The following is a 72089-nucleotide window of genomic DNA, read 5'->3' as shown; positions in this document are numbered from 1 at the left end:
GATAGTTGGCAAAGATGGTCCACAGATTTAACATAAGAGCAAAAGAATTTAATATGACAATCTTATCTCAGAAAACTAAAATAATAGTAGTCAGCAAAGAACCAACCAGATGTAAAATAGAAATTGATGGTATTAGTATTGAACATGTAATAAAAATAAAATACGTGTGAATTACACTGTCCAGCTATGGAGACCTGGACAAAGAGATCAAGTACAAAAAGCAAATAGACTGGCAGGAAGCGTTATTAACACTATATGGCTAAACAGACACATTAACACTGAGATAAAGTCAAGAATTTATAAAGCCAATGTAAGACCAATAATGATATATATTTTAGAAACAAAACCCGACACAGACACAACGCAAAAGCTACTGAAAACAACAGAGATGAGAGTACTGAGAAAAATTACAGGAAATACGCTGAGAGATCGGAAGAGAAGTAAAGACATTAGAAGAAAATTTAACGTATAGTATATGAATAATTGGACACAAAATAGAAAAAAGAGAATGAAATAGCAATATAAGCAGAATGGTGGAGACCCGTGTCGTCAAAATGGCAAGAGATGAGTCACCAATTGGCAAAATAAGTATCGGAGGACCGCGTAAAAGATGGAGTTGGAGTGACAACCTTCCATAGAGTTATTAATCCGCCAATGAACAAGCAGAATTGCTTATAAAGAGGAACAAGAAGAAGAAGAGAACATACGAAACAACCAAAATAGTGGGATTTTTTTTGTGAAAAAACAACAAATAATAGAGAACTACATTTATAAAATACCCTGTGAATGCAACAATCTGTCGCCAGTCTGGTTCTTTCTCTCACCTCAGGAATTCTAAGAGCCTCCGTTACAATTTGACTATCTGAGCATTTTGATCTGCTTCCGTTCTAAAGTCTGTTTAGTAATTTTTCTTGCAGAATATAAGATGGACTAAATCCATTAAAATAGACATTTTTACATTTCTACCTGTACGACAGATTCCCACACCTGACCGTTCTGCAATTTTAGACCCATCTGTATACCAGATATAACTTTGCAGCTTCTCGTGGGAATATGTCTACATCAAAAGATACTGAAGACTGAAACCTTTACTAGCAAATCTGCAATAAGACTAGTAGAAACAACGCAAATGGCAATGAAATGAATAATGCTTGGAATGACTGAGAGACATGATTTGAAACACTGAGATAAGACGTAGAACGTAGATAAGGGATATTGTGGAAGGAATTTAAAAAATAAAACGGCGCTGGATTGATCACATAACCAGATATGACGATAACAGGTGGACACGAAGAGTCCTAAAATGGAGAACAAGAAGGAAAACAATATGGTTAACAATGTAGATGATATAAGAGCAGTAGCAGACCAACAGTGGACTCGATTGAAATAAGATGGACGCAATTGGAAGAGACCAACCTTCAGGAGTGGATTGAAAATGGTTGACAAAGAAGAAGAGATATCTAGGGTATTATAATGGTCATAAGCCGTCATCCATTCGGTATACCTGATTTCATATGTGATGTTACCCTGTCTTTTATCATTAAACTAAGATTTTCTCGCAATCTCTTCTTTTTCTCCATCTTTTACTCACACTTATAACGATATTCGGAGGAGGAAGCTTAAGAAGAGCGTTTACAGTTGCTGCGTTAAGTTTGTTGATAAGAACCTCGGTGCACCCAAGGCAAGCAACTCTTTGCAACCTGCTTACTTTTATCATGGCAATTTTTGCTGCATCTTTGGTCATCACACCACTGATGCAAATAAAATTGTTGATTTTGCCACCATAATAAATATCCAGTGTGTAATATATGACTATATTAAAAATCCGAAGGCAGAACTCATGGTTGAAGAATCTACGTGATTGGTATCAATGCAGATATTAATTTGTTTAGAGCAAAAAGTTCAAAAATATAAATAGCCATTATGATTGCCAACCTCCATAGGGAGACGGCACTCTAAGAAGAAGAAATTTCATATTCTTTTAAGTGCTTTTGGCTGTCATTATTGTAATTACCACTGAATATTCGTTCTATCTGATGATTCAAAGTAAACCGTCTAATATTACGCCAAGGTATTTTACTTACCAGATTTAAATTTGCAACATTTTGGCTTAGAGAACCGAACCCTTTCAAATTCCTTCTTTTGGTAAATTTCATGATTTTAAATTCTGGGGACTTAAGTCATAAATTGGGGGTCCTATAGCCATAGTCACAGCCTATTATAGTATATCTATCATTGTGCCAATAAATTTGCTGTAAGATAACAGGATTAGATTTCGCATAGCCTAAGACACCGTTACTATCGTTACTAAGCCTAGCTAATAGCCCATCCATGCCTCTAGCTGCCTATACTGACATTGTATACCCCAGTAACGTTGCGTACTTAGTTTGACTTGAGAAAAGCACCTAACATCATTTCTCCACATCACCACTCCATCCTTTGTAGAAGATGGTGATAGCTCTTTTGTAAAAAAGCCTGCTCTATACGCACACTGTTCCTGACGTATCGGACATTTAACCAATACACCATCTGTAATTTATCTGTTATTTATATGACTTTATTTATGTAGAAAATATTAGAAATAGCTGGTAAATTAATTGAAGTCTTAAAAAGAAAACGAAATATATAATTTTAAACAAGAATAACATTTGGCTTCTTCTTCTTCCTTCTTGTATGTAGCAATAATAAAATAGGTAAGAGGCATCGAGAAATACAAAAATAAGGCTGTATAAAACTAACCTGTGACCTACGCTAACGTATGGGTGCGAGACATGGGTGTTAACAAAGAAACTACAACAGAAAACTGAAATATGGGAACGAAGAATATTAAGAAAAATATTTGGAGGACAGAAATAGAATGGGAGCGAACAACAAATGCTGAAATTTATAAAAGGTTCGGAAAGGGAGTATAATCGATTTGGTCAAAGCTAGAAGATTGCAGTGGCTAGGTTATCTTGTTAGAATGGAGGGCGGTAGAGAGGTAAAGAACATAGCATGGAGAACAACGGAAGATAAGAGGAAAAAAAGCAGACCGAGGAGAAGATGAAGGGAAGCAGTTGCGGAAGATCTACAAGAAAAGAAGATAGAAAATTTGAGAAAAGAAGCTAGAGACCGTTACAAGCTTTTATATATGTATACAGTGAACTTTATGGAACTTTGATGTTTTTGTAGTATATCTCCTTGAACTGTCTCCGCCACGATTCCGTTTTGCTCTTTTTAGTTTCTTATTACAGTCAGTCAGAGCTTTGCAATTTCCGTAATACTGTCATGAGCTTTTGACGAAATTAAAATTTCGTTCACTTTTCTTCTTTTTTTTTTTAACGTTACAATTCGGCCAGGGCAGTTTCCTGTTGGATTTTGGGGTTACGTTAGATTAAAATCAAATAATATCCATAAATCTTGGATTGGAAAATATAAGCGATGTTGATGCCGGCAACCTTAAGATAAATATTGGCTAAAAAAGTTTGATGGCTGTATTATTGTAAATAATACCAATACATTAAAATGTGTAAATTATTTTGTCCAGTAGTGTACATATAATTTAAAAATAAACATCCAAAATGAACACCCTGTAATATATTAACGATAAATCTTCACAGCCAGCAAAATACTGTTGACTTTCGTTAAAGTTAAGGTTAGGCGGCGGGAGTTGTAGATAAACTCAGAAGAGAGGGTTATAAGCTGGGGAAGTAGTGAACCAAATTGCTGGTTACACAAACAGCGAGCGCCTTGTAAAAATCTCTCGATGATATTAAATCAGGTATGCAAACAGATTACCTATTCCAAATTATCTCCAAACTTTGTCAGACATGCTTAACAATAGATATTAGCGGCATGAAGGTCTGCTAGAGGGATAAAAGGAAAACCAGGGACGGAATAAAAGAAAACGGGAATGCAATCGCCTGCTCCTGAAGAATCATTTTAATATAACGGGATCAAAGTTTCGAAATTAAAATTAAATTTTTCCGCAGATCAAAATATATTTAGAGTTTTTATCAAACTTAAATAACAGCAGATTCTTGGAAAATATAGGAATTTCAGAAACTTCACTTAGGTGCAAAAAAATTGATACATAAATTATGTTCTAGTCAAAAGTTAAGTTCAAAAAGCGGCAAGAAATTAATTTATTGTCGTACTGATTTTAACAACCAGACCAACTTGGTAATAAAATGTTTTGAGTTCATAATTTTTAATTGTATTAAAATGACATTACACTAAGGGATGCTGCATCAACTGTGGCTTTAGTGCAAGATGATCATAGCAAATATTATGCCGCCTAGTTGCGGGGTGTAAGTCGTTGTGGTCTTCAAAGAGCCATTCGGGTGTTTAAAAACGGTTTATAGACCAGGAGGTCAAGATCAGAGCGTAGGAGAGCAACATTTGCATGCTACGATCAATTTTTGGTTTCTTCTTATGCACGCTATGATATATATGGAAAATTAATAATCATAACCAACGACAGCAGACAAAAATCATCACCAGAAAAAAATTTATGGTTATTTTGTCGGAACAACTGACGAAACCTTGGCTACACCATCGTGTAAATTGGCCAACTTTGAACCGCTCTGTAAAGTTACTTTCCAAAAAGATTTTAAATCTGGAGCCCCAGCAAGAACGAATATGCCCTATTGTGTCAAAACGTGGTATCAGTCAATTTTGTCTGTCCAAAAAACGTCGAATGACAACCGCCCTTTATTGTCAGTAGTGTAGTTCTAAAATGTAGAAATTTTCAATTTTAAATTTAGAAACATCTTTCTGTTCAAAATTATTTGTAAAATAAAGATAAAAAAAATCATTTTTCAGTGAACAAAGTTTTTTTCTCAGCGTAATATATTTTACGGTGGTTAGTGTTAATAAACGTAAAAATAAAGTTAGTATTCTAGGGTTAAAAATATTAACAACTACAAAAGCCAGATAAAAGCAAAAAGAAGAAGTAGTAATCAAAATCTGTCAAATATTTGGCATATCTAACAGTCAAAATCATCGGTTAGAAATGATGCAAAACGAAGATACTTACTGTAAAACGGTTAAAATCGTTTCAGTTCTGTTAGGTTTGTGTGAAATAGTTCTTTGTGCTTTTATAATATTAATAGCATTTTTTTCCGGTTACCAACAAACATTAATAGTAATGTTCTTAATTATATTAGCCAGCATGGGGTTGATTTTTAGCATTTTTACTGTAACCGTGAGGTTAGGAGCAAGTAAAGAAGGCAATTATTTTTTAACAAAATTTGTATTTCCTATTCTGTTGGTGCTAGCTTGTGCTTTGACCAGCACTGGAATTTATGGATTATATCTAACCAAATTTTTTGTTGTAGCGATTCTTGCTACAGTTTCTGGTATTGTGTATATCGTAGATGGTACGATTAACTGTATGACAGTAGTTTGTCATGGATTACATACAACACATTCCAGAACTCAGGTACATTTCAATACGTCCAAAGGGCAATGTTGTGATTCTTAACAAGAAATTAATTATTGTGTTACTATTTTTATTAATATAATGATGGCAAGACTTCTGTTACTATATTTTTAATGACCTAAAAAAACGTGTAATAAAATGCACTCAAAGTTCTGATTTAAATCGTTTAAATTAAATCATGGCATCTGTGCAATGACTTGTACAGATGCAAAATATACAAAAATGACAGGGGATCAAATATATCTTATATAGTTTAGGACACTTTAAAGCGTCGATAACACGGGACTAGTTTACAAGATGGTAGTAGGCGAGTTTAAAAACTAGCACGTTAGCGAGTTAACGAGTGTCAATGACAAACAAAACTTTATACGAGCTCAGCAGACAACTAGCTAGAGAATAGCCACAGGTTGTTTTGCGAGGAATGTTGTTGATTTCTATGTTGAGTACTTATTATTTATCCTTAATTTTTTTAACACGTATAATGTAACAGATTTTCTTAATATTTACAAGCAGTATTCTATTTTATGGGATACAAAAGACAAAGAGTATTAAACACAAAAGTAAAGTAAGAAATTTTCAAAGATCTCTTAGTTAAACTCGATACAAATCTTACTGTGGGTATGGATGTAAAACAATTGAAGGCAAAAGTTAAATCAACTAAAGACGTGCACAAACAAGAAATACATAAAAATGAAAATTCCAAGAAAAGTGGATGCGGCACTGATGAAGTATATACGCCAAAGTTCACTTGGTTTGAAGAAGCAAAATTTTTGGCTGAGGTTGTGGCCATAAGAAGCAGATAATCTAGTTATGTGAGTATAATGAATATGTATACATGTATTAACGTAAACAAAAAATCTTAGAAAGTTCTTTAAGCTTTCTCCCATTGCCAAGGCAGAATATTTTCTTCCTTAAAGTAGGTAACATTTGCTTTTCCGATCTCCTCAGCAAATTGACTGTAATGATTTTCTCCTAAGTGATTAATAGGCTGCATAATATTGGTATATTCTTTCCAAATTCCAGTTGTCATATTTCCAGTACTAAAGTTTTCCCCATTCACTGCTTGCTGTGGCATGTAATTAGCTGGATCAGTCTGTGGTAGCTAGTTATGAAGGATGCCAGCAGTCCTAATGACTTATTCGACAGTTTGCGGTGCCTGCCAAATCAATCGGTTTTGAAAATATATTGAATCGCCATACTTGTATGTCAACAGCGTTTTCTAAGAACTCTTTTGGCACGGGAAAGACGACAGTTAAATATTTTTCTTCAGGATCTATTTTACTGTAAGGTTTCATAATATTTTTTCTCAAAGGAAAAGCGTTAGCTCCAATGTTAACGCTATATTCAGACAAGCCAAGAATCTTATTTTATATCGCAATATTCAAACTAGTGTCACGAAATATAGCACTACCGCTAGTTCAGCCATTTGCACCTATATTAATGTAAGTGAGGCAGTAATCAGCATCAACCATAACAAACAATATTATTTAAAGTAGACTGAACAGGAATGGCTCCGTTCGACCTTTATACTACTGCCAAAAAAGGCAAATACAAGGGAATGCAGCGAATATCGTACGATAGCCTTGATGAGTCATGCTCTAAAACTGTTCCTGAAAATAATCCATAATAGGATCTATAGGAAATTAGACGTAGACATCAGTAACACTCAGATGGGATTCAGAAAAGGGCTGGGTACAAGGGAGGCTCTGTTTGCAATGAACGTTCTCTCACAGAGATGCTTAGACATGAACCAAGAAATTTACACCTGCTTTATTGATTTCGAAAAGGCCTTTGACAAAGTACAACATGAACCACTAAGACAAATTCTAATAAAGAAAAATATAGACAGCCGAGATATTCGAATTATATGCAACCTATATTGGAATCAAACAGCAAATGTGAAGGTTGAGGGTAGGCTAACAGAAGAAATTCAAATCCGTCGAGGAGTCCGGCAGGGATGCATCTTGTCGCCACTTTTATTTAATCTGTATAGTGAAGCTATTTGTGAACAAGCACTCGAGGAAGAAGATCTTGGTCTGATAATAAATGGTGAGACGATCAACAATATAAGGTATGCTGACGATACGGTTCTCCTAACGGGAACGCTAGTAGAACTACAACATCTCGTTCAAAGTCTCAATATATACTGTAACAGTTACGGCTTAAAAATTAATTTGAAAAAAACTAAATTTATGGTAATCACGAAATCAAAGAACATCAGAGCTAATCTTGTAATAGACAATACAACGATTGAGCGTGTGTCCTGTTATAAATATCTAGGTGCTTGGATCACAGACGATACTGATCAAACAAAAGAGATTAGATGTAGAATAGAAATCGCTAGATCAGTCTTTAATAGAATGCGCAAACTCTTTTGCAATCGTGATATCAATATAAAGTTACGAATACGAATGCTGCGGTGTTATGTCTTTTCTACCCTGTTGTATGGAGTAGAGGCTTGGACACTAAAACAGTTGACCACAAAAAACATCGAAGCTTTCGAGATGTGGTGCTATAGGCGCATTCTCAGAATATCATGGATGGACCGCGTCACTAACACGCAAGTACTCCAAACTTTAGACAAAAGATGCGAAATTCTAAATGAGATAAAAACTAGAAAGATGGAATACTTGGGGCACATTGTGAGAGGTGAAAAGTACGAACTTTTAAGAAATATCATGCAGGGCAAAATTAAGGGCAAAAGAAGTGTGGGAAGAAGAAAAATATCGTGGCTTCGTAATCTACGTGAATGGTTCGGGTGTAGTTCGATTGAACTTTTTAGGCGCGCTGCTAACAAAGTCGCAGTGGCCATGATGATTTCCAATCTCCGCTAGGAGTGGCACGAGAAGAAGAAGAACAAGAAAGAAAAATTTATATATTTTTTTTTGTTCTAGGAATTGTCACAAGGTAATCAAGACACAGTACCAGATAAAGACATTGAAAGTGTCGGGTCTCAAAACGACAACTACTTATAAGAGCATTCTAAGAAGAAGTCACCTAAAAAAATGGGACCACCTCCGAGGCCAATTAAATGGTTTAAAAAACGACCAGCACTCGAAGAATCACATACTGAAATATCACAAGCTATTAAAAAATTAGGTCGCGATCGAACTAGACAGCCTTAATGAAGCAATGAATGACAGCAGTATTGACCATAGGTATAGTGAATTTATTTACAATATTTACAAAAATGCTACTATCACTGCTAAGATACACGATAAAACCAGACCAATAAAAATAAAACCTGACATAAGGCAAGGAGAGACATTGTCACCGAAATTATTCATAACGGCATTAGATTATGCCTTTAAGCTGGTCAATTATAACAAATAATTTAGAAGAAGCCACAGGTATGTTAAATGAATTGGACTTTACATGTTCGAAGGTGGGCCTCAGAATGAACTTATCCAAAACTAAGTTTATGACGAATATGGTCCCCAATAACCACTTAACTATTCAAGACAAAGTGGTAGAACTAGTGGAGAAATATACGTATTTGCTGAAATAAGAATCAGCAGAAATAAATAAACTTGCAAAATCTAAAGAAGAATTACTTTAGCGTGGACAGCCCTTGGAAAACTGCGAGACACACTTTGTGGGTCTGACTACATCAGGCGTATCACCAAAAATTGGCAACAAGTAGCAAAAAATCGTAAAGAATCAAGAAGTTTAATGAAAGCCTGTGTCTAACCGTGGACGTGAAAAATCAAGGCTGGATGATGATGATGATTATGGTTAAAAAATTGGATGAAATTGCCAAATATGCATCTGATGAGAGGCCCTATGATCAGTTCGGGAAGTTTGTTGAATCTGAGATCCGTCACCTACCACAGTCACAAGCCATCTTGCTGCAACAAGAAATTCAAAACTGTATCATTCGTTTTAAGCTGTCATTTTTGGAGCAACAAGTGGTTGTTAGTGGATTAACACCAATTACTAGTCAATCGTTTGCTTCGAGTTCTGCCTCTTTGATGAACGACGACAACAATGATGGAGATATCTTGAGTCAGGTATAATCAATACGTTTGAAGGAGATATGATATAAATTGCCATAAAATACATTGTCTAATAAAACTGTTGTTTACTTTTGTAATAAATTAATTTTTGTTCACCTTAATAAACGGTCGAAGAGCACGAGAAATCGCTGTCAGAACTTCGGGTAAAACTTCGAAATTGTTGAAAAATATACATTCTTAAAGCTTCAGAGAATCACATCTGATATATGACGTTATGTTGTTATTGATAACGATGATGTTATTTCGAACTTTGTGGTTACTGATATCACTAGTCTTATTGACGTATAATTTTTTTTTTTGAGCGTTTCATTAACTAAATTGCAGGAACTCATCAAATTTTGAACTATTTATTCTCAACATATTTCGATCAAGCCAAAAGATCTTCGTCCTCCAATTCTCTCAATAAACCGTAGGAAGCCTATCCATGATTTTACCCATTTTCATTTCTGCTTAAAGTTTTTTTTTTAGTTTCCGTTGAAAATCATTGTTAATTGCATTAGTTAAAATAACTACACGCGCGAAATTATTCCGTTGACATTTTTCCTGAAACTAAAATGCTCGTAGACACTCTATTTACTAGCAGCAATGATGACACAAGGCTAGTTAACTAGATTACAAACCAACACGCTAGCGAATAACAAACAAATTAACGCAGCTTTCTATTTTGCTGGCAGCTTTTCTACAATCGGATAGTCACTGGCAGATAGTAAAACAGCTCGATAGCACGGAGATACTTTACAAGCTACAAGTCAGTTAGTTTGCTGGTAGCTTGCAAACTTGTTCCTTGTCATCGACGCTTTAGGATCGATCATTAAGCGCGAATTTAAAAGCTGGCGAGTAAGCTAGTGAGATAGTGACAATGACATACAAAACATCCCACTCGCTCAGTAGCTGCCTAGCTAGCGAGATGGAATCACGTATTGTTTATATCTTAAATTTGCCAAACTTTTCTGGGTGTTCTATTGTTATAAAATGAAGTGGAACCTAAATAAAATTAACTTTACTCAAATAAAAAGCAGATATTGATCACAATTTTTTATTAAATCCTACCAAGTATTTTCGCTCTAAGCGAAATATTTCGTATATACTTTAAAAACATTTACACAAAGCTAACACTAAACAAAGAAAAAACAGTTTAAAATTATTTTGAAGCTACATTTTGGGCAACAGAATGAGCTCCTACTTCATATCATGCTTACTACAACCAATTTTCCATCCAGTAGCCATTTAAAAAAGACAGCAAGGCAAGTGTTTTGTTCGGACAGTTTTTTCTTTTCTTTTTTATTAAAGTAGTGAGCATTTGTATAGTCCATTTCCATCATATTGATAGCACATTATGTATGCAAATCCCTAAACTGTTGATACGGGTGACTCAATGAAAAATAGATATTTGTCAACAAGTTTACAGAAGTATATAGGAAAACAATTTTAAATTGAGTATGACCACCAGATATAAAGGTTGAAGCAGAATAGAATACAATAGTTTTGAGGGTTACTAATCCCTAAATAAAGTTGCCAGTGTCGGAGTGATGGAGATTAACAGGTACTAATGAATTTGCAAGAAATTAATATATATAAAATAATTTGTGGCCGTAACAGGGGCCGATTTGTAAAAAAATTAATATTATTTTAATCAAATTCCATTTCAGATTCACTGCTTTCTTCAGAATCTAAGGAATCTTCAACTCCAATGTTAATTATTACCGGTTCCAATATTGCAACAGTCATATTATCCAAATTCCACATTTTATTTTCTTCCTTGTGAGCATGACTAACAGCATTTTTCCAATTTTCTGGAGTTACTTTTGATAAGGAATGTTCTAATAATTGTTGTAAGTCTTCTAATTTAAAAGTTTTGTTGTTGCGTCCAACTTCACCCTTTACTTGAGACCATATATTTTCTATCGGATTCAGGTCACAGTGGTATGGGGGTAAACGTAAAATAATTACATCACGGTTTAATGCCATTTCATCAATTATATATTTTTTATAAGCTGCTTTATGTTGCCTTACAATAGGTAATAATTCCTTTTTTGTCGAATTCTCCTTGTACTCAATTGCGTGTTTATCCAACCATTCGATTATCTCTCCTTTTTTCCATGCCGTTGTTGGCAATTTTTCTGCTAGTCTTGAATGGTAACTAGCATTATCCATAATTATGACAGAATTTTTTGAAATTAAATCCAACATTTGCTCAAAATATTCTTCAAAAACGTCAGCAGTCATTTCCTCGTGGTAATCTTTGGTTGATTTTGAGGCAAAACTTAATAATCCACAATTGAGAACACCGTATTCGTTTCCAATATGGGTTGTTATGAGTCTGCGTCCTTTTCCAACGGGAATATTGTTTATTCCAGTAGATACACCTTCGATGAATGCCTGACGGGAACTTTTCACATTTGTATCAACCTATAGATATGGTACAGTATGACCTTTATTTAGCCAAGTCTAGTCCAAATAAAAAATTGTTTTTCCTTCTTCTCGGTACTTTTTAATAGTTCTTAGAAAATTTGTCTCCAACATACAATGTAATCTTTTTCAATTAAAACGGATTTTCTTCTATTCTTCTGCCAACGAAATCCCATCTCTCTCAATAGTCCCCATAATTTCTTGTTGCTTATGATTGGTAACTCTTCGCTTTCTCTAATTAATGTTTGGATTTTGTCCAATGTTGGAAATTCTTTGTTAAAAAAAAAAATGAGTGAACGCTGCGTCTTATAGTGTTTTTATGTATTTCTTCAATTTCCAAGGGTTTAGTCCCACCACTCATCTTGGGAGATGAAACAGTTCCTCCTTTTCTTTCTTTTAGGAATCTATAAATTGTTGCTTCTCCAACCCCTGTCATTGGACACTTATTTTACAGAAGATTTTTTAAAAGATAATGAATTGTTGACGGCATCTTAAAATATTAATTTTTTTTATTTATTTCAAAACAAGTATAGGGTGACGCCTATGGTTTTTTGACCTGTTGAGGATTTGCATACATCCATATATATAATATGCTATCAATATGATAAAAAAGGACTATACAGGATTTACTGTAACATGAGGCAGGTCTATTTATTTAAATAAAATGTGTAAATTTTTGTGTTATGCTTTGATCTTCCTTCTAATCGTTCTTGCTATTACTATTTATCTTAGGGATTGATCGAACTACCTCTGAGAATAACTAGCCAGGGAAGGGATCTTCGTGATCGTCTTTGTGGTGGTGAAAAGGAAATACTTTAAGTAGAGTTGACCTAAGTCAATCGTAGATTTCAAAATCGTATAACTTACGTGGTTAAAAATTTACAAAACTAAAAACGTGACTGAAGAAAAAGAAGAATGAATAATAACACATTTGTCAAATATTTGACATATGTAACAGTTAACAGTCAAAATCATCGGTTAGAAATGATGCAGAGCGAAGCCACTTATTGTAAAACTGTTAAAATATTTTCAGTTCTATTAAGTTTGTGTGAAGTAGTTCTTTGTGCTTTTGTAATATTTGCAGCATTTTTTTACGGACGCGAAGGAGTACTAGTAGTAATATTTTTAGTAATATTTGCAAGCTTGGGGTTAGTTTTCAGTGTATTTTCTTTAACAGTGAGGTTAGGAGCAAACGAAGAAAGCAATTATTTTTATACAAAATTTATATTTGCTGTTCTATTGATATTAGCTTGTGTTTTGACTATCACTGGACTTGTCGGATTATACCTCACGGAATATTTTATTGGAGCGCTTCTTGCTGCAGTTGCTGGTATTGTATATCTCGTTGATGGTATTATTAACTGTATGACAGTACTTTGTCATGGATTACATGCAGCATATTATTCCAGAACACGGATACATTTTGGTACGGGTACGTCGGGAGTGCATTGTTGTAGTACTTAGCAAAAATAAATTACTGTGTAACTATTTTTATTAATATAATTAATACAAGGCTTATGATACTATACATTTATTTTGTTATTTAGATTTAAGCTATTTTAAAGAAATTGTATCTGTGATGATACATTTTTCAGATCCGTTTGCCGTTTTGGATCAGTCTTCTTTTTTTACTATTTGGTGCATCTGAAGAGGTCCTAACAATTTCTGGCTATGTTTATCACTTGCCTTAAGATGCCAGTAATGTCTGTATTCCGTTTCTTATTTCCATTGTCCTTAAATTTTTTTTATCGTGGTCCTGCCATCGCACCATCCTCTTTTTAAGTAAGACTTTATAAGTTTCAGCTGCTACTGATAGGCCTTCTTCTTTTTAGAGTGCCGTCTCCCTATGGAGGTTAGCAATCAATGGCTATTTTTATTTTTGAGCTTGCTGCTCTAAACAAATCAATCGATCTGCATTAATACCAATCACGTTGATTCTTCAACCATGAGTTCTGCCTTCGGCCAACAGATCTTCTTCCTTGAATTTTTCCCTGTATAATGAGTCGAAAAATTTCATATTTTGTTCCCCTCATCACGTGGCCTAGGTATTCCAGTTTTCTGGTTTGTATAGTGGTGATTACTTCTGTTTCTTTACCAACCCTCTCCAGTACTTCTTTATTTGTAATTGTATCAGTCCATGATAGTTTTAATACTATGCGTTATAACCAGAGTTCGAAAGCCAAGTCCAAGTCTCAGCTCCATATAATATTATCAAAAATATATAACAGCGAATGGTACGTAGTCTGATATCCAAATTTAGATTTTTGCACCTTAGGAGCGGTTTCATTCGTATAAATGCTGATCTGGCAATCTCTATTCGCCTATTTATTTCTGCATTATGATCATTGGTTTCATTGATTAAAGTTCCCAAGTACTGATATTTTTCTGCTTGTTCTATCACGTTACCATTGATTGTCAATAGGTGATGTATATTTTGTGGTCTTTTTGTAATTAGCATGTACTTCGTTTTTTTAGCGTTTATAGTAATTCCCATCTCAGCACTATTCATACTTAAGCCTTTGATAATATGTTGTAGATCTTCTATACTCGTTGCTAGGATCACAGTGTGGTCTGCATATCGTAAGTTGTTAATTAATTTTCCGTTAACGGTAACTCCCGCTTTGATATTATTGAGCGTATTTTGTAAAAATTTTTTCAGAATATAAGTTAAACAAAAGTGTCGATAAAACACATCCCTGTCTAACTCCTCCACAGGTCTTCATTTCTTCTGAGTGTTGCCCATCAATTTGAACTATGGCACTTTGGTTGAATTATAATGTTTGCAATATATTTATAATGTTACTGTCAATGCGCTTGTTCATAAGAATTGATATTAGTTTTTTATGTCTCACTTTATTGAAAGCTTTTTCGTAATCAACAAAGCACAAGTGTAGATCAACGTTTACATCCCGAAATCGTTGAATCAATATGTTAATGGAAAATTGTCCTTTTCGAGTACCCATCCTATTTCGGAGCCCGAACTGCGTCTCGCTAATATCCTTCTCTAGCCTTTCGTATATCCTCTTATGTATTACTTTCAGCAGTACTTTTAATTTATGACTCATGAGGCTCAGTGTTTGATAATCAGAGCACTCTTTTGCTGCTTGTTTTTTAGGGATGGTTATAAATGCTGACTTCAGCCACTCTTGTGGTAGAATTCCCGTATTGTACACCGCGTTGAATAAATCTGCCAATACTTCCAAGTTATCCTCTTCCACTAGTTTTTACAGTTCTACTGGTATTTCATCTAATCCAGCTGCCTAATTGTCTTTAAAGTTTTTGATAGCATATTTGATTTCATCTATCGTGATCTTCTGTCTCTCTAAAGGATTTAATTCTTGTATTTTCTACATTTCATCTATTTCATCTTGGAAAAGTTCTCTAACGTACTCCTCCCATCGTCTTAATTTCTCTGGTAAATCTATTAGTAGTACTCCAATTTTGTCTTTTATGTATCCTTGCTGTCTATTTTGACCCATTCCAGTCACTTATCTTATTTTTTGTGCTTATTTCTTATATCATATTTTGTTTCTAGTTCTTCTATTTCTTTACATTTTTTCATCAAATAAATTTCCTTAGATGATGTGGACCACGTGGACGAAAAATTTGCCAAAAGGATGTCAAGAAAATTAAAAGGAAAGAAAATTCTAATATGCGACAACCGTAACTTCCCATTTCACAGTTAATTTATAGAAAAATTCAGGAGAAAGCATTGAAAATGTTAATATTTAGAAACAGAACTTCCCACCACTGTTAGCAAAATTGATGGAAATTATTGCACCAACTATTAAGATATATTGATGTCTGGTTTTCGCAAATCTGGGATAGATGCTTTGAGAAATAGAGAAATATTGAGAAAGTTTTACCCGACATACCTTGAAGTTCAAACAACGCAGATTTTATGAAATCTGCGTATCTTCAAACACTTTAAACAAGAAAATCTTTGTCAACTAACACTATAAATCATCGCAGAAGGAATATAAATTTTTCTCTTGGAAAAATATGTGCATTGATAAATCAAATGAGAAACCTACGACCTTCACTACAGTAGAATACGATCAGCCACCGGACTTAATTTAAATCATAATTCATCGGACGATGTTAACCTAGATGAACTTGAAAAATAGCAAGAGAAAAAGCAGATTTCATTATTTCTGTAGAAGACAAATGCTACCAAACAAATGATTTTCATTTTGATAAAGTTGTAAGACAAGTTTTCTAGCCTTTTCTTTAAAGGAACAGTTCTATTTTGGACAAATTGTTTCCATTAACACTGATGAGGTTACAATTATTTTAATGCAGAAATCGCTAAAAATTTGGAACTGGCCTCTAAAGAAAAATTAACTTACGAACTCTTGGTCCGATGTTCTTGGATTTATTAAACCTCCCCAATCAATTACAAAAAGGGGTGATCTTTTCTGTGTCTAAGCTGACATGTTGGTACAGAGACTAAATATGCAGGTGTACATTTTAAATTCCACACTATTTTTAATATACATATATTTGTTTCTAAACCCTTACGCTACGGCGTTTTTCATTTAATATTTGCCTTCCTACTTTTAAAGTTTTTGTAAAGCACATCTTGTTATATTTTATGAGGTACCTTATCATATTTTTTTGTAATTTATTAAATTATCCAAAAAATATTTTAGTTTTCTACAATAAATTCTGAAAAAATTATTTTCCTTTTTATTTATTTATATAGTGGGATGGTGGATGTAGCTTAACTTGCACCAGTGACGTGAAAACTAACGATTAGATATTATTTTATTAAGTGGAGCAAAGTAAACTTTGGCTAAGGGAGACTTTGCTCCATATTTCATAATATTTCATGAAAAAAATTACATTATTTCGTTATTTTTAAGCTTAAAGCATTTAAACCATAATTATTGTCTAAAGTATACTTTACATGTAGGATTTAAGTAAATAAATATATCCTTAATTTAATAAACATTTTATTAAAAATTTTTCGGAGACATTTAAAAAGGGAGCAAAGTAACCCCGGTTTACGGTTTGAGAGCCCTTTGAAATGTGAGTTCACAGGGAAAGATCATTGGACGACGTCCAAGTCCAAGTATTTTCTTAAAATTACAGTATGATTTGTTAGGTCCATAAGTAATTCTGTTTTAACCTAATTAATGTACGATTCTCAATAAGGTCCAACCCACTAGTTTCCTTTAATATTTACCTAATTTAGAATATTATACCCACAAGCCCGATCATATTGTCCATAGCTTTTACAGTATATTAGATGTAAATCCATACTCATACCTTTTATTGATGACAAGCCATTGAGTGTTTGCCTTACCAATTGAGTATCTTTGGTCATCTATTCGTATTCTGTCATATTATAACAGTGGGCGATGCAATATTCACATTATTTTATCGCCAATGAATTGACCATCAAGCACAATATTCTTTAATCCCCACTACAATCACACGAAGCAATAAATTAACTGTTATTAGTGACAAATATCGGTGTCTGGTTAGTAGACAATATTACATTACTTACCATGGCACGGACTAATGGGGCCTATTGTACCGGCTACTGTATTTCGTCTTGGGCGGGGGCCCCCCGCTAGCTGCGATCCGGCTGCATTTTTAATATTGTCATTACATCAAACCCCCCTCGCTTTATAGGTTTATTCAGAGCCGGATTGACCACCAAATCTTTTTACTTGTAGTATATTAAATAGGTATGTTTCCTATTTTTTAAAATACCGCATTGTTATGCATTTTTGAGGAATAGGGATTAACATCTTGCTTAAAGTTTTGCCATATTTAGAACTTTTCAGTCTTACTTATGTTAAGAAGACTTACCACACACATCCTTCGTTCATATACCATTTCTAAATGACGTAACTGGAGGTATTTTCTTCAAATTTTGGTTGTATTCTTTTATATATCACTGTAAGAAAAATTCTCAGTACGTCTCTTTTGAGTGCAATGGTTAAATAATATTCACAACAATCTGTTTTATTTTTGATTTTGGGAAATTTTATAAAAATTTGTTTGGGTTTCCGTATTGTATATAGTGTGTACAATATATTCTACCAAATGAATTCCGAACAAGGAAAACGTTTTGAAGTCCGTTTCTGTGGGAATCTTATTCTTGACGATCATATTATATAGTTTTTAAATGGTAGTGGACGAGCTTTAACTGCTGGGTGCGGTGATTTGATTTGATCATCATGGTGTATCAGATTTACTTACCTGATACAATGCCTTAATATATGCAGATATGTTTAATAAGATCAAATAACATTACAATTGTAGGCTAATATAAATTTACGAATCAAGCTTCTTCATTTTTTAATGTTTACCTAAGTGGATAATTATGTATATTATTAAAAATATTTGTCCATTGCCATGTTTCAATGTCTCACATAAAAATCAGTGGAACATAAAAAACCCCTTATAGTATTATTGTTTAACAAAATAATAAAGAAAATATTAAAAAAATGTGATATAAAAACTATGTTTTTAGCATTTTCATAATTAAACATAATTTAACAAAAACTTGCCAAAATTTTCTATACAGGGTGGTCCTTAAGTAATTGTACAAAAAGAAACTAGATTCTACCTTTAAAATATTACGATTTAAGCCAAATTGCTTTAATAAAATGTTGATATTAACAAAGATACAGGATGTTAAAGTGCAAAATTAAAATTTTATTTTTCGCTATAACTTTCATGTTTGTAAACATTTATGTATACAAATTTACAACTGGGTACTTTTAAATATGAGAAATTATAATTTGATGCACACTTTAATTTAACTGATAGAGGGCGCCACTTATGCCACATATGTGATATAAATGTGCACTTAACTTTTTGCTCTTTAAGTTACCTGTATTTGGGATAAAAAATGTTAAAGATACATGATTTTAACAAAAAAAAGGTATACTTGTTAATAATCTCAAAATTCAACAGTTTTCGATGTAATCGAATTTTAAAAATCAGCTGCATAATTCTGATTTAAGGCAATTACTCCAGACACCGAAGGAAAAATAGACAAAAACATTAATACTTCTGAATTTTGGTATAAAATACCTTAAACTAAAGTTAATAGTTAACAAATATTAAATAAACTAAATATATCAGCAGGATAATTAATAATAGGATTTGACAAAATAACAGAATAATAGGATTTTACATCAAACATTTTACGTTTTATGTTAAATTAAAGTCATAATCAAAACATTTTGTTTACAAACCAAATTAAGAATTAGTTAAACTAAATAACATAACTTTTTGTCAAAGTAAGTGTTCGATATGTCCACCATTTTCTTTAATTTATTTGTCAATATATTCCATAAAAGATCATCTCATATTAAATAGCATCATTGGTTCTAAAGAAACTGCTGCAGTTTTTATTTCTTCCCATAGTTGGTTGCGAATGTTTATGGGATTCTTATAGGCACGTTGTTTTAATGCGCCCCATACACCAAAATCAAGCAGATTAAATTCGGGGCTACGTGGTGGCTATAATGTATAATGGATGAATATATTATTTTGGATACATATTCAAATCTTATGGTATATTATGGAACTACATCTTATTTGTCGCAGAAGTTAAATAATGTATTAAAATGTGATGTATCTCGTTCCTTGGTTACTTATAGTAACTTATGGTTACTTATGGTTACTTATGGTAACTATAATTACATCTCGAACAAATGGACTATTATGATTTACTAACGAACTAATATTATGCTGAACTAAATTGCCTGTGTGTTTACTATATTTATAACAATATCGGTTATTAGGACAACGATGATGTTTTTGTAAAAATGAGTCTTTCAGGTTAGATTTGTAGCAAAAGTATTATGAAGCAAGACACCTATGTGCTATTCAATACCTGTGCTCTAGTTTCTATTTGTCCTAATAAAAATGGTTAAACAATTTACGTAATGAACAATAAGTATTCTATTCGGATTTTTTATTAATTGAATAATTATATCAATATCTCACCACATTGCCAAGGAATATGACTACTACGACCAATCAAACGTTCAGAAAAGTTGTATTTAAGTATGTTCTAACTGCCTTCTCTCTAGGATGTGGTGGTGTACCATCTTGCATAAACAACATATTTTGGGTTTTTAGCATTTTACAATAGAGAAAAAGTAATACAACGTCATTATAGAAACTTAAGAAGCGATAGCAAAGGGAAATTGTAAACATGATGACGGCCAACGTCTGAATACGGACACGGCACCTAAAGAAAAAGATGAAATATCTTTTCAGTCAATGTTAAATGTCAATAAGACATTTAGCACCCATAACAAAGCATTTTGTGAGGTTTCATTATCATCTTTGAGTTGTTTTAATAAGAATAAACTATGAATTATGCTTATCTACAGGTTTTCAGTGCTTTACCGCACAAATATCAAACTAAGAATTATTATGCAGCTGACTTATAAAATGCGATTATCTCGAAAACGGTTAAATTTACAGGTTACTAACAAGTTTACCTTTTCTTTGTAAAAATAATGTATCTTTAATATTTGTTAACACAAATAGAGCTAACTTAAAAAGAAAAAAAGTTAGGTGCAAATTTATGCCACACATGTGGCATATGTGGCGCCCTCTATTAGTTACATTAAAGTATGTATAAAATTATAATTTATCCTACTTAAAAGCATCCAACTGTAAATTTTTGTCTAAAAATATTTACAAACGTAAAAGTTATAGCGAAAAATAAAATATTTTAAATTTCCACTTTAACACCCTGTATCTTTCTTAATATCAACATTTTATTAAAGCAACTTGGCTTAAATCGTAATATTTTAAAGTACAGAATTTACGGCTTTTGTTTGTACAATTACTTAAGGACCACCCTGTATATTTAACAGACATGATTAATTTGTTCAAGATGATAAGAAGTAAGAATTAACTGTAAGAGAGTATCTAAATTGTAGGCAATAATTTCCAAAAAATGTTGATTTTGGTCTTCGGTTGCGTATAAAAAATTTTATCAAAAACAATTTTTATTATACCACAAGAACTGATACTTTTCAGTTTTTTAATTAGTAATTATTATGATTCGTCCTGAGTAAACGGATATAAAATTATTTTTGGTGTTATGTTATCGTTAACATTGCCCAGTACACATGTATGAATTTACTAAGCAAAATTTGAAAAAATATGATCAATATATAAAATTGAGGTATTTGATACTAAACTAATATAGTAAAAATTTTCTACAAGTGTATTACAGCTATAATTCATTTTATATAAATCGTTTTATAATATGTGTTAGGCATAAACAGTCTGTCAATTTTAAAACTTACAATTGGCTTACGAATCTTACGAAAAAAAGGGAATATCAAAAAATGCTTGAAAAAGTTTCTAGGATAGTAACGGGGAACCGTTTTCTCCAATTTTTCCTGTTTAGCCAGTCCCCTTCCTGTAGGTTTCTTCTACTCATTGCTTCGTCCACCTCATCTCTGAAAGATCTTCGGGGTCTGCCTCTCTTTCTTCTTCCTATCGGGCTCCACTCTGTTATTCTATTTATCCACCGATTTTGGTCTGGTGTGGTCTTGCTATTTTGGAACTACAAATTTGTTAAAAATGTCAATAATTAAATGTTTAAAATACAGCCTATTTTCAAATTCTGCACGAACTTTGGCAAATGTTGTTCTATAGATTGTCTCAAAGTGACTAGTCTGTACAGGGTAAATGCACAACATCGATGCCATACTTCTTTACAAACTTGTATTAAAATGAACGTTACTTCTTACTACTTAGCCTAATCCATCTTTTGTGTTGAGGGTAGCTTAAGTACTAATGCCCACTAACGACCCTGCCTGGCTTCCTTCTGTCAGTGGTTCTCAAAGATAAATAATATTTGCTACAACATACTTGGATTAAATTAAAATAAAATGGAAATTAAGAAATTCCTTTTATTTATGTCACACAAGCAGTTTGTTTTTAAGTCTACAGTATGTTTTAGCGATACAAACCATTTGTTTATAGATTTTAATAAAATCGAATAAAATAAAACTAAAATATAAAGAAACATTTTATTTATGTATTGTTCCGTTCAAAAGTTAAGGGGAGAAGGACTTTTGAAAACCGCACTGTATATGTTGGCAGTAACAAAACGTAGAAATATTCGAAAATAAAACTAATAAATAAGTTGAAAATAAAAGAAGTCATTGTATTTAATTTCGTGTGTAAGTAATCGTAATTGTACACCATTATATTTAGTTCCTTTTTTTGTCAATCGCTGTCACATTTAGTTTCTGCTTCACTATCATCATCATCATTATTATCGTCACTGTCATCACTATCTCCGTTATTTATATTTATAATAATTGGTTCGATATCATCAAACAAATTGTCAATTTCCCACATTTTTTTTCTGTTGCTATTACGTGGTTTACGTAGTTTTTCCATTTCTCTGGCGTAATGACCTGGTACGCTGCTGTAATTAAGTTTCGCAGTTCAGCTTCTTTAAAATTCGCGTTGCATTCAGCTATATACCGTTTCACTTCACTCCAAACCATTTCGATGGGATTGAGTTCACAGTGATGGGAGAGAGCCTTAGAATCTTCACATTGTGCATTTTGGCAATATCTTCTATTATGTACCTGTCATATTTTGCTTTGAAGGCCTTAATGACATAAAGTAACTCGCATTTTAGGTAGTCTTCTTTAATAAACAGGTCCTTTGATAAAAACCATTTTTGAATATCTTTTTTTAGTGTTGAACTGTTGGGAATTTGTTTTGACTTTCTGCTGTGATAGGAGGCATTGTCCATTACCACAACAGTTTTTTGTGGCAAATTTAGCATTAAGTTATTTTCGAACCAATCTTTGAAGGTCGGTTCATCCATTTCGTCGTGGCAGTCCTAAGTATTTTTCTTTACCAAAAACGTGAGCTCTACTCCATCAACAAATCCACTGGTAGATCCTGCGTGCAATAAAACGAACCGTGCACCACGAGCTGTTGGAGCTTTGGTAGTATATTTGGTTTTGGACATAGTTTTCCATAGATGAAGGTGTGATAGAATAACCAAGGCCGATGTAGGCATTCTCTGATATATAAGCCTGTTTTAACACCTGTGTGTTCTTATAGAAAAGGGTAATATGCATTACTCAGATTATTGATGATGTAACCAAATATACCAGGATGAAGAAGTCCGGGCACATGTCGAATGTACTTGTACAGAAATCAGTGAGAGTGGTTTACAATAGGAAGCTTTGGAATTCCATTATTCGATAACGAAAGGAATCGAATTAAAATATACCATCGCATAGAAAAGTGTTGATTTTGCTCCTTGTATAGAAAAGGGTAATATGCATTACTCAGATTATTGATGATGTAACCAAATATACCAGGATAAAGAAATCCGGGCAGATGTCGAATGTACTTGTACAGAAATCAGTGAGAGTGGTTTACAATTGGAAGCTTTGGAATTCCATTATTCGATAACAAAAGGAATCGAATTAAAATATACCATCGCATAGAAAAGTGTTGATTTTGCTCCACTATCATATCTAACAGATACTTAATGCAAAACGAATTAAATCTTTCTCTACAGACGTAAATCCCAAAAAATAAAGATAACTTCATTTTGTGTAATTTTAATTAAAAAAAAAAGAACTCGATTATATAATTAACTTTGTTTTATTTATCCGTTACCCCCCACCAAACGTCCGACTCAAGTGCGTGGTGTTACACAGTAATAACATAAATTATTTACCTCTGAAATGGATGTTGGTTTCTTTATTTTCCAATATCTTACAGTACTTAAGGAATGTACAAAGTTTATTTTTATTAAACCTAAAATCATAACCTAAAACATTCAAGTATGGTCATTAAAGTATTTTAAAGATATTTTAATTCAAACATTTTAAAATTTCTACGTAATTATTGTATCCCCTCGATAAAGATGTTTAAATAGTAATATTCAATTGGCTCATGATAAGTCTGGAAAATTGCAGCAGCTCTTTCAAGAAAATACTTAATTGTAAATTACTATATAGTCGGCTGATTACTGATTGCCTATAGAAGACGGAGCATCCCAATCAGAGATGACCCTATAAATAACAGTTAATCTGAAAGTCAAAGGGTCTTCGAAAGAGTCAGTGGTGTAGTGTAAAAAATATTCCTTAAGTTTTAAAGATATTAGAAAAATTTTATGGAAACTGGTCTTTGAATGTTAAGAAGATAATGCAAAATTACCCTTATAGTAGGCGCCTTAAAATGGGTTAAATGTAAAAACATTTTTATTAGTAAACAAATATATTCTTCTTCTTCTTCTTCTGGTTCCTATCCGTTTCGGATGTTGGAAATCATATTGGCAATCATGACCTTGCTCGCTGCGGCTCGAAATAGCTCCGTTGAGGTTTTCTTAAACCATGTTCTTAAATTCCGCAGTCATGATATTCTCCTTCTACCGGGTCCTCGCTTACCTTTGACTTTACCTTGCAATATAGACTGCAGCAGGGAGTAACGGTGCTGATTTCTCATAACGTGTCCCAGATATTGCAATTTTATGCGTTTGATCGTAAACACAATCTCTAACACGATCGTAAACAAATATATAAGATATAGAAACCCAAATGAGTTAAAATTTAATTAAATATTAATCAAAATTTATGTTGAGGAGATTTAGAAAAGTTAGAATCGTAATAGGACCGTAGTAAAAATTGGTACACAATATAAGTGGTTTCTTTGATTAGTTAAACGAAGAAATGGGAAGAATTTTTACGAGATGAGAAATGTAGACTTATTAGGGGATACAGAAATAGAAAAGGAAATATAACAAAAAAGGAAACCTAGGGCCTTTATAGAGACTACGTCTCAGGGTCAGCAACCCCAATTGAAAGTTTTGAGTTGCCATGCAATAATTCTGATTAACACTTTAACACCATATGATATTATCAGCAAAGATGTGATAAATAACAAAAAATATTATTTAACACATTGCCTGCCACGTCACGCAAAATTGACTGACAGAAATTTTTTGCTGTAGGCCATATCAGTCATATATGAGTGACAACGTTATTTCACTGTGGGCCACAGGCATTTTCTAATACAGTTTGTGGGAGGCCACAGCAAAAAAAGAAGATATAGGGAAAGGTTTTTATGTCTAGATTATCATGTTTTCAGCAAAAAATTATTGCATGATAAAAAACGTTAGTTTTGTTTATTTAAAATCGTTACCCAATTATGACTGACGTTTTTTTGGTAGAGGCAATGCAAAGAAAAAGAAGATGCAAATACCAAGGTTCAGAGAACAACTGGTTGGTTCAGAAAATGTTAGACATAGAACCAAGAGAAAACCTATTAAAAAAAAACAGGACATGCATTGACCCAAGACAAAAAACTTCGTCGTATTTGCAAGCCTTGCTACAGACATTTGATTGGTTCTCTAGGAAGATTGGAAGCCAGAATGACTTATTGCTGTGGTTGTCCTGATCCATCTTATATGTGCATGGACTGCTTTAAAAATATTCATACGTAATAAATTTATATTTTCCTGTTTTTGTTTCACTTTTGTATGGCAAAAATAAAAACTATTTTTTTCTTTTTATTTTTCATTATTTTTTCTTGGAGCGTCACCAATGTTTTAATGAAGTATCACTGGACGCCACAACAACAAAATTGCATATAAAAATCCATATACCCTCACGTATCTTTGAGTGATAGAAGGGTATTCAAAAGCTATCGTGTCAGTCATATATGACTGACATGGCCCCACCGTAAAAATTTCCGTCAGTCATATCTGTCTGACATGGCCTCCAAGAATTGAATACTTTTTTGGTGTGGCGCCCCATAAAACTTTTTGAGAAAGGCGTGTGGCAGGCAATGTGTTAAAGAGTTTTTACCCACATATGTAGTGGCTTCACTCATGTATATCTGGTAAGTATTCTACCACAACTGCTTTAGCTTTAGTCAAAATTTAACACTACATTTGACTTTATTTAAGTGGTAATAATAATTCCAGGTAAATGCACTGATCATGGACTTGTTAGTCCGAAAAGGTTTCGTGATGTAACCCAAACGAGTCTTGGAAACAATACCACAATCACCTAAGCTCGCAAACGGTGGCCGATATACTAAAAGTAAAGAAACCCAAGCTAGAGAGTTAGAAAACTGATATATAAGAAAAAAACAAATGGGGAAGAACATTTTTCAAAATAAGTATATATCTCAGAGTTAGAAGAAGTACAGAAGTTTGTACAACATCACTAATAATGGCCTAAACATGTAAAAACTACTTTGAAAACATGCTAATCAAAACAGAGAAGAACTGAATTTATTTAAAACCAATGAAAACATGAATGGCCCGACTACAACTTAAGGCTTCTCCCCTACACCGAACATGAAAGGTTTAATAAAGAGAATAACTTGGAATAAAATTATGACACCTTTACTGGTTACTTGGAAGAAGATCTGAACTGTCATTAGAAAATAAACTATTAGTGCATAAAGTAATTCCAAAACTCGTCTGGACCATGGTCTTCAGCTATGGGAGTGTACATGCGAATCCAAAACCTAAGGAATCCTAAAAAGGTTAAAATCAAAGGTCCATAGGCAGTTAGTTAATGCACCGTATTACGCATCTACCGAAGTCAAACATCGTGATCTTACAGTGAGTGTTGTGCGCACAGAAATAAAAAAATTTAGTGATAGACATTTAAAGCGGATAGAAGTTCATCTAAATTCTAGTAGGATAAACCTATTAAACAGCAGAGAAGTCAGATACAAACCCTTAAACTTATCAGATAGATTTAATTAATAAAGTATTCACAATAGTCCAGTCGTCAGAGATTTGACATCTAAAAATCATATAAACAAGCTGAGTTGAAAAGAATAAAGGAAAAGTTCCTGGAGGGAAATATATTAACAAATTTATTTGTTAAATAGTTGGAATAAAACCGATAATCACCCGTCATCAGTTTACCATAACAGTTAATTATGTTTTCTTAAACATTAAATAATAAGCCTTGTATTTATTAGTTATTTATTTAGTTAATTTCAATGTTACCATATTATTTTTTCACTTAAGTTTACCTTGTTTATTTAGTCAATTTTAAAGTCATATTTAATAACCACACACATATAATATTGGCATAATTGCTATATATTCTGTACTAGACAGTACCCTAATATGGGTTTTTATATTTTCCGCATTTTAGTTTACCTGGTACCGTTGACCTGAAGATGCATAGCAGATTGTAGTATGCGAAACCTGTCGTTGTTGGTAGAATAAATTGATTGTAGGTCTTGTTATTCTTTATTCTTATTTCTTTTTACTTATTTGAAATGGACTCACACAGGCAAAATATTCAAGATTCTCAATATTTCTTTTCTTTTTGCCTTAATAATGACCTAAAAACACTTCAACCTTAAACAGTTACAAGGCTGTTCTCTCTCTCCAATGGCCTCCTTCAAGCTATGCCTCCAACCTTGTCGATCCCGTGCCGATCTTCTCCAGGTTCTCACGTCTAGCAAATTTTGCTGTCCGCTGCCACTTCATCCTCCCATCTTTTCCGTGGCCTTCCTTTTGGTCTTGCGCCCTGCATTTTACTATCTAGGGCTCTTTTCGGCAATCTTTTTGTCCCCATTCTTACTACATGACCAGCTCAGCGAAGTCTCTGAAGTTTATCGAATTCTGAGATCGGTGTCTCTTTGAACAGTTGGTAGAGTTGATGGTTGTATACTTCATTCACATTTATAAGAACTGACTTATGCAGAATTTAAAAGTATCCCGCTGATAAAGTCGACGCCACAAAGAGATTTGCCTCTTCAGGTAAATAGTAAAAAGGGCCGGCTTAACGAATTTTATATTTTATTTGGCATTTACATTACATATTTAATTTAAATAAATATCTAGATAATTAAGGGAAAAATACATAAACTGATAACTTATTCAATATACAAAATCAACAAATGCAAAAGTATTTTTTTATTTACTTTTTACTTTAAATGTATTATTTAATTATTAGAAGGCCATGAATCTAAACTTGGACATCATTTTTAATACCTACAAACATTTTAAAATAACATTTTCTTGTATATCTAAATTTAAAATCACTTCAGTATTAATTAATAATTATGATTTTCCCTATCTACCACTTAATATTTTATAAGATTATTGATTAATAATTTTATGTGATGCACAATTTTTAGTGAAGAATAATTTTTTTCGTGAAATTATTAATAAAGAAATTTATCACTTTTTGCCAACTTTTTCAGACATGAAACGGAAAAGTTAAACATAACATGTCAACATGAATAAATATGAACCTTTTAAAACGAGTAAATCGGTACTCACCTGAGGGACCGCAAACGTTCGGATACAATTAGCGTCCCTTTGTAAAGACGATGACGTCGACTTTACTAAAGTAACAAGACATTTACTTAACACAGAGACTACATATTACTCCCCTGAGTTAGTGATAAGTTATAGTCTAAAAAAATCATTATGAAATTGACTGGCCAGTTGGTTGTGAAAACCAGTGCCAATAAAACACAAAAGCCCACACACAAAACGAGTATAAATATTACATCACATAGATATTATGTTAAATCTGTGTCACTATCAGTGTCGTCTTTTAAATTGATGATAATATTTTGTATATTATATGTAGGAAAATATGAATTCTCAGCTTCCATAACATATGAGACTGCATTTTTCCAACTATTCGCATAAATTTTGAGTACTTCCTTTTCAATTAAATGCAAGACAGATGCATTTAAATGTGGTGAAGTATTATTTCTTCGAACTCTTGACTTAAGTTGATGCCACATATGTTCGATTGGGTTAAATACACAGTAATATGGTGGAAGTCTTAAAATCGTATGACCCATGTTTTCGGCATAATTATCACAAAAGTATTCTTTTTTCAATGCGAAACTTTTTAAAATGTCCAATAAATCCTTCTTAGTATTATCTATGGAAAATAAATATCTTTGTCATACAAGTAATTCTGTATTGTTATTTTCGTATCGCTTGAACTGGGAATTTTATTTAATTGCCTGCTATGATATGTTGCATTGTCCATAACTACAACACTATTAGGGGGTATGTTGGGTATTAACTTATTTTTGAACCAGTCTTCAAATATATCTGAAGTTGTGTTGTCATGGTAATCGAGACATGAATCACTGATGTTTTTAGCTGATAGAGATAAGGCATTTGGAACCCATCCATCGACTGATCCAGCATGGAATATTGTTCTTCTTTTTCCTCTATTAGAAGGCGATTTTGTTGAACAAGATTGACTATTATCTACCCAACCTTTAGATGGCGTATCGTGTGTATCAAACCACGTTTCATCTAAATAAATAATAGGTCGATTCTCTCGACGACACTGTTTAATTTTGTTTAAATATTCCATTCGCCATATCCGTAAACGATTGGATTCCATAAGTACCTGTCTTTTATCTACTTATTTGTATTTAAACCCTATACGTTGCAAACACTTCCAAACAGTTTTTCTACCGCACTTAATTTCAGTGTTGTCGACGTGAAGCCTGTCAACTAATATATCTAGTGTGGGTACAATTTGTTCTTCATACAAGGCATACACTTTGCGACGAATAAGATCTTCATCTGCACGATCGAGCTTCCGAGAAATACTGTTATCCCGTCTTATTAATCTTGGTATAATAGGATTAGTTACAATTTTTCTGACTGTGGATAATGGTTTTTTAGTCAAAGTTGCCGTTTCATGTAAGGCTTCGTTACTGTCCATATTTTTTTCGACAAGAGTGTGAAAAACATTAGCAATAATTTGTTTTACATCAGTAGATAAATGTATTCGTTGGCGCTGTTCAGGTTCTAATACTTGAATGAAATCACCTCCTTGTCGATTTGCTTCCGGTTCATTAACTGGCAGAATTGCCCTATTATCCTCTGGACTCCAGGGACGCCACATTGTTTCGTACAATAAAGGTAAATTTGACTACGTGGATTCACCGGCAAGTGTACACACTCTAAAAAAATAAACACTTTTATTACAATACTCAACTAATTTTTTGCACAAACTGAACACTCAAACGACTTTACAACCAATTCCGTCGAAGCAGACTTTTAAGTGTTAGTTTGTCATCGTACAACTCTCTTCAAATTAAAAAACAATTAACGATAAGTAACAGGTAGAAAGTTATATAAATTCCAAGTAATTTGTTAATAGATCAATTAAGTTAAACGTTTACTCATTATAACTGTATATACGGGTTTGTCAGTTCTAATGTGTTTGGGATATTACCCGTTTTCCCAAAATTTATTAATTTCCACCACCGGTCCAGTCAATTTAACTAAATTGAGATCTTCATAATTTTGGGCGCTTTTATTTCGTTGAGACTTAAAATAATGATTAATAAAAGAATATAATAATTATGGGAAATTTGTATGTTTATAAAAAGAGTTTTTTGACATTACGCTTGAATGATAATATTTGATCTGATTATATGTACTAACCTACAGTTGACTTGGCTATATGCCGGTCCTGTCAGCTTGGATAGCTGTGATAATTATACAACAATAGAGTACTTACAAGGGATTATTCAGTTTTACAGCTGTTATTAAAATAACTTTTATAATGAGACACTAAATTTCTGGATACAGTATACCTGGATCTCCATATTCCGTTTTCGTTAATAGGTCAAAATATCTTTCTTAGGACTTATTTTTCGAAGACTTCCAGTTTTCTTTTTGTCTCTTCTGTCATCACCCATGTCTCGCATGCATAACATACTATTGGTCTAATAATAGTTTTGTAGACCCTGATTTTCCATCTCCAGTGTGTGTTTTCGGAGACACATGATCGAGTGAAAAATAAGCTTTGTTTCCCTTTACTATTCTTTTTTGGATTTCTGGTTCTTCTGTTCCATCCGTGTTTAATGCAACTCCAAGGAGTTACAAGGCTGTTAGAACAAATGAATTTTAACAAGAGCTATGAGTCATGCCAAAGCAGTACACAAGTTTACCTGTTATTTACAAGGCCATAGCTCTTGTCAAAATCCATTGACAAGGCTGTTGTGCTACATGGGTCTCAACGGACCCATCCGAGTCACTATTAGCCATAATCGTTAATGAATATTCACACAAACAAACAGGAACTTTTGCGGTCACAATAATACTGGTACGTTTCTTAAAAATATCTATTGCATCAGTCGGTTTGTTTATGACATCGCTGGTTTTGTGCCATATACGTTTGGACTAAGCTGGATATAATATACACACATGTTTTAACAGATTCTGGAGATATTGGTGTATTTGTCACAAGCAAAAAGTATTATTACTATTCTGAAGTCATAAATTTTTAAACACTAGGCTCTAAGGGCATAATTAATTGTTTTATCAATATTTTTATCAACTTTTTAATATATCAATTTTTTAATAATTTAAATTGGATGATTCAGAGTTTGAAAAACAAAAATCAGACATCCGCCTATGCTGTATCGGTTTTTCATTGACTTATGTAGAGAACAGTCTTTAATCTCATAATTTCCTGGCTCTCCTTAGGGATTATTTGCAATCAGACGTCTCTTATATTCTACAAGATACACTGTTTTCTATTCGGAAGATTTATAGGGAGCATAAGTACTTGATATTGACTGCTTCAATTTTCGTTTATTGTTTGATTGATGATGATGTGTGTTTGTTCTAGTCATATAAGTGAAGGTAATAATTAAATGGTTCAACGACTTCTGTGGTTAAAATGTGTTTCAATAAATATGACTTTGATAATAGAGAATTATTTGTTTTAACGAAAATCCTCACGTTACACCACAAACATAAAATCAAATTTCCTAGTTCTTTAATGTATAATATATTTATAAACTTTCAATACAGTTATAATGTACCTGTTTTTGTTTGGGGTAAATATTTAAAAACTTTAATGTAGAAGCATTAGAGAATCTACTTTTGCAAGAAAAGTAGGATAGCTGTCATAAGTAAGAAGGAGTGTTGGTGTATGTTATTTCTTAACTTAACCGTTTTTTGAAGAACGTGAAATGCTCATTATAATTTCTACATAATATTACTCTGCTTTTAAAGGCCTTTAAAATTTTTTAGATATGAAGATTTAAAAAACATGTCGAACGCTGGAGGACCCATAATAAAGAAGATATTAAACACTATTCAGATTTTCAGATGTTTCTTAACAAGGAAATGATCACTTGTATGGTTTTAACAATAATGTTGGGCTTGAATGTTGTATTACTTTATCTAGCTGTTGATTGGTTTTGACAATATATCATATTTTGGGAGAAATGTGGTTTTGAGAAATTTTAATACTGTAAAAACCAAACCCATAGATCAGTATTGCTCTGTACTTGCTCTGTACTGTTTCAAACATATATCAAAATAACAAGGTATCATTTTATCCACTGTAGAAAGACTCAGAGTTTTTGAATATATTAAATATGTCAAAATAATAGATTAACCTAAAAATATCGTCTGGGTATACAGAACATCCAATAATCGTAACTGCAAATAAATAGTACCCAAAGCTATATTCAAACAATTCGTAAGCTCCCACAAATTTATAAGTATAAATGACTTCCAAATTGAAATTAGAAGACTTGCTACACCAGCACAACGATTACTTATATCTAATATTTATCCTACAATACCAAATAGTAGTATTGAAGAACACTTAAAAATTATAAAAAAAGGTTAATCTTCATAAATGGGTATATTTTATAAAAACCCTTAAAAGGGCTACATTAAAAACACGAACGTTTTCGGAACAACAGTTTCATCATCAGGTTAAAATTACAGGTTACCATGCCTGAGCCACCAAAATATTTGGGTAAAAACCCTTCAAAATATATTATGTTACCAAAGATTGTACATGATGTTGTTAATATTATTTGATGTTTAATATTTTAATTAAATTTTACTTCAGGTAACATACACCCATGCTTTAAGTGAGTTCCAGTGTCCGGAGAGTAGACCTCTTCAAACGGACTTCAGCTGGCAACTGTCAGTTACCAGCTAAAAATAATTTTTAGAGAAAAATTTAATAATCATTTTTATTTTGCTAGTATATTTCCATAAATGCTAAATTAATTAGTAACTTCTGATACAGATATTTTAATAATTATGGCTGAAAATAAAGATCATCGCCAAAATTTGAGATTCTGGAATTTTTTATGGGGGATGGTACTGCACATTCGAAAAGATACGTAAATATAACAAAGCTACACATGAAATTAGAGACATCTTTATGTACTAGTTTGCCTGCTTTCCTCGCATTAACTGGATGCGATTATAATAAGTTTTTTTTTAGAAAGGTCAGATAAGGCCTTTTAAAATATTAATTGTCAAAAAGCATTAACGGATCTTGGAGTTGCCTACGCTACCGGCTCGCGCGGTGAAATTTTTGAAACTTTAGAAGAATTTTTGTGCAAAATTTGTAGTTAAAAAAATTCATCAAATATAAGTACAGCACGCTTTTAAAAATTTTGCACAAATTGTAAGACTAATAAGACAAATGAGCCTTTTAAAAATAAAAAAATGTTGAAAAATGGTGATCCATCTACTTTGCCTCCGTGCAAAACCGAATTGAGACATCTGTTAAAAAAATGTATATTACAAGTATTTGGCAAAACGTATATTTACGATTCACCAGTTCTTTAACACCTAACGAAAACTTATTGATATTAAATATAAATAATTTCGATTTTTATTAGTTTGAGGGAGATGGTTTGCCCAATACAATTTCAGATATATTGCCAAAGGTAAACTTACATAATGTTTTGTATAAAGCAGTGTTCTTTTTTTTTAAATTTATTTAATAAACACTTATAACTATTTACAAATCATACAGAGAAATCCGAGTCTCGAGAAAAGTCCGAGGTAGAAGAAGAAGAAGAAAATGACTAATTTGGCTCAGATGAAGAGTTTAAAAAAGAAGTACAAAATTCGAACACAGAATTAATTTAATTTATACTCTTATATAATATGCTCTCACACTGCAGCTTATCTATAGCACTTTTCATTCACAAGCACACCTAATTTTTTTGATTACCTAACAGGTAAAAAATCGTGTGTATACTAGTTCGCTCCCGCGGTCAGATTTTATTACCCCACAGAAAATGGGCATAGGTAAATTCGCTCCGGCCATACATTTCTTAAAAAAGATCGATATTGGAATAATGTCGTCTCAAACTTTGTATTTACCTATTAATACAACACTACCATCATTGTTTAAAAAAGAATTAGTCTTTTTTAAACAATGCTACTATATAACACTATTTCTTACTTAAAAAAATATTAAAATTATAACGATAATATCACTAAAGTTTTATGATATTAGAGCTCATATTCCCTTGTTCAACATTTGATTGGGTTTTTCCCTATCAGAAGTTGCAATTGATATATTTCTTTGAAAAGATTGGTACATAATTAGTAGTCTACCTGAAATTTTATGATAAGAAATAGGGGTGGTGCGAATCTTAACATTATTACTTTAGTTCCAGTTTGAATGTCGTTATACCTAGTTCATGATGGAGAAATCTGAAGTAAGTGAAATGTTAAGTGAAAAGGGCAAGTCACTGTTAGTTATTGACAATTACAAGTATAACTTCCATAAAATACTTGCTAATAATATCAAACGATGGCAGTGTGTAGAAAGAAGTTGCAAAGCATTTGTTAAAACTTTAAATATTTGTAACAGTGTAGTCGAATGTAGTCATAACCATACCCATGAAATGAAAGATTATCAAAAACAGTGTTAAACCGGCAAAAATTAAATAATAGTGTTAAGCGGAACAGGCACTAAAAGTCTTACTGTGGAAGATGTGCATTTGATTAGAAAAAATATTAAAAATGGCAGAAAACGAGTTATTCCCAAAATTCCGAAATGCGCGTAGGAAGTACATGACTCGCTAAACACCATGAAAGTGACAACCAACCAAAAAGAACAATTTTTATTGAAAAATGATCCGGTAAAAAAATTTGTTGCTTTTTCTTGTGTATCTAACTTAACATTTTTAAGTAAATTAGAAACAATTTATGTTGATGGAACTTTTAAATACTGCACTAAATTTTTTATTTAACTATTTACAGTTCACTGACTCGAAAATTGACACTATGTGCCATTGGCATTCTTTTTGCTTTTAAATAAGTTAACAAACTCATATGTGACTGCCTTAAATTGTTAAAAGACGGAGTGTCAAAAATTGAACTTAAATTTTAGTCCCAAGGTTGTGTATGCCGATTTCGAAAAAGCGATCCATGCAGCTGTAAGTGAAGTGTTTCCATCTGCGAAAATAAAAGGATGTATTCAAACGACAATGAAGTCGGAGAATACCTTAGATATATGTTTGGTCTACCTTTCCTAGATCCATTAAAAGTAGGTGAGTGTTTTGCTTTAGACTTTGGTGAAATATTACTAGCACAACACCAAGCCGTACAACAATTTGCTGACTACTTGGTGGACAACTATATTTCTGAAGAGGCAGACTTCCCTCCTGAGATGTGGGCGGAAAACAGTTCATCACTTGAGCGTACAACCAATGCCTTCGAAAGTTTCCATTCTAAATTTAATTCGTTATTTTACAATTCGCACCCTAACATATTTTAATTTTTAGAAGTTTTAAAAGATATTCAAATTGACACTTATATAAAAATACGAAGTTCTGTGAAACCAATAAAAGTGTACCGAAAAGTACTTCTAGAGCATCAAAAATTTATTAATCACAAAATAGCGGCATTAAAGCAAAATAAAATTAGTAGATTTGATTTTGTCAAATGTATTTCATTTAGATTTCTGGCGAAATAAATGCCTCGTTTTAATTTACATTTGTTTAATTTTGAAATGGTAGAGAATATCCCATATTATGTTAATTTTTACACTTGTATAGCTTTCTTATTATACCTATATTTTAGAATAGGCACAAAAATTATTTCAGTAATTTTAAAAAACAATTCAAAATTTCTAATATAATTTCTAAATCAGTCATTTTTCAAAATACATACAACGCAATGTGAGATAAATAGAAATAAAACTAGTGGAGATGGGAAATTTAGCGATGGAACCTATAAATTTACACTTCATTTATTGTTTCCCACCTTTAGACGTAAGAGTTTGGAAACTGTCACCGCTGTGACATTGACAGTTTTAGTTGACATCCTCCTCTGATACGTCTAAAGGTGGGAAACAGTGAATAGAATTCATCGAGTTAGAATCTAGGGAGAGGGCATCACGTGACTAAAAACGACCTCACTTCGGCCATATTGTTAAGATTGTTTTGACACTTTTGACAGATCGTATATGTTTGTTTATGTTTGTTGTTTTTCGAATATTTTTAGTTTTATAATACTTTTATAGAAACTGTAATAATATCTTGTGATAGTGCATAATAATGGTTTCTTGTTCTCAACGTAGTTGCAGTAGCAGAAGCAATGTTAATAAAAAATCTTCAGGAATAACGTTCTACAGGTTAGTATACAAATATGTAAACAAAGTAATGGCCCGTACTTCAGAGAATCAATTAATAGTATTTGACTGTATTAATTTATTTTTATGTATAATATATCGTGTTTTAGTGTTTACCGCGGGATAAATAAATCATAGTTTATTAAAAATGTATTGCACTTTTTTAGATTATGATTAAATCTTCTAAATAACTAGTCATATTTTTATATTAGTTTTAATATTATTGAGTCAGGTCGTGATCCCACCGTCATAATCATGGTATCATCGTTAGCCACGCCTACCTACGCCATTTTTAATACACAAGTTAATATGCTCATAGCTTCTCCATAGATTCTAACTCGATGATAGAATGTAAATTTATAGGTTTCTATCGCTAAATTTCTCATCTCTACTAGTTGGATCTCTTTTATCTTACAACTTCATCATGTTTTCCATCGTTTGCGTTATTTTGCCGGTTATTAGCGCGCTTATCACTGTATTTATATAAATATGTAACTACCAATATTTGATATAATTTCTTATATAAAATACAAAAACCGCAGTGCCTATTTTCCTGGTGTTAATTTTCCTAGAACTAGAAACGGAGCGAACTAGTGTGCTCCGAAAAAATCTCACCAAAATGACCTGTCTGTTTTAGAATATTTAATTTTAATATTAAAAAATACTCTGTCATAATAGCAACTTACATCAACCATTTTTGTATTTATTTCCAAAATAGTTTTGCAAGCACCTGGCTTGTTTATTTTCTTTGTTTTTGAATATTTAAATTTACTTAAAAAAATTACGTTTCCTCAAAAATATTTGTTGTAATAAAGTTATTTAATTAGGGGTTGTTAAACGACCACTACCATGCAGTCAGGTCTGCATTTCTGTATTAAGATATTATGGAAGAGGTATCTAAAAAATTTTCAGAATGGATACACATTTCACACATTTCAGTATAGAGCACAGACAGCGATGTCGGCAGCGGTAGTGAGGCCAGTGAAAAGTTGGAGCAATATCTTTTACATGTCGAACTTAACTTTCGTTATAATTTATAGTATTAACGTGTTTGAAACGTAATAGAACGATATGTAATAGAACGAATGTAATAGAACGAATATGAACGAATGTAATAAAACGAAACTTTCTATGCAAGGCAGAATTAATTAAGGAGAAGTCTAAGTTTTATACTATTTTATAAACCAGATATAATAAACATTGGTAATAGTTATATAATAGTTAATTAGTTAATAATATAGAGATAAAAGATTTTGCAAAAGTTTCTAGGATATAGACAAAGTAACACAAAATACTCAAGTTAAATGAATTGTTTTCCAGAAACCATATACGCTTTCCATTCATAATAAATTCATTAAAGTTCCACCAACTGCCTTACCGAGATTTACTTTTGCTCCGGCGAGGCTTTAACGCCATTCCCTTGTATATTAAAGGTGCAAACCGATGTGCTAATTATAAATCCAATAATTACTGATTAAATTGTTATTAAAGTAGATTAAAGTATTGCCAGTTCCTGTGGAGTTTCCCTCATATTGGAAATTATCTTGTTAAAACACCCTTCTCGATATTTCTATCAAAGTATAAGCTCTTTGTAATACCGGCAAGAGGCGAGAGCAGCACTGCTTTTCACGAAACCCAATTTTGTTCGAACAGTGTTGATTTCGAACAATATTGCTTGGAGACAATGCGCCTTTTGGGTTTTCAAGCTAAAACTTTATTAAATATAAATTGACTAGAACTTTGGCAGATTAATGTCTTCAAGAAAGTGTTTTCCTTTGTTTATCGATAAAGATTGTATCATATCTTTATCAACAAAACTTACTTACATTTAAAATATCTTTACAGATAAAATATGTAAATTATTTGCTACAATTAATTATATTTTATCCCGGTCATGGTAAGTTTTTGTCGTGACACTCAAAAAACTAGGGTACTGAAAGGTTTTCTTGATGTGTAATACTTTCTAATAACATTATCTGAATTGACGGAAACCTTAAAAGAGGTTAAAAACGGAAAGCCGCAAGGCCTGGAAGACATTTCCATAGAGCTGGTTAAATATGGACCGACTGCACTTTTAGAATTAATAGTAGACCTTTTCAATAAATGTATGTGTGGAGACCAGGAAATTCCAAAAGATTGGAATAAATCTTATATAAGCTCCATATATAAGAGAGGGAATAAAAGAGACTGTTCCAATTATAGAGGTATTAGTGTGACGAGCTCTGTGGGCCGGTTGTACGGCAGAATATTAAAGAAGAGGGTTGAAAGACAGATACAAGATATTGAAGCTGCTTTCGTACCGGGAGATCCTGCCTTGATAATATATTTATCCTACGACAAATAATTAAAAAGCGTGTCGAAAGAAGTAGAGAGACCCATTTGGTATTTATAGACCTTGAGAAAGCATGTGATAGTGTCCCGTTAAAGAAAATGTTTGAGGTCCTCGAAAGGTCCGGATTGGATTCGACGTATATCCGAGCGATATATAAATTGTATGAAAATGCAGTTAGTTGTGTAAAAATTGGAACCAGAACCTCAAATGAATTTAAAGTCACTAAAGGCCTAAAGCAAGGATGCTGTTTGTCACCGACACTCTTTAAAATATACTTCCAAGAAGCATTGAGGAATTAGAGAAATAAATGTAGATTTATGGGCATCTAAGTGGGACAAGAAACTCTGTATACATTGTTGTTTGCGGATGATCAGGTCGTGGTTGCAACCGATGAGGAAGGTATAAATTATATGAATCAAAAATTATTTGAGGAATATGCCAAATGGGGGCTTACTGTAAACATAAGCAAAACAGAATATTTAAAAATTGAAGGAAATACCACAGATCTGAGGCTAGAAAACGCAGTCATAAAAGGCTGCAACCAGTATAAATATCTAGGAAGCATCATATCAGCAGATGGCAGAGTTAAGATAGATGTACAAAACCGAATAACCCAAGGGAAAAATGCATCCGAATACTGAATTCATTACTGTGGTCTAATAAAATAAAGATGCATACCAAACTTCGCGTATACAGAGCAATTGTAGAACCAATTACCACATATGGTGCCGAATGTTGGACGATGACAAAGAATGAACGAGATAAAGTAGACGTTGTGGAAATAGATTATCTTAGAAGGTCATGTCGAGTATCGAGAATGGAAAGAATCAGAAATGAGGAAATACGAAACCGTACAGGAATTAGAGATACTCTTTCAGATAGAATACAAGGAAGGCAATTACAATGGTATGGTCACGTGATGAGAATGGAGGATGAGCGGTGGCCAAAGAAAGCCTTAATGTATGTTCCGCCAGAAAGAAGGAAAAGGGGAAGACCACCAAATTCCTGGAGAAGAGAAATAACAAAAACAATGCAATCTAGAGGCTTAGAAGAGGGAGATTGGAGAGATAGGAAAAGATGGAGGCTGAAATGCGGGAAGCGGCAATCGCCGTAGGACCCCCGTTATATGATGATGATGATGTAATACTTTCTAGTTGCTCTGTGAGACTTATTGATAATTTTCATTTATAAAAAAATAAGAGTGAAAAAATATAATTCTTGGTGTTTTTATTTTATCATTGAAAAACATAAGACTTTGAAGGTTTATTGTCATAACTAAAGCTCGAATTATAGGCAAAATGCCTTTTTTGCCTATTTTGCCTATTATAATTGTTTTTTGCACTTTTTGCCTTTTTTTCGCAAATTCCGCCTATTTGTACCTTTTTTAAAATTTCATGGTACTACCCATGATATTATTCTATTACTTAACCATTCTATAATAAAATTTAGGGTCAATAATAAAATATCAATGGTTTGTTTATATAACAGATTTCTAGGAAAATGTAAGTGATCGAGACTTGAGGGTTAACTATTTGAAAATCCCTAAGCTTTATTAGTTTATTATCAGTTGTACAGTCGGTTACTGTATCAGAGTTTAGTCACAAATTGCTATATCCTATAATTTATATCCTATATTAATTCTAGTTTAGTTTTGTTACGTCTACCGAAAAGCAAAGAACACGTTTTAAAACGTTTTAGACATTTGTGTGAAAAGATGACATCTAAATTAAAGCTATGGATCGCACCTTATTCGGAACTTTCTCTAGAAGGAGATGGAACATTTTGTAAACCATGCGGCAAATCGGTAAGTTTTATTTTTTCTCGTCCCACAACATAACTAAATTCTAAAGCGGTTTTAGAATTCTATTTTTTTTTAAATTCTCAAATTTCAAGTAGAAAAAAGTACTTTATTGTGGAACCCCACTTTATAAACGTAATTTGGAAAAATTAAATTCCTCTAAGTTAGCACAAATATCTCTGCGGGATAGTTTAAGCAGTTCAAAAAAAGGAGGAAGACGCATTTAAATTTGATTTATGCCAGATGATGATTGCATCCAACATTCCTCTATATAAAGTTTATAACCCCAGTTTTAAATGCTTTTTCGAAAAATAATCTTAATAAATCCTTACCGGACGAGAGTAAATTGAGAAAACATACTGTGGAAAAATGTTATGTGGAATGTATTTCAAAAATTAAGCGGAAGTTAGAGGGCAATTTTTTGTATATTATCGTGGATGAAACGACAGATGTATGCGGCAGGTATATAGCTAATTTATTGATTGGAATTTTGAACGAAAACTTTGCGAGAAAACCTTATTTAGTTGCCGTTAAAGAATTGGAAAAAACAAACAATTTAACAATAAGTCGATTTATACAAGATAGTTTAACAAACCTCTTTTTACCCAACGCTATACCAGTGAATAAAATAGTTTTAATGCTTTCAGATGCTGCGGCATATATGTTTAAAGCTGCTGTTAATTTAAAGATTTTTTATCCTAATTTAATTCATTGCACTTGTGTAGCCCACGGGGTAAATAGAATTGCTGAAGAAATAAAAAATCTGTTTCCGTTGGTAAATAATTTTATAAATTTTATGAAAAAAGTTTTTGTAAAGGCTCCGTTGACGGTGCAAATATATAAAGAAAGACTTCCCGGTGTCCCTTTGCCACCTAAACCAGTAATTACAAGGTGAACACTGCAATGAAATAGAATTAGTTATGTCAGAATTTGATGATGATATTTCCGAAGCCATTCGAGAAGCAAAAAAAATATTAAAAAATCCCAAATTGAAACAGGAAATCGCTTATATCAATGACAATTATAAATTAACAGTTACCACAATTACCTTGTTAGAAAAACAAGAGATAAATTTATGTGAGTCAGTAAAATTAATAGATAATTTAAAGACGAAAATTAAATCGGCACCTGGAAGTAACGGTCAATTAATTTAAAAAAAAAATTAAATACGTTTTCGACAAGAATGAAGGTTTTTCGTTTTTATTTAATGGAAAAACATTTAGTTGTTTCTATTAATGATAAAATTTTAAGTGGTTACAATGTTTAATTATTAATTTACAGTTATTTAGTTACTAGTTTATTTATACTAATGTTATGATTATGATGTGTAAATATACCTGCCTTAAGTTAATATTAATATTTTGCTTAAATGTTGATATTCCTTTCTTTTTTAATAAAAATCTTTGTCTATATAGGCGCCTTTTTCTTCAATTTTTGTTGCCTATAAATCCGAGCTTTAGTCATAACCATCTTTTATAGCATGCAAAAAGATTTAAAAAGACGATGGGCACAAATTTATTTACCTCTTTATTGTTTAGATAAATGCAAAAAGAGTAAAATTTCGAAAAAATTAATTTATTTATAACTTTATAAATTTGGGTAACGCTTAATATGTGATAATAATTTTAAAGCGATTTGTTAAATTGTTAAAATTTTATGCCATTTGCTTATCCCAAAGTGCTGTTTAACATTTACAATAACATAAGTCAGAAAAAAATGCAGTTAGAACAATTTCTCGGTTACCAAATGAAAGAGAAGTTCTTTTTTTTTAACTAAAAAAATTAAACAAAATTTTTATTATTAAAAAATAATAATGCAACTCAACATTCTTCCAACCCAAAGTGAAAGAGGTCTTCATTGCACGAGACCGATAAAATTTTAATAATTACTTAAAACAGAAATCTGCTAGCATAAGTAAATCTCAAGACTTCCACGGACTCTGTTATGTCGTTTTTGAATTGTCTCGTACCTGAATTAAGAGAAATGGATCTACAAAAATTTTAAATGTACAAGAGGCGTGGACTAAGCCTTATTGATGACATATTGAAACGTTCCGTCACACAATATATTCTCTGCTGTATACAGAATATGGCAGTTCTTTATATGTGCAGCCAGTACCTACAACTAATCCTCTCTGGACTTTGTATCGACATTAACCTCATCAAACTCTCTCTGGATTTCAGCGTAGTATCCATAGAAATCCCATCAAATTCTACAGAATACCCTTCTGTGAACCAATATATGAATATTAGCTCATTTAATGTTTAATTATATAAGTAGTTATTGATAAACATTTGATTTCATTATTTCAATATTCTAATATTAATTAGTGATATAAATAAATATTTTAAAACACTTACATAGTTACATAGATATTATTAGCCGTTCTTGAGAACTCACACATTCCTACATATTAGTAGTCTGTTCCTGCATCTAAGGTGTCGTTATTACAATAAATTCAAGGTTCCTATGTAGTTTTGCTGATACGATAACAATCCATGAATGTTCTATTAGTTTCTTGTATTTCTTTGGCAGCCACAAATAATATGCAACAATTGATATTCTTTCCAATGTAGGGATGTATTCACATAATTCTTCTTTTACGCCTTTTCCTTTGCCGAAGATATAAATACATAACCACTACTTCTTCATCCCTTGAACAAGACATATTTCAGACGTCTGTTCTCACAGAAAACCGAAATAATTGTAAAGCTCCAGCGTGTGTGGATAACGATTAAAACAAGTTTTAAACTACTAATTTCAAAAGGTTTTCGCTGCAGTTGCGTTGCATCGTATGTGCTGGGGTTTACACAAATCTGCAACTAGACAATACTCAACCTCAACACGTACACTTAAACACACCGAAAAGCAATCACTTAAACCCACCACTCAAAACTACCCAATAATAATTATACGAAAAACACACAGCATAAAACACCACACAACCAACCCAAAAAACTCAAATAACAAATATACAGAAAACACTTAACATACAACAACTATTAGGAAAACAAACAAACAAATTTAAACAAACTGAAAAGTGATTGCTGAAACACGCAAACACACATCATAATTCGCTAAGTCAATACACAAATAAATAAGAGATTGGTTTTCTCTGATTTTCCAATCTCATTGCACAATAATTATACCTGTACCTAGGTGAAGACCTAGCCACAGCTGACCTGCTCGCGTTGCCAATACCCAACAACTTTGAAATGAATCGTTTGTTATCCACAGAACTTTTAATTTAGCGATGGGCTTGAAACCGTAAACAGAGAAATAGAATAGAATAGAGATATGCTTCATTATCACTGAAAATTGCACAATTTTATGGACAAAGCTTACAAAAAATTAGAAAAATAACAAACAACTTAAAATTTACTGAAATTACATAAACGTCTATTTCGCAAAACAAAAGATAATCAAATAAACAAACTATTGCAAAATTTAAATAAACTGCAAATTGCATAATAATACCTTACTAACTAATAATTTTAAGTTGCTGCATGTGATACCCAAATTTATTTAAAAATACTTTAGTTACTTGTACACAAAGGTCCTGCAATTTCTTAGTTATTCGTTAAAAAACTCTTCTACTGAATAATATGGTCTTTCAGATAGGTAGGCTTCTGTTATTTTACAGAAGTTTACTGAAGAAAAGATGTTGCAGATCTTGTATAATTTTATAATTGTGGTATAATTTTTTTGCCGAATATAATATACTTAGATTTCTTTACTAACTCAGTGGACGGGATCGGTAAATACACATCAAAGGTTGAATTTCTAGTAAAGTATTCATGGTTAGGTCTTTCTGAAAAAAAACATGTAGGTGTTTACGAATTAAGTAAACAGTGTAATTCGGGAAGAATTTCACGGGAAGCGTTAAAATCCCGTAATTTTTGAAGCAGCTTCTGCAATGTGTTATTCTACTAAGGCCAAAAAGACACCTTATTGCTCTTTTTGTAATTTAAAAATAATATCAGATTGGGCAGCTATACTAGAACCCCAAAAAGAAAGACTATATCAAAGATGAGGCTCGAATAAAGAAATACAGTGATGAGTGCCTTACCACCCGGTAAAATAGCGGAAAGGATAGAAGACAGATTAAGTTGTGAGATAGTACGAGATAAGGCTAGTTCTTGACGTGGCTATTTCACTTCAGTCATAATTATACGGATGACCTCGAAAATATTTTATTTTAATAATTTCTGATGTTAGAATAAATGATTGAATAAATTAAGATATATTATAGTAAAAAACATTAATTATTAGCGATTTTAAATTATAAATCTTTAAGTTTATTTAATAATAAAAATAACTTAACTGAAATATTTGATGAAACTAAAGCTAGGTATGTTCAATACAAAACAATTATTGTATGTAGAATTGGCGTAATAGTTAGAGACGTGGTCTACTGACAAGAAGATTGGAGGTTCTATTCACCAAGGATAAAATGTTTGTTTTATTCAATCAAAAAATAATAGAAAATATGATACATATTGGGTAAAAAGTTTTCGAAAACCTCATTATTTACAGTTTATTCTTATTCCAATATTAAAAAATAGAAATACAAAATAATTCAAATTCAATTTCAGTTTTACAGTCTTCAGTTGTGATTGCAAAATAATCCGGTTAAAACTGTTTAATGCCAAATCCATCACTAAATTCTCAGTGTTAATATAAATTCCTCTGTACAGGTAATGATTTTTAAAACAATTAACAACATTGTAATGGATGCGCGCGAACAGCTGCCTGCTTTACAGCTAACCAAATCATCAAGCCATCAAAAATAATATCATACCGAGAAGTGTTTTTGCACGGTAAACAGAAACTTTTTATTGAAAAAACAATTCGTGAAAATGGTTTTAATGGTCGAGGAAAAAGTGCAAATTGTTGTCTGGCATGTGAATGGATTATCAGACAACATGATTAGACAACAATTTGTAAATATGTTTCCAAATAGGCCGGCTCCAGCACGATCAACAATTCAGTCTATTATACGTAATTTTTTTACTTATGGATCCGTGTTCACTCCAAGAGGAGTTCGTAGACGAAGGGAGGTAAATCCAGATTTGGAACTAAGGGACACTTTAATTTGTGCAAGTATTGAGCAAAATCCTACCCAATCAACATCTCGTCTCGGAGAACAATATGGAATTTCAAGATTTAGAGTAGGTAAAATTTTGAAAAGACATGGATACCGTCCCTATAAACTTCATAAATCCAACGAACAATTCCCTGGGGGTCAATATAGACGTTTAGAATTTTGTCAAACTGCAATGGAAATGTCACATCAAGATGAACATTTTTTAGAGAACGTTTTGTTCACCGATGAATGTACGTTTTCATTGCAGGGCCGTCACAATTCAATGAATGCTCGGTATTGGTCTCGAGGAAATCCTCGTCAGATTTATGTCGCTCGTACCCAGCGTCCTCGAAAAGTAAATGTTTGGGGAGGCATAATAAGGAATCATGTCATTGGTCCATTTTTTATAGACGGTATGTTGACTGGGCGGAAATACTTGGAACTTCTGCAAAATCAAATTGTCCCAGCCCTTCGTAATTTACCAATATCTTTCGACTCCATATGGTTTCAACACGATGGTTGTCCCGCACATAATTCTCGCATCGTCAGTGAATATCTCAGTGCGACTTTTCCTAATCGATTGATTAGTGGCCACGGAGATATTTTTTGGCCTGCAAGATCACGTGATCTTGCACCTTGTGATTTTTTTATGTGGGGATATATCAAGTCCAAGCTATATGGAATTGAAGACGATAGGCCTAATTCTCTCCAAGAATTAAGAGAAAAGATCTCTGATTCAATGAGAGGTATTAGTCCAGAAACATTAACTAATGTTAGACGAAACTTTTATAATAGATTCGAACATTTATTGTTAATACATTTCATTAGAATAATTTTTTTTTATTTTTATAGAATTTCTACCTATTTAAATATTTTTGGAAGTACATTTATTTAGAACGTTCTTTTATGTTTGAAGAATTATTACTTTATTTTCGAAAGTACGACATTGTTTTTTTAATAAGATTTTCATGTTTTACTATAAACACTTCTAATAAAAACTGAAATAAATGTTTAGTGATTTAAAGCAAAACGATATAATATCTGCATAATTTCATATTTTTAAAAAAGTAAAACCTTCTTGTGGGATTTGAACCCTGAGCGCCTGCATGAGAACATCGTGACTTGAACTCTGATCCATCAAACTTTTATATTTCTTTAGTGACAGTTTGGGTTATTGTTCTGCTGCTAATGAAGGCTTATTTGAACATATTGTAAATACGTTTATTTACAATATTTTTTTTTAATTTTGTAGAATTTTTACGAAAACCACATGTGGGTTTTGAACTCTAATCGTCTGCGACGTCTGTGTCGAGTTATTACCACTAATCCACGAATGATAGTGATTATTCCGTGACAAGAGTGTATGAAATCCTCACATCATAGTAGAAATTATTCTTGATTAATAATTTAAAACTTTAGATTAAATAATTACTATTAATTAAATTATTTTATTCACATTTTTGCTTTATTGTGGTCAATCAGTTTTTACTTTATGTGAAATTAAAAAATGGAAATACGTCACACATACGTTACACATAATAATTATGACCGAGCTGATTTAGCTCGAAGCTAACGTCTAAAGGTGTGAGACTATCGATTTATAATGCTAATAATTATAGGTTTCTACCGATTATTTCCCACCTCTACTACTTTCATCTCTTTTTATTTCACAACGTATTATATTTTCTATCTTTTGCGTTATTTTGCCGGTTCTTAAGGCACTCATCACTGTATAATATGTTATTTTGGAAGATGTTATTGTGTAGCAGGCTGAGGCTAGTTTCTTACTTAACAAATCGATATGAAGGGATAATTTAAGGTTGTTGTCTATAAAAATACCAAGAAATTTTACAGAATAAACGATACTGACCTGGCTCTTATTAAGAAGCAAGGGTTGACGAGCTTCTTTGTAGGATAATGCTGCTGTCTTATCCGCATTAAAAAAAAAGTAAATAAGAGTCGGATCAGGATTTTATTTTAAGTAGATCAGAAGTTAAACTTGCATGAAGAATTGCAATATTAGAATTCCTCCAGGTGAATTTTCGATTTAAAGTCTCAAAAAACATAAAATTACCTAAACCTTAAAGAGACAGCGCCTAAAACGAGAATTCAATCCATTATAGTTCAAGATCTTTTTTTCGTTTGCTAATAATTGATGCGTAGCGCAAGCGGTAGGATGCTTGCCTCGCACGCCGGTGGTCCGGAGCTCGAATCCTACCGCCGACAAGAACAACTAGACATTTTTAAAAATGTCTATACGCCCCAGGTCGACTCAGCCTGAATAAAATGAGTACCTTGGGTAAAACCAGGGGTAATAATAGGCGGTTGAAGCGTAGCACTGGCCATGTTACCTTCCTTGTATACCGTAGGCCCAAAATATAGCAGACTACCCTGCTATACCCCCAAAGCCGCGAAGCGGTATAAAACGGGAGACTATTATTATATATAATAATTGATATGTAGTTTTTGAAATGTTTATAGTGAGACTTTATTTGATATATTATTCATATAGTTTTCAAAGTATGTAATAAATGTCTTTAATCACTTAATCCTTTGCGAAAGTTACCTGCATTGCCAGCAAAGTGCAGTGTAAATAGCTTCTGATCTCCAATGGAAATACCCATAATATAGCAATAGTTCTTTGCCAATCAGTCAAAACTTTATTGAGGGTAAATTTTGAATAAAGTAGGAGCTATGCAGCAGCCGTATTTCACACCCTTGTTGATAGTAATTTTGCGGCTTAATTTGCCTCCAATTTTAACGTATATCGTCATACCTCTGTACAGCTTCTTTACACCGTTTATATTTATGCGGTTTATGCCTTGATTTTCCATGGGAGTCCACACTTTAGAAACAGGCGCGCTATCATAAGCTATTTAGGTCAACAAATACCAAGTGAGTCTGGAGATCATATTCTAATATTTTCTCTACTACTTGTTGTAAGGTAAAAATGATGTCTATACGAGATCTTCCCTCTCCGAAGTCATTTTATTCTTCGATTTATTTTATCTCTTGTTCGATGCTATTCTTAGTTATGTCCCTCTAGATAGTATCTAAGTTATCTTCAATAAACAAAGAAATAGGTAGAAAAAGTGATGTAAAGAATATTATTAATCATTTGGTTAAAATTAAATTGACATGAGCAGGACACGAATGTAAAAAATAATAGATAGGCCAAAAAAATCTTGGCGTGGAGACCAAGAACGGATAAACGAAACTCGAGAAGACCACCCACGAGATAAACTAATGACATAAAGAGGATATGTATCAATTGGATTGCAACAGCGCAAGATATGTCTGAATGAAAATTTTTAGATAAGGTCTATTGGTCTATATCTAGCAGTGAATGACTACGGACTGATGATGATGATAAAGTAAATATTCTTTTACTGATTTAAATCACATAAAAATTGCGACATAAAGTAGTACGACTTAATTGTAGTTAAAAATAATTATTTTATGACTTTTATATTATATGAAAACGTGTCTCCTGCTTTTAAAATTGTTCGAAACGAAAGAAAAACTAAAGAGTATAACACTGATTGATTGCGATCCACTTTTTGTTTAACTCCCAAAGCTAGACAATTTTTCATACCTTGTGAACGCCGCATTGAAGACACTCCGCAATTGACAAGTTGGAACAAAAGAGGGAAGAGCATCATTTTCGTTTCCATTAGACATTATTGAAAAGTATGCTAGCCGGCTGCCATCGCTACCACGAAGCAATATTTCAAATAGCGAATATCTATAGAGCTGGGATATCAAGTCTCATTTGTTTATCTGTCACTTTCAGTTACTTTTCGAATAGGGTCCCTATTTTCTTTTGTCGTTTACGTTCAACTTTCGATAAAGAGGTTTAAGAAGTGTATTGAATATTTATAATTTTTAATGACTTTTATTATTAAATAAAATTTAATATCGGCATTTTGTTAGAAGTAGTAAGTTTTTAATTGATTTGTTTTTTTTTCGCGGTATTTATTGATTAGTTTTAAATTAAATTATCACATACGACTTTATACTTCGTGTTGTTCTCGACAATCTTCTCCAGCAAAGAAATAATGAAATGAGTCATGCAGGTGATCTACTAAGTTATCGTTAAATTTAGCTGTCCCTATGAATTTTACCAAGAAGCATGTCACATAATTAAAAGCAATATTTTTATAAAAAAGACGTTAAATGGACTATTACAAACAAACATCTAATATATCAATATAATCTAAAACATTTTCAGTCGCATTACGGAATTACATCTTCTTAGTTTTTCTTGCTGTTGTGTCAATATGCTTTTGTTTAGTTTCTGCTAAAAATTATCGCCTCTATTGGCTTATTTAGATCTTATAGTTCTTGAAGATCTTTATTTATATTTTCTTTCTGCGGTGGATTTTCTTTTCTTCCTTACGTAGTTATTTATATTCCTCCTCTGTTTGTCGGATTATGTGCCACTGTGCAACAGTAAATATGCTGTTTTTTCTTCTTGTGTTATAATCGTGACATTTAGCTATCATGCCTAGTAGTATTTTTCAGCCGCTTCTTTTATAATAGTTCTGCATCTTTTCCACTTTTCATTTATGTTTTTATGTTTTAGTCTGTTTTGTACTTTTATGTTTATTTTTTGTTTATATTCTCTATTTTTGTTTGTATTTTTGAGTCCTTCTACATTGTATCGTTCATGTTTATAACCTATTTCCTTCCCTTTTTAAACGTTTAAAATTCGGAAGCACATGAATTGACTCTAGCTTGTAGGTAATAAGCTCTCTGCTGATAAAACGGTTTGCGTGAATTGGTCCCCGATAAAATTCTTGGAAAGTTAGGTAGGTAGGCGATGAATTTTATTGTGGCGGATGGCCAGTTCAAAATTAGATTTTTCATCATAGAACCTGCTGCTCTGTTTGCACTATTCTATTTATAGTATTATATATTAATGTTTATAGTATATTTTGTAATTTTTGTCTTCTATTTTTTTGCTATCATAACGGTATCGTCTGCATTCTTGATAGTGTTAATATACTTACTGTTTATTTTTATACCTATTTTGGCGCCATCTAGTGCTTATTTGAATTTTCGAGAATAATATAAGAATAATATAATATAATAATATTTTAACCCCTAATTTATTCTCACATGGACCATACACTTGACTACAACATTTTGATATAATTCTCATAAATTAAATGCTAAGCAATGATATTTAATGTAAATTGTTGTTTTTGTATATTAAACTTTTGAACTGATATTTGATCGAGAGTATGTTGTATCTAGTTCAAAATAGTTCTAAAGATTCAGATTCAGATTCAGAAATGTTTCTTGCTTTAAATTACGGAAATTGCTTAAAGTAATAGCTCTTCTAATAAAACAAACAATTATTCCCCCATGACCATTGGTCGTCTGGAATTCTTGTTTGAATTTGCATTCAGAGTTTAAGTTAAAGAGCAATTGAGACATAGCACAGCCTTGTCGGACACCAGATTTTTTCCGTCTAGCATCATTTTCTGTAATTCATACAATAAATTTTCATGTTGGTCTCTATCAAAAACCTTCTGGTAGTTGATGAAACAAAGGTATACTTTTTTTCTGAAGATCGAGGCATTTTTGAATGAGTGTTTTAATCGCAAACAACGCTTCTCTTGTTCCCAAGGTCTTTTTAAATATTTCACATTTTTTATAAATTTGATTATTTATTGAAAGTTAAAAAAAACTGTTGTAGTTTTGTGTTGTTATCATTAAACGATTGTTAATCTATATAAACTTTAATTATATAAAATAGGTGGCAAAAGATTTAGAAATTGGGCTTGGCAATGGAATATTTAAAAGAATCAGATATTTCGGGTTACTTAAAATACGTTTTTAGTCTTTATTTTTTAAACTCCGAAGACGAAGGCGATTGCTTTGCGATTGGTATTGGAGCAATCTTAACCAGACATCCAGCAGTTCAAAAATTTGCAGATTTCTTGGTGGAGAACTGCATTGCTGAAGACGGCAAATTTACATATACCATGTGGACCAAAAATAGTACGTCTCTACAAAGAACGAGGTATGCATGCGAGAGTTTCCATTCAAAATTCAATTCTGTGTTTTATACTTGCAATCCCAACATTTAAAATCAGAATTTGGTGTTTATTGAAACTAAACTAATTGCACGACCAAATACTTACCATGTCGGTATAGTATTATGAGGTTTTTTTCCTGGTTTTTCCCTCATAATTTACTATTAAATCACTAACAGGAGAATTTTACTATCATCATGGCATGTGTTTGTCTTTTTAAAGACGAATAACATGCCATGATTTCTTTTAACGGATACTCTCAAGTTAAAGTTGATTTCACGTAATCGAATGAACTATCTTACAAGTAAAGTCGTCCCAGGAACGCACTCAACAATATTGGCAATATCATTTTAAAGTCGTCTACTTTAAAATGTATAATGTATGTCTGAATTGTCAATATAAATGAGTCAGATAAAATTAAATTATTAGAAGAGTTTTTCACCAAGTAACAAAAAAAACAAAATTTGTTTAATTTACTAATGTTTGTATTTTGAGAACGACTTCCGTATCTTACTGGAAAAACGTATAACTGCTTTTGGGTTTTTAAAAAATATGTCATAAGGCATCAACCTGTATAAACTGTAAGTTGCAGTTTCTTTCACAAATATATTGTTTACGACTACATTTCTAATTTCTGGTGTATATTATACCTCTTTTCCTCAAAATTCAAGTTTCAGTAGGAGATTCAATTTCTGGGAATTTCGTAATGGGCGAAAGCCAGTTCATGTATGGGTTTGGGAGCCAATTCGTGTAGGATTACAGATGTGTTACTACAGAGTTCGCGAGCCAGTTAAGGTGCGCCGTAAAATGCTGGCTCTTACCCTACTTTTGATCCAGTAGTGATCCACATTTGCGTTTCTTATGGTGCGGGCGTTTATTATATTCCGCTGGTGTCTAGAGTCTACAATAGCATGATTTATCATATTTACTATAAGTACTACTAAAAATAAAACTACTACGGAAAAAAGTCATATTTGACACTCAAGAGAATTAAATTTTTCTCAGGAGTAAACTTCGAATTTTGATAATTGCATTTCGTTCTGTTTACTGCCGTTAACGCAATACGTAGAATCAATTGCGGGGAGTATTTTATTTGTAGTAATATGATTTATGTAATGCATAACTCGATGTATAACTTCTCCCAAATATTATATTTTGGCATGGTTTTAAAAGACATGATACAGACCAAATAAGCATCTGCGGTTGCTAGTACTTTTTCTATTGACAGACTAAATAATTGAATATCTTTCTGAAATAAAAAGAATATACTAATTGAGTATTTTTTTAATTTAGGTATATAGAATACTTTGTCTCATCCGCTTAGTTGTCACACAAAACTTATTTTATAAACTAGATCTAATGTATTATTTTTATTATTATAAGCATAAATATAATATTCTATTGTTACAATGTAAAGTAACCAGCAAGGAAACATATTTTGTTACGCACCGCGATTGATCGAATTCAAAATTTCCTAGACTTTATGATGGGCACGTGATTTTGGCTACATTTTCCATTTACGACGCGTGATTTCGGATGACTAATTTTATTTAATGTTTGCCAGATTTTTATAGAAATATTTTTAAATATATTACTACGAAGCAATATTAAAAAATATGAATATAAAGCATCAGTGATAGATATTTAAACAAAGGATGGTGTAGAAAAGTGCAAAAATGCCCATAACAACAAGATGCAAGGAAACAGACTTCATAACAGAATGAAAGAAGACAACTCAAAAACAACAAAAAAATTCGATACCGACAATTTCAAAGGATAATAAAAAACAAGAGATGTGAAGGAAGCGTACTATTCAGAAAAATGTGAGGATTTACAAAACGAATCAAATTTTCATAAATAAGTCAAAGAAAGTCGATAAGAAGGATAATAAATTCCTTGTTGAAAAATTTGGCCGAATCGTTAAAGGAAATAACCATTTGTTGGGAGCACCAGTAGATTTGATGAATTCAAACGTTCGAAACGAAATCGGTACTCGAAGGAAAAGAAACATAAATAAATATTTTGGTTTTACTAGCCAATTTTTTTGGAAACAAAAATTAGTATTTTCGGAATAACACTTAGCAAGATATAATCAAATCCTAAAATAACGAGTTTTTAAAAATAATAATAATAAGTAATATAATTTTTTCTCGATGTCAACATTTTCGTGGAATTGTATACTGTCTTTTACTTTGAATCCACGGAGGGAATTTCGAAGAATCCATTTCTTCTAAGCTAACTTCGTTGTAGGAAAAAAGGGTTAGCCCTTACGACGATTTTATAGTTTCGTAAAATAAGTGATAACATCTTTATTTTACCTGATGACATCTACATGGCTTCTGTGAACAGAATATGACCCATTAAGAAATTTATTAAGCTGTAAAGAATAACAAACTGGATAACATTTTTTGACTGCTACTTTAAGTAAATTTTGATTCTTGGAATAATCCGATTGCTATATATTGATAAAAATATAGTTGCTTTGTCCAAATTGGTATGTATGGTGTTTATAAATATTTGTACTTGTGGAAACTTTAATCATTTTTAACAAATTACATTTTATTTAATCCAATATGTAATAAATATGATTCAAATTAATCTATTTGCGGGCAAAAAATTTAAGTCACATTTAAATTTTGGGTTTTGAGGTAGTAATTTGTTTACAGCTGTATTGGTTGTATTACAGACATAATATATCATTTTTTGTTGGTATCTGTCAGTTTAACACTTTCGCTGCTGGCTTCTATGATACGAAGCTTTTTTCTAAAAATTTTTTGGGCTTCATAATTATTGCTTTAGTACTAAACTAGGTACTGACTGACACGAATGCGTGTCAATATATTTATTACTACTTTAAAAGTTTATTGAAGATAATTTTAATAAACCTGAGTAAAAGCAATTAAAAACAAAACAAAAAGTAATAAAAAACTTAAACTACATGAACATTAAAAAAAAAACATAACATTATCACATTGTTTATCTGCATAACACAAAATTTTGCACTGTTGATGGTAATTGTTAAACATTCGACGCATAATCCGAGCCTTCTGTACATTAATTACTATTTAAATGGGAATAAGCCACAATTAAAGGTTAAAATACGTTTATTGACGTTTAAATTTCCGAAGTGGAAATTAAAACGTCAATAAACGTATTTTAACCTTTAATTGTGGCTTATTCCCATTTAAATAGTAATTAATTTAAAATGCCACAAGAAAATAGCTTCTGTACATTGTTGGTAGTCATTTCACGGATTTTCTTGCGAGACCATACTCTTCATCGCTTTTTGACTGTTTTTCCTTATTTGTCCTTGGCCAAAATTTTGGTAATAATTTGTTCTGCTGTGATCTTGCCAGATGTTCTGCCCATCTTAGTCTTCCTATTTTTATAAGGGATACTACGTCTTTACCACCAAATATATGTTTATATCTGTGATATATCTCGTAGTTGTACCTGCTTCTCCAAACACCATTTTTACAGATGCCACCGAATATTCTTCTCAGGATCCTTCGTTCAAATGTCACTCTTAGGACGCCAAAAAAGATGCAAAAACGTTTACCACTTTTACTTTCAGGCTTTCCCCTAAAATCTCCTCTCGTAGAGGGAGAAAAATGGAAAACCATCGACGTATCAAGAAACTACAGGCCGTAGGAAAAAATAAACAGAACATTACCAACGAAAATGTCAAAGAGACATCAATTAATCACAATTTCAATGTGACATAAATTTTTTGCCGCCAGTGTATATTGTAAAATAGTGAATGTTTAAAGCGTATTGCAATATCATAGAACATGTACTTTTCTGTATTTTAAACCAAATTTTATAAAAATATACCAAAAGTACATATTTTTAAACAATTATCATTTTTCAAGGAATGGTCGTAGTAAACAAGACAATATTACTAAAAATATTCTTAGACAGGTAATCTTTATTTCCTCGTACACCCTGAAAATACAAATAAGAGCTTAAGACGATAGAATCGGAATAAAATATTGAGTATTCTTATTCTCCCCCTGTCAACTGGATATTTTATGGGATCAAGTGAGTTCTGTATGCTCTGTCAATCGGTAATCCTTGAATTTATGTGAATTTTATACTACGAACTTTACCGGGGAGAGTTTCTTCGGCTCATAAATTGATTGCTGGGGAATCTAAGAAAAATGATGTTTTTTCGCCACTTGAATAATGATAAATTGCTTATCAACTTTTAATAAGATAATGTTTTTGTCGATTTAGTTTTTGCTTGTATCTAATTCTTAAATCATTCTTTTAATTTACAACATGGAACTTCAATTACAATAAGTAAAAATTTTAGGAGAATATTATTATCCGGTGATAGTCTACTCTAATTTTTTTAGTAAAAACTATTTTCTAATTATTATTAAGTTAAATCGTATTTAACCCTTAATGTCCTGAATTATTAAATTTTTGGAAAATTATATATTTTATGGTAAATTATTGTTCGTATGAGTCCTGTAGTCGAGTTTCTGAGCTTATTTTCAAAACAAAAATTAGCTAAAAAAAGTTATTAGCTGTTACGTATATAATATAACTCTATGACATACAAGAAGCAAAATAAGAAAAAATGCTAAAGGTATATAAAATTATATATTTAAGCGTAAGAGATGGTTTACATATGTATAGAGAATTATCTTGTATAAAACTGCTCATTGCAATCAATACACTACCCCAAATCACATTTTCTACACATGATTCTAACAATACAAGTGCAATCCCCCTATCTCAACCTCTTACTATTATAGAACTAAATAACTCCTTACAAGATATGAAAAACTCAAGTTCAGGACCCGACAATATTCCTGTTGTATTCCTAAAGCATTTATCAATCTTAGCAAAACAACATCTACTGCAAATTTTCAATCAAATTTGGCAACAACGACAATATCCTTCTATATGGGCAAAAGCCACAATTTTGCCTTTTTTAAAATCCAGAAAGCCTCGACTTGATTCAGAATCATACAGACCCATCTCTCTAACATGTGCCATGGCTAAATTAATGGAGAAAATAGTCAATGCCCGGCTTAAGTGGACACTGGAAAAATCTCATTTCTTCTTACCAGAGCAAAACGGCTTCAGACGTAATCGGTCAGCAATGGACAATAACGTAGACTTACAAAGTGATGTCCAAGAAGCGTTAGCAATGAACCAAATGTGCATAGCTATTTTCTTCGATATAAAAAAAGCCTTCAACACGTGTTGGAGATTTAACATCATTAAAAAATTGCACGCATCCAATGTTAGAGGACACTACTTAGTCTTTATCGAAAATTTGTTAAAAGACTTTTCTTTCCAAGTAAGAGTTAATAACGTTTATTCTGATTTTTATACTGCAGAAAACGGTACCCCACAAAGCTCAGTACTTAGTCTTACCCTATTCCTAGTTGCCATAAACAACATATTAAACAAATTACAGAAACCTCTCAAAGCTCGCCTCTATGCCGACGATTTAGTGGTGTACAATAAAGGAGCACAAAAAGAATCTATGTGCAGAATAGTACAGACATTTTTAACCCAACTATATGAATGGACAGCTAGTAGAGGCTTCGAATTCTCCGTTACAAAGACAACTGGTATGGTGTTTACGAAAAAATCATGCATTACACCAGTCCTTTATCTTCACAACAGCATCATTCCCTTCCAAAACTCCGTAAAATTCCTTGATATGTGGCTGGATCAAAAACTTTCCTGGAAAAATCACATACAATACTTGGCACTAACATGCAACAAAAGACTCAATTTGCTTAAAACCGTATCAAATCGTTTCTGGGGTTCCGACTTCTCTACACTACTCCTTCTGTATAAAACACTAATTAGATCCAAACTCGATTACGGTTCAATTGTTTATGCCTCCGCAACCAAGAGTACCCTAAAACCATTACATACAATCCACGATGCTGCACTTCGGATCGTTCCCGGAGCTTTTCACACTTCACCCATAGAAAGCTTACATTCCGAAAATGGGCAAACCATCATTGCAGTATAGGCGGGCACTTTCACATGCTTCTTCTGTAGCTGCTAATAAGGATCATCCACTCTTTGAAAATACTTTTTCTAAAAATAATCTTGACTTTCTCTTTAATAAACCTTGTACTGGAAAACCTTATTACACACGAGTAAGATCAATTCTGAATAATTTTGACACAACAATCCCAGATGTATTTCACTGTAACATCCAACATCCGACTCCATGGTTGATAAGCATCCCAAATTGCAACACCTCTTTAATAGAGTTCTCCATGCAATAACAACATACTAATCAAAAACAAACTAAATGAGATTCTTGAACGAGACTACCTTAACTGCACAAACATCTTTGCCGATGCATCTAAATCTACTGATGGCATTGGTTGTGCATTTGTAACTCCAACGTCTACTTTCAAATTTAAACTACCACCTAGCTCAAGTGTTTTCACCGCTGAACTGTTTGCTTTGTACCGTGCCCTAAAACATGCAAACCTCTCAAGAATTTCAAAACCTCTTTCTCACCGACTCGCTCAGTTCTCTTCTTGCAATACAGCATCTGTATCCTAAACAGCCATTGGAGCAACTAATAAAAACTAAACTACAAATTGTCCAAGAGAACCACATAACTCCTAAATTTATATGGCTCCCATCGCATATAGGAATTATCGGCAATGAAGAGGCAGACAGTAGTGCTCGTGATGCAGCAACAAGTGCGGAATCTGATATAGTGCGTCAGAGTGTATGTAAATATCTCAAAACTTTTTTTAAACAAAAAGTGATGAGTCAGTGGCAGCGCGAATGGTTTCTATCGCAATCTAAATTAAGATCGCTAAAACCAGATACACGACAGTTGAAAACTAGTGCTAATACACGGTTTATTCAAACGGTTCTAACGCGCCTACATATACTTTCGGCCAGTGAACGCCCGCTGTGCGACCTACGTGTTACGCCTCTTACCTTCGTCCATTTGTTAATTGAATGTCCAAAATACCATAGAGAACGTTCAATAAACAATTTACCAAATACTCTACCAAATTTATTAGGAGAAAACTGTCAAGTAAAAAACTTATTAAATTACCTAAGGTCAATTAATATTTTATATCAGATTTAAAGTTTTGTTTACTGAGTTACGCCGCTAATAACCTTTTGGTGGATGCAGAAATGTTTCTTCTTAAAAAAAAATAAAAAAAAAAAATACAAGTGCAATTTTTAGATGCGCACCATCGTCTTTTCTTGTTCGGAATGTATATCAAGATGTGACCTTGTCTGTCAAATCTGACGGTGTCGCTGGTGCGATTACAGAAACTGCCTAAAATTGAGGATTGCGGTCGACCTACATCTTTTTAGCTTCATAAGATATGAAGTGGCTATATATCTGCGAAAATTGATTTGTTTTAAGAGTTGCCGGTCTTCTTATAAATACGCCAAGCGTTTTCCAATGATGCGTCTAGTAGTTATGTAAGTAATGGCCACCACCATTTTTTTGATCTAATACCAATCCTGTACCTCCCTATATTTTGATCCATCAAGTCCGTCCTCCCATGGATGAGTTATATTTTCCTGTGAGACACAGACGAGGCACTTGAATTATTTTCTTCTCTTGTTGAGAAAACCTTTTAACAAGCATCATTGGTTAACGGTACTACCCATAAGAGGTCGACCCAACGTTCAAAAATTATGCCATTGTTGCGTTCAATAACGACACTACAATCATCCCGATCTGCCTGTTTTTAAAAATCAGTTTTAGGTACCTAAACGATTTTCGCGAATGGTACCGGTGCACCATATACCATTTTCTTGCATATTTGACAGTAGGTTATCACTGATAAACAAGTTATCTACAAACAATTTATTTAATAAATCCTTTTTCTTATGGGTAACTCATGCAACATGTTTAGCAGTAGAACAGTAGTTTTACCATATAATTTTGCGTCTCTTTCGCTGGATTTTGGGTTTGTTCTCTGATAAATAACAAAATAATTAGATAACTGTTTACCGACCACATTTTAAATCCAAATCTGATAGGCTTTCTTCTTATGAACTCTTTACAAGAATGCTTCCCATTGTATCTAAACATAGATTCGTCATAACATATTTCTTCTTCTGGCACAAAGTTCTTTATAAACTTGTTTTTTAAATAGGCCATAAGGGAACGGATTTTCTATGCTTTATCATTTGGTGTTATGCTATTATTGTCTGCCCAATGTACAAATTGCATTCTTCTTCTTTTTGGTGCCTATTCGTTTTGAATATCGGATATCATTCTGGCTTTAATTATTTTATTAACTGATGCTTTAAATAGATTAGTTGTTGTTGTGGAGAACCATTTCCTCAGATTTTTTAATCATGATATTCTTCTTCTTCTTCCAATTCCTCGCTTTCCGAATACTTTGCCTTGAAGGATTATTTTTATAATCTGTATTTAGTGCTGTTTCACATTATGTGTCCGAGATATTCTAACTTTCTCCTTTTAATCATATACATCACTTCTCGTTTTTTCCCATTCTTCGTGGTAAAATTTCGTTGGTTGTCTTGTCCGTCCATAATATCCTTAGGATGCTTCTTTATAGCCACATCTCGAAGGCTTCAAGTTTTTTTTATCGCTTCAGTAAGTTTCCAGGATCCGACTCTGTAGTATAATATCGAAAATATATAACATCGTGGGAGCATTAGGACAAATTGCATAATTTTTGTTCGAATCGATTACGCCTCATTGCATTTTATCTTGTTTTTGGATCGTATCCACTGAGAATCAAAATGCAAATGAAGCATGCCATTTCTTGAAGTGAGATATTTGTTTCGGAAATATTTTTGAAAAGAGCATATTTTTTAGTTTCTGGCTCTAAGTGCTGAAATATTGGGTCATCCCAAAATAACTTGAACAATTCAACAGGTGATAAATTCTCATATTCAAAAAAAAAGTTTTGTAAAAGTGTCCAGACAATTTTAAAAATCACCTTCTTTTAACCAAGAATCTGTACATTTTGATGGTGCATCTCTAGGTGCGTTGGCTTCAGTGGCGCTAATTATCTCATTATTTGTAAGTTTTACCTCCGCTTGGGCAAAAATTTGTCTCCCTGACAAATAATTCAAGATCACCATCATCATTTTTATCTCCAGATTCTTCATTTTTGAGAACGTTTACTTCTGGAGATTGTGTGTAAATGGCATATACGTCGCCGTAAGTAATTTGAAGTGCGTCTTCTAGGTTAAAACCACGCATAAAAAGAAAATAACCGTAAATGCTAAGGAATACACTCCCGTATATGCGTTTGTGTATTACATAATAATATAAAATACCTCGCATTTTACAGTTCCCTAAAATTCTCTGTTGATAAATCACCAGATGTTATCTAATAATCGCTGTTTCTCAAATCGCCGAGAATGTGATATGATTTATAGATTACGGTGAATAAATCACTGGTAGTGAAATCACGTACCATTACTAATGCGTTTATTTTTGCAAAAATACGGTAGTACTTTGTCCTAGCGTTGCATATGTAATACTGAATTTTGGCGCTACACCGAACTAAGTGGTAACGAAATATTTAAATAATTTTTAAAAGATTTAGGTTATGTACCTTCATATAAGGTTTAATTTACTTTTTGATCTAAAAAAATCTCAAAATAAATGTACTTACTTAAAATTGATGTCCATTCTTTTTTTTAATATTCATTAAAAGCTTATTTTAAATGTATACAGGTACAAAATTTTCGTACACATAAGCAGTAAACATGCATTGCAGGAACTGTCAAACACAATCTATGCGATTCTATTACAGGTTTCTTTGTAGCGCGCTGTTTATATTTCATAATATTGCGTAACTTATATATAACACTAGAATATCAATCTTCTTTATTATTAGCTCGACAACTCTTTGTGGGTTTTAGCTTGTTCTATAATTTTCCTCCATTCTGATCTATTCCTTGCTTTGTTTTGTCAGTACGGAATCTTTGCAGTTTTTACAATTTATACCAGTTTTTCATATATCTTTCGTCTTCCTTTTTGACCTTTTCTCTACTGGCGTCTGCCTTAACACTTATATTATTCAGATTTTGATCAACTTTCAATTTTGTGAAATTACAGAACCTCGTCAACAACTTTGGCGGTAAACTTAAATTAATATTACAAAACATAATTTATTTTTAAATGAAGGTAGAAGATAACATAATGTTTAGGCAATAAAACATCTTTTAATATTACATCTTACCGTGGCTGAGGCTGTGGTAACAAATCTCAAAAAATAAGAAATAATTCTACTAACATTATTAATACAGATTACTTAGCCTATTCGTGGATTTTCTTAAAACACGGAATACATAATGCCGACTGTCCATTGCAGTCTTCGCAAAATGTAAGCATCTTATTGGCTTTTGCCGATGCCACTTTCCTATCTTTCTCAACTTTAAGCGTTTTGTAGCAATTAGAACATCGTTTTCTGATTTTTCTCGCATTTCCTTCATATTTCCCAAGCCTATGGCCACATCTACTTTGTTTTCTCGGACTCCTATTACACGGAACATCATGCACTACTATTATTTCTTCAGTGGCATTTTCTTCTGTATCGGATAGCAATCCTTGTATAAGTTTTTCTCTAAATCGTAGCATGTCAAGTTTGTTTTTAACTTGGTTGTGAGAGCTATGTATCACCCATGCATTAACAACACATTTTCCGAGAATAATCTCTTCTTATACCACTTCAGAGTTTTTCGGAGGCATGTGTAATAAGAAGACATCTGATTTGAAATGTCAACTCCTTTTTTGGCCTGATTGGAATCAATGATAGCGGGGGGTTTTAGTACTTCTTCACCTTGTCGGTTTTTACTTCCACTCGGAATCTGTTGATCAGCGTGATGTGGTACAGTACTTATCATTAGTACTTGCCGCTTATCTACTCATTTCAAGATACGAACCCCATTTTCGTTCTGCTCACCGTAAATATGTCCCTTTTCAGCTTTTTAGCGCATACATCTTTAGGATTCCCCTTTCTATTACTTCGTAAAGTGCCACAGATATATGTTCCTTTGGTTAAGAGGTCCTCACCCAGTTTGACACTTGTAGAGAAGTTATCTATAAACAAAATTCTTCCCGAATGTTTAAGATCCTGCAATAACTCCATGCATATATTATATGTATGCCCCTGTGTTTGTTGCTATAGTGGCATCATTTTTTCCTGCATAAATACGGAAATCGTACGTATAACCTTCAGTCGTACATATTTTATAGAGCTTCACTCCGTATTTGTGTGTGATGCTCTCATCAATTACGACTTTCTGATCGGGAACAAGTGTCTCCTTAAACTGTTGACAAATAAGATTTTCAACATCTTTTATTTTTGAGAGTCTGTCTTGGCTAGCTAGTGGATCGTAATTATTACAAAAATGCAAGCATTTCAATAACTGGCCAAATCTGTTGCGATTCACAATTTCTTTTATTCGCTTATTAGCGTACATTTCATCATTTGACCAATAGAGACGCATTTTTGGTAGCCGATTAATACCCATTATTAGCCAGATAGGTAGAATTTTTTTTATTTCTGCTCTGTTAATATCTGTCCAATATCTGTCAAGTTTTCAACAGAGACCGTGGTCGCAGTGGCTTCGATTAAATGATCTAATATGCGTATCTGTTAGTTTCCTCTACTATGATATTGATTGAATTAGTAATAAACTGTTTGTAGATAGCGTAAGGTTGAGATAAATCTAAATTGTTAACTTTTAAACCAGTTTGTCCAAAGAACTGAAAATTTAGAGGTAAGTCTGTAAATAGTCCCCATTTGTCAGGATTTGCTGTTTCTTGTACGCCTGCATCGCTTGCCAAACTGTTGTCACTAGAGTAATCGTCAGAATTGTCATTATCAGAAAGAGCATTTTTCATCGCATCCTGATCATCTGAAGGCCTATAGGACTCTTCAGAATCGTCATCCTCAAGATTTCTCGGGGATGCTGGAGACGGACTTACGATTTTCCAGAGATGCAGCAGTCGAACTGTGATTTTCTGGAGATGCTGCAGGCGAACTTAGATCTTCCAGGGATGCTGCTTTTTAAACAATTTGTCGATGTGCTTTTTTCTGGCCAAGAGCCATTATTCTACGTGATCTGGAACTCATTCTCACAGGTTTGCTATTCGGATCTCCTATTTAACGTTAACGATTATCTGAAGTAAAATAATCTTATGTATTTACCGCATACGTACCTATAATTCCCTGACCCACCCGTGGGTCACAACGAATGTGAGGAAAAATTTTAACTCGGGGACGTTGTGACCCACCGGTGGGTCACACACAAAAACACCCAAAACTTAAAAAAACACAATTTGTTGATATAGGAATAACATTTATTTACATTAAAATAAACAAATATAGCGAACATTTTTTTAAAAAATTTTACACTTTTATGGATGGATACATAAAACTACCCTCGTCGCGAACGTGTTAACAAAATTCTTAGATTTTTTGAAAGATCTTTTATTTTAGATCTTTTTTGAAAAGGATTTCCAGAGTGGAAATCGAAACGTCAATTTTTTAGTTAAAAATGTAATTATCATTACAATTAATTGTGGCTTAATCCCATTTACAGACAATATTTAACTTGCTACTATGCCACAAAAAAGCAGTTTCAGATATTTATTAGTAAATAAATAGTAGTTTTTAAAATTCCAGCAAAAAATTTAAAAGTATTGAACTATATTATTGATATCATTCCTGATAAATTTGTAGATGTTTTTTTTGTTCTCTTCTTTAATAATAATTCTTCTTTAAATATTTGTAATAAAAATTCTTATAAAATAAACAAGTTTCCCATTTATTAGATACATTTAGTTCAAACATTATAACTTAATTTACTGACCAGTCACCTGTTGTGTCGATATATCCAGATGTTACCATTTCTTAGGAAGAAATAATCAAGTGGATCAAAAGTTATATTAATTAGACGAAACTTTCATCTCCTCATATTCATCACATCTGAAAGGAAAAGAAAAAGGAATGTATATACGCAGTATTCCATTAATTAATTCAACGAACGAAAATTTAAATTTAAGATCAAACCGATTAGACGGTTTATCTGAAAAGGATGACTTCATTTCGTCTATAGATGTTCCATACTCAATTAAAAGGAAAGATGACGGGGCTTTGAAGTCACGGTGGTTTGTTTTTCCTCCGTGAATATGTCTTCTAAAATCTCCGAGGAACATTATGTGAATGGTAATATCTGGGAGATTTTCGCCGATATGAATATAAGCGTTTGCTGTGTATGACTGTCGGTCTTAGAGAAAGACCGAAGCCACTGCAAAGTTTGAATAATTGATTTTACTTTTGATAAGAGTAATTAGCTATTGATGTGTTGATTACAGAGGGCGTGTGGGAATATTTAAAGAGAAGAATAAATAGCTAAATCTCTCCTAAAATTAACTTAATTTATATTAATCAAATAGTATTTTTATTAATATTGTTACTGCAGTTTCGTAAGATTTAATCCATACAGAAAAATTCTTTTGTCGAAAAAGTGGAAGTAATACAAATATAGAATGTTCCAGATGTCATTAAAAAATACTGAAATATCTTGTAATGACTGGAACGTCAGAAAATGTATATAAATACAAGAAATTAATAGTTCAAGGAACAGTAGTAATAGTGTTTTTGCATAGTTGTCATTATCTTAGAGTATTGTAATATTGTTGCTATTTGAACAAATTGATATTAAAAAAGTGTAACATTGGTGACAGCGCTGGAATAAAATAGATATTAAGTTAATTAAGTCAAGAGTTAATAAAAAATCTACTGAATTTGATAAAGAAATATATTCGTCCGGACTACCCACATGGTTTATAAAAAATAGTAGACAAGAAGAGGAAAACAAGCGCATAAAAACAGAAGGGGGTTAAGAAGAAGCGTAGTCAGGACGAAAAAGAGGAGAAGGAGAGGCGTTATGAGGTAGGGGTAGAAATCATAAATAGTTTATCTTAAATTCACGAAAATAAATTTTATGTTAGATATAGGGAAAATTACTATTAAAATAGATAAATTAGAATAATCATAGAACACTATAAAATTGGTATACAAGTTTCTTTATCTAATATTGTTTTAATAACTAACGTCGAATCTGAACAAATAGCTTCATCATCTTCCATAATTAAACCAAGAAGAATTAAAAATAGCAAAATTTTAAAACGATTTAAAACGCTATACCTAAAGCCAATGTAAGACTAGATAATAATGACATATGTCTCAGAAATAAGACCCGACACAGCCACAACACAAAGTCTGCTAGAAACGGCAAAGATGAGAGTACTGAGAAGAATTACAGGAAATAAAATGAGAGATTAAACGAGAAGTGAAGACATTAGAAGAAAATGTAACGTAGAGTGTATAATCGAGTGGACAGTAAATAGAAAAAAGAATGGAATATCCACATAAGCAGAATAGAGGAGACCCGCATTATCGATCCCGATCGACTGGCAGGATATCATAATTATACTATAAGGCGAAATAGACACATTAACACAGATAAAGTCAAAAATTTATAAAGCCAATGTAGGACTAATAATGACATATGTCTCAGAAATAAGACCCGACACAGCCACAACACAAAGTCTGCTAGAAACGACAAAGATAAGAGTACTGAGAACAATGAGAGATCGAAAGAGAAGTGAAGATATTAAAATAAAATGTAAAGGAAAAACAAATGTAAAAAGAATGGAATATCCACGTAAGCAGAATGGAGGAGACCCGCGTCATCAAAATAGCAAAAGCTAAGTCACCAATAGCAGAAGAAGTATACTACGACCACGCGAAAGATGGAGTGACAACCTTTCATAGAGATATTAATCCACCAATGAATAAGCAGAATTGCTTATGAAGACTACCAGTAACTACCGAAGACCCTAAAAAAAGGTGGGAATATACAAAGAAATGGATCACTGTCGCCATTAACCACACTAATCCTAAAGACAAAACAGCTAGGAAAAACATTGAATGACTGAATAGACTCTCGATCTTGTAGAATAAAGACGAAAACCCAGACGCTATCAGAGGTGTGGAAACAATATTGCGAAATACTATTTTCTTACAACGACCCAGACAATAATACAGACAAAAGAAGTTATGAAAAAGAACCTCAAATATTGAAATTAGAAATTGAGGAGGCAATTAAAAAAAATAAAAACTAAAATTCAGAAAAGCAGAAAAAAAAGATGGAATAACAACTAAAACACTCAAAGAAATGGGAGAATTAGGGACGGAAGTAATGCATAGAATTTGCAATGCGATCTGAATCGTCCCAGGTAGGGGAATAAGAGAACACATTCTTAATATTCGTCAAATTATCGAAAAATTTCGAGAGTTTAATATAGAAACATATTTATGCTTCGTTGACTATTCCAAGGCCTTCCATACCATAAAATGGGATAAAATGTGGCATATACATAAAGAAATGGGTACGTCAGAACATAAACAGTAAATAATATAAACAATAAATAAACAGTAAATAATACTGTTAATGTAAGAGTTAACAATGTGGTTTCGAAAAACTTTAAATTAAAATCTAAATTCGACAGTGATGCATAATATCCCCTTTTCTATTCAATACGGTGTCTGGTGTAAAAGTCACTCAAGTTTTTGACAAATGGCAAGGTAGAGCAACGATAGGAGGAAGAAAAATCAAAAACCTACGTTATGCTGATGAGACTGTTAGATTGGCGTCATCACCAGAAGGACTAGAATAAATTATGAAATTATGATTTGAAAATAAATATGCAGAAAACCAAACTGATGATCATCGATAGAATCAGAAACAACCAAGTACAGATAAGAAGCATGACAAGTTACAAAGTGGTCAGGCAATTTAATTATCTAGGCTCCTTTATTATTAACAGTGGAGAATGCGAAGACGAGATACATCGATGCATCACAATGACCAGATCGGCAATAGCCAAACTCACAAAAATTTGGAAGAACACTAACATCACAAAAAACACAAAATTACGCCTTGTTCGAGCATTGATATTTCCTTTCGCCACCTATGCTTTAGAAACTTGGACAATAAAAAAAACCTATTATATACTATATATTAGTTTATATATAAACTAAACCTATTATAAAAACTAGACTCATCACAATTATTAACCAAAATATACTGAGATAATTTGGACATATAACTAGAAGAAGAGAAGGCATGGAGCCAATAATAGTTGAAAGTAACGTAGCGGGTAAAAGATCCAGAGGAAGATCTCCAGTTTGATGGTCGGACCAGATAAAGGACATATCTGGTTACTCATTCTTCGAAACAAAACAACACGCACAGGAGAGAGATAATTGGACAGAAATAGACAAACAAATTACATGAAATTCAAAGCTCAAGATAGTGCTCTATCTTGAGCTTTGATGTATGTCTGAATGGCTCGTAGTGTCGCTTCGAGGACAGGCAGCAATTATCTCGCAATTTCTTTCCCAGGATGCACCCAGTTTTACATCTCTCGTTTAAGATTTGAAATCAAGATATCGCTAGCAGTATATACGGCAGATTTTCTTAGTTAGCTCCACTAAAAATCGATATTAAAAACATAACCGAAGCTTGCAAGGGCCCTCAAGAAAATGTTTTCTAAGGACCTAAAGCTTTTCTAAAACAAAATGGTATACCAGCATTCATAGATAGACTGTAGAATATTGATTGTAATATTACAAAAAAAGAAGTCATAACCGCAGATAACCAACAACCTATTTTATTCCAAATTTTAAGCATACTGCAAAAAACTCAAAATGAAAGTGTTTTAATTGCGAAAGAATGGGAAAATTTGCAAAACAGTTGTAGAGCTGATGCCGAGCAAGAGAAAAAGAATTACAGAATGAGGTCAGAAAGTTACCTAGATCGACATTCAATAACCAGGTATATAGTCTTATTAGAAATAATAGTAGATATAAGTCTCTAAGAAATCGATTTTTTACAACTGACAACAGAAAGAAAATAATACTCTGGAACCAGAAGTTACTTATTTAAAGCAGCAACTAGCGATTAGTAAAAATAAAAAATGTTTTTCTTTTTGAAACCTTTTTGTGAACCTTTGTGAAAAGCTTTTAATGTTGCAGAATATGTTAAATGAATAATTTTAAGTTAATCTGAATGAATTATAAGTTCAAAGCCAGTTTCAGCATGAAGAAAAAAGAATCTAATCAAAGAAGTAAGTTCCCAGTTGACCACAGTTAAACGGGAAGAAGATACTAATTAGACTTCCCTGTAAAACCTTAAAAGAAGTCAAAGAAAAGATAATAACTTAAAAGGTATATAAGAATGTCTAGTCAAGTAAGACTTATTTGGCAGGAAATAACCAAATTCAGTGGAACTATAAAGACGTATTGGGTTCAATGGGAATCTCTGTTTTTTTAATAGTCTTTTATATCAGAAATTTGGAAAGTCCTGAACGTATAGTTCAACAGGTGGTACTGCCAAAATCACACATTAAAATTGTGTTGTAAAAACTTTATAGCAGCTTTTCTGAAGAACAGATTTTGGAGTCAAAAGAATACTAGCCAGAATTCAAGACAGATTTTACTGGATCAATTTGAGATGTACAAGATTGGTGTAAGAAATGCGATTTATATAACGATACAAAACGTCATAGAATAAGAAGTCGGGGTAAAATGGCATAATACCTTTCAGGAGAACCTTTTGGGCTTGTAGTAGATATTCTTGGTCCACTTCCCATTACGGAGAGAGGAAACAGGTATTTTAAAATGTCCTTTTTCTAATCATGAAGCGACTACAGTAGCAGAAGTATTCATAAAACACGTCGTATTAAGACATGGAATTCCTTTAGAGTTATATTCTGATCAAGGACGAAATTTTAAATTTGAATTATGGCAAGAAATAATGAAAATCTTAGGTATAAAGTGAACTCGCATCACGCCTCTCCATCCACAATCAGACAGAATGGCCGAAATACATAATAGAACTGTCAATACCTGTCAATATTTTTCCATCGATGATGACCACCTGAAGAGAAATGAGGCTTCCTTAAAATCTTATTCTGACTTACATCGAAAATCTAAAAAAAATATTGGAAAAAGTCTACGAATTTGCTGGTTTAAAGCCTAAATCTTCAAAGTGATAAATCCAAAGCCATAAATATATGCAACTGGGACAACTTTCGAAAGAGGTGACCCAGTAAGGTTACACAATTCCATACGTAAGAAAGGACTATGCCCGAAACTTCAACCAAACTGGTAGGGTCCGTACACCGTGCTGCAGAACACAAATGATCTAATCTACCGAATCCAGTTTTTAGGTAGAAGTAAAACCAGGGTAGTTCATATCGAGAGCTTAGCTCCAAATCATAGAACTCTTCTACCCTGTTGGTTTTAGTGGCGCCCTGACATACCAGTTATTAAGGGCGAATAATTATAAAGGAAGGAACAGAGTTACGACAGTTCCGTAAGATTTGTTCCATATAGAAAAATTCCTTGACGAACAAGAAAAAGTACATAATAAAAATCCAGAATTTTTGAGATGTCATCGAAAAATCCAGAAGTATTTCGTAAGGTCGGGAATGTCAGAAAACATATATAACCCCTAACTGGTATGGCGTTGTCATTTTAGACCCCAAAAAAATGGTTATTAAAATTCCAGAAATAGGAGATCACCTGGCAACGCCGCCGTCCAGCTATTGGTCTGTATCGTTGAGTACATTACTTAAACGTAGTCGCTGCAGTTGACTTTGTACTTTGTTGAGTGTTCGACGTCGATAGGGTCAAAATTGACCCCGCCATACCTTAAAAAGGTCAATTGTCAGTGATTTAGTTTTAAATAATTATGGCTAATTCAAGTGTCAGAACGAGACCCTTGACACAACAGGAATTAGAAGACATAGCTGAACAGATTGGTGACAGCGATTTCGACATATCTGATGCAGAGACAATTGTTAGTGAGCATAATACTGACTCTGAAGCTGGTGATCAAAGTGACACTGGGAATAATAACGATCAAATCTTAGGTACCGAATCAAGTAGTGAGGATGACAGTAGTGATAACGAACAGCAAAGTTACTATTACGGGAGAAATAGAAAAAAATGGTCAAAGCAAGCTCCTGCGTCGAGCCAAACTCGTGCAACAAATATCGTGTCACATGTACCAGGACTTGCTGGACCAGCACGAATAAACAAACCTATGACTCCTGCTGAAGCATTCCAACTGTTATTTGATGATAAAATAATTGACCAGATTATTGTGAGAACCAACGGAAAAATAACCAGTTTGCAAACAAATTATGGAAATAACGCTTTAGGATGCAGTACAATAAACTATGTTGACAAAATTGAAATGTTAGCATTTTTTGGTCTTCTGTATTTGGCAGGCGTGTTCAAATCAAACAGTGAAGATATAAATTCTCTCTTTGCAACTGATGCTACTGGTCGTGATGTATCCCGGTCCGTAATGACAGCAAAAATGTTTAGTTTTTTACTGACATCTTTGAGATTTGACGTTCCGCAAACTAGAGACCAGCGTATTGTAAATGAAGACAAGCTGGCAGCAATTCTGAAATGTTTCACCATTTTTTAAATAACTGTCAAACTAATTATTCGGGTGGAGAATACGTAACTGTGGATGAAATGCCCGTCGGTTTCCGTGGAAAATGTAAATTTAGAATGTATATAAAGAGTAAGCCTGAAAAATACGGACTCAAAATAATGTGCCTGTGTGACGCCCGTACTCATTATCTAATCAATGCCTTTGTTTATACTTGTTTATGTTTGAAAACAAGATGCAATACCTAATCCAAAAAATCTATCCATACCAACACTAAATGTTCTTTTGCTCACTGCACCAATAGTAAATTCCAATCGCAATGTTACTGGTGACAACTGTTTTTCTTCACTAGAGCTTGTTGAAGAGCTACGCCGCCGTAAACTTACTTACGTTGGTACTATGCGGAAAAATAAAAGATATTTGCCAACGGAGTTTTTACCGAATAGTCAACGTCCGGTTTATTCATCTATTTTTGGATTTACTAAAGACGTGACCCTGGTGTCCTACGTACCGAAAAAAAAAACCGATCCGTTTGTCTAGTGTCCAGTCTCCATCATAACAACAAAGTATTGGAGACAGCTAAGAAACTACCAGATATTATAGACTTTTACAACATTACCAAAGTTGGGGTGGATGTACTGGATCAAACTTGTGGCAACTACAAAGTAGGACGGCGTACTAGAAGATGGCCGCAAGCTATTTGGTTTCGGATCATGGATGTTGCTGGTGTCAATGGACATGTTTTATATAACGCTGCTAATCCAGAATCTGGGTTGACACGGCAAAAATTCTTGATTGATTTAGGTAAACAGCTAATACACAATCACTTAGTTCGGCGTGCTGTTATGGTAAATATTCCCAGAGAATTGAGAGAACTTATTCGTCGAGTTGGTCACATCCCGGTAGACGACCAAAACCAGGCAAGGCAAAGAGCTCCTAAACGTGGGAGATGTTATATTTACCCACGTAATGATAATAAACAATCACTTAGATGTAATAAGTGTGAAAAACATATATGCAAAAACCATTGTGTTACATCAAATTTTTGTAGTAGGTGTAA

The sequence above is a fragment of the Diabrotica undecimpunctata genome, chromosome 3 (assembly GCF_040954645.1).
Source record: "Diabrotica undecimpunctata isolate CICGRU chromosome 3, icDiaUnde3, whole genome shotgun sequence".
NCBI classification, from domain to species: domain Eukaryota; kingdom Metazoa; phylum Arthropoda; class Insecta; order Coleoptera; family Chrysomelidae; genus Diabrotica; species Diabrotica undecimpunctata.
Note: the sequence above shows the minus strand (reverse complement) of the source record.